The sequence below is a fragment of the Amblyomma americanum genome, chromosome 1, assembly GCF_052857255.1.
Source record: "Amblyomma americanum isolate KBUSLIRL-KWMA chromosome 1, ASM5285725v1, whole genome shotgun sequence".
Taxonomy (NCBI): domain Eukaryota; kingdom Metazoa; phylum Arthropoda; class Arachnida; order Ixodida; family Ixodidae; genus Amblyomma; species Amblyomma americanum.
This window is the reverse complement of record NC_135497.1, coordinates 479,818,848-479,890,936: the sequence shown is the minus strand read 5'-3', so window position 1 is coordinate 479,890,936 and position 72,089 is coordinate 479,818,848. Positions and strand designations below refer to the sequence as shown.

General features: G+C 45.2%; 1 protein-coding gene across 9 annotated transcripts; it reads right to left on the bottom strand.

The window, feature by feature from the left end:
* Positions 1–34,988: 34,988 nt before the first annotated feature.
* On the bottom strand, positions 34,989–51,377 carry LOC144116067 (uncharacterized). 9 transcript variants are annotated; one of them, XR_013311713.1, is made up of 8 exons: positions 51,016–51,377; positions 49,886–50,009; positions 46,657–46,724; positions 43,745–43,904; positions 40,917–41,073; positions 40,665–40,771; positions 39,470–39,633; positions 35,112–35,165 (listed from the first exon to the last, which is right to left on the bottom strand). XR_013311713.1 is itself a non-coding variant. In XM_077650723.1 (6 exons), exons 4-6 carry the CDS (start codon positions 43,869–43,871, stop codon positions 40,711–40,713), a joined length of 345 nt encoding a protein of 114 aa, XP_077506849.1. In that variant the 5' UTR covers positions 43,872–43,904; positions 46,657–46,724; positions 49,886–50,009; positions 51,016–51,377; the 3' UTR covers positions 39,646–40,710. The 9 variants fall into 9 exon arrangements, 1 of the variants encoding a protein (XP_077506849.1); XR_013311714.1 differs by having other exon boundaries at positions 35,112–35,160; XR_013311718.1 differs by lacking the exon at positions 40,665–40,771.
* Positions 51,378–72,089: the final 20,712 nt, after the last annotated feature.

The window sequence follows — 72,089 nt, the reverse complement described above, 5'->3', positions numbered from 1 at the left end:
AACAGGTCTTTCATATGCGCAAATTTATATTCCAGAGAGCTGTGGCGCACAAAGTTTCTGAACGGCAAACACTGAAATATACACCTTATTAGTGTTGCACCCAGCTTCAGTGTATGTTGACTCGAGATAGATTGATCGAAATGTAGGTGCATGAAACTATATCTGAAGGGAATTTAGTGAGGAAATCACTTCCAGTTCTCAACATTTGAAAGGGTCATACACATAGTGTAATGCTGAACAAACTTGCAAATGCTTAGTCCTGTTTTGAGCTGTGCTAATTTTAATTTTCCTTGCAATTCTACATGTATGAAATTATATGCATTTAAAAAAAGAGGCCAGACATGGTGTCAGTGAGGTCATTAATAGTTTCATTCTTGCTGAGATGGCCGCTTCTGCTGCTAGCTAAGCTTTCTCCAACTGTTACGAATTGCAAACATGCTTATGACAGAAGAAGAAAGTTGGCACATTTTGTAGGTACCAGTCAGGGTTCTTTCATGCATTGCGGAAGTAGTGTACTTTATTACATAGATAAGCTTCATGCAGTTACTATAATTTGAACTGCATGAAAAGGTTGATGTATTGTGAACATGGTTAAACAAGAATAAAGGGAGGCCGCAGTAAATGTCACACTGTCACTCAATTTCGAAAATGACACCTAATTTTAGTTACATCTTGTCTTCTCTGTAGTGAAGCATAAGATATTAGAATACATGGATCACCACATGGTATTTAGCTAGGCCTGATATGCGATTTCAAATTCAATTTATTTTCTCATGCTGTTTCGGTTTAGACAGCCGGACAATGGCTAAGACATCGAAGGTCAGTATAGGTCACTGCTTCTTCATTTGTAGTCATTCTCAGTCTTGAGACAGGCTGGTTTTAGCATTGAAGTTAATGAAAACAAAGAAGGAGCAGTTATATTGCAGTTTATTTTATGCCGCATGTGGCGTACACCGACCTTTGATATCACAACCATCTCCTAGCTGCTGGAATCAAAACAGCATCAAGAGGAAATTGGATTGTAAATTATTTAGCCACTGATGTGTATGGGGTGATCCATATATACTAATGTCTAACGCATCGGTTCAAACAAGAAAACACGCAAGCAAAGATTTGGTGTGGGTATATTCCTGTAAAAAAAGTGAAAAAGCAAGAAAGGAAGGAGGAGGAATGAGAACTGCACACACACACAGAATTTGAAGAGCAATGAAGAGTGGTAGCGAGTGTGTTCCTTGCTTTACCTGCATTATGTTTCTCACGTCAAGAAAGCTGCAGGCAGGTAACGAGGAAGCCTATGTTTTTGTGCCATTTATGCGAGGAGCTCCAAATTTTTGTGGACTTTGGCAATACATTTTGCTGCATGAATGTTCAGTCTTGTCAAGGGTAGAGTGGCGTTTCTATGTCGTTTTAGAGGCATAACTGCTTCATGGTGCTTTTCAAAATACACATACTGACTATAAATATGAGAAAAATGTGAAGATGGTGCAAAGAAAACGGCGACATTCTTGAAAGAACAAAAATGAACAAGGATACTGCACCATTTTCACTGTGAGCTCAGACCCACCTATTGATTTGTTGAATTCCAACAGCATTTTGTGAATGAAGATTCATCTAGGACCCCTGTTTATTTCCAGAAATGAGACCAATGCCACTCGGATGAGTGAATTGCAAAAGCTACAAAGGAATAATTTCAAAGCATATTAGGAAAAACAAATCTGCCACAACAAGAAACACACTGACAACAATGGCAAATATGTTGAGAGATGTTTGAATCAATAGACTCTTTTGGTACAACCTTTGTCTTTCGTTTCATCAACTAACGGCCACAAATGTTAGACCTCCTCTCGTAAGCTTGCCAAGGTTTACCCAAGGTTGAGAAAAGATTAAGAGCTGAAAGAGTTAACAAAAAAAGACATAAGCACACACAATGCGCCTCAGGGCCATCAACACGGTCCTTTATCCAACTTGCGGCTCATTCAAAAACATCCCATTCGGTAATACTCTCTGGGGGGCTAAGTTGGTGCATGGTTTTGAAAACGGACGAGCAAAACAGACAACGCTGGGGGAAGACAGACGAAACAAGTGCAACTGTTTATTCACCTATTGAAGCAAGTGAATATATAGACAAAAATTCAAGAGCAGGGAGGGACCTACACATGCGCACAAGCAGAAACAATAAGGTAACAAATGGCTATAGAAAAAAAATGTGTCTCAGCACGTATCTAAAAAGACACTTTCTTTTCTGTCAATTGTAAGCGAGGGTGTGCTTACATAATCTCTTCTGCCTTTGTTGATGTAGAATGCCTTTATAAGTTCACGAGCTGTAGTATCTTTGCCCCTGCTTAGGATTTTTGTTTCCTTCAGCTTCGCCTGGCACTTTTTCTTCTTTTTTCCTGCAGGCTTTACAGTAATGTGGTAAGAAAGAACCCGTGCCGTTCTTTAATGCGTGATTATGGTCAGCAAGGCTATCATAATACATCAGCCCGTTTGGTCAATGTAAGATTTCCCACACGTCAGCGGGATCTGATAAAACTACGCCCACTGCACATTTCACAAACAGCGTAACATGCTTTTTCTGGCATTCTGCTTTTTTCGGTTTGTTTGAATCCATTTTGCCACACAAGGAGAACAGCTTCTTGGGGTGGAAAAACTACACGAACTTTAAACTTTCCCTCAACATGTATCAGATTGTGTGCCATCTTATGAATATAAGGAATTATCACAGGTTTAGTTTTCTGTTTGGCAACATCGTTTTTTGCTCTGTTAGTACACTCTTCTTTTTTAACCTTTTTCAGTAACACTTTGGCAACTGAGCAGAGTAAGATAGCCAGCTTGTTGAAGCCTGGTCTTGCCTTTTTGCTGATCTATTCACTCGCTTTCCAAGTGAATACACAGTTGCAGAGTTGCAGTCGTTTCGTCTGTCTTTCTCCTGTGTTGTTGGTATTGCGCAGTCTTTTTTCAAAATTCCATTCGGTGACACCTGACTGCCCCAAATAGCGGAAGTAGATGCATATCTGCTTCTGGCATTTTGGCCAGTTAGGTGTCGCTGAAAGGGACGTTTTCAACACGGACACAAATTGGAATACAAGCCGAGATTCGCCTACCGTGTGGGAGTATGTCCATTTGGCAATGCACTGTAGTAAATGCAAGAAACATATGGCTGCTGCCCTGCCCTTGAAAACACAGTGTTCTTTGCAAAGGCAAGAGGTAAAGCTGAAAGGAAGGTAACTGAGGCTTTCATATCACTAAGAATGCCGACAAAAGTATATGAGCACGCCATCTATCTTCATCATTATCATCATCAGCATGACTGCGTCCACAGCAGGGCAAAGGCCTCTCCCATGTCCCTCCCATTAACCCTGTCCTTTGTCAGCTGCAGCCACTGTATCCCCGTAACTTCCTAATCTCATCCGCCCACTTACCTTCCTGCCGTCCCCTGCTACTGTTGCCTTCTCTTGGAATCTACTCCGTTACCCCTAAGGACCAATGGTTGTTTTGCCTTCGCATTACATGCCCTGCCCAAGCCCATTTCTTCCTTTTGATTTCGACTAAGATGCCATTAACCCGTGTTTGTTCCCTCACCCACTCTGCCCGCTTCCGGTCTCATAACGTTACACCTAACATTTTTCTTTCCATGGCTCGCTGTGTTCTCGTTAACTTAAACTGAACCCTTTTCGTTAGCCTCTACGTTTCTGCCCCATAGGCGAGTACCGGCATGATACAGCTGTTGTACACTTTTCTGTTGAGGGATATTGGTAAACTGCTATTCATGATCTGAGAGAACCTGCCATATACGCTCCTCCCTTCTTATCCTTCTAGTTATATCCCTCTCATGATCCGGATCAGGTCTCTGCCTGCCCGAAGTAGACATATTCCTTTATCACTTCCAGCATCTTGCTTCCAATTGTGAACTGCTGTTCCCTTGCTAGGTTATTGAACATTACTTTGGCTTTCTGCATGTTAATATTTAGACCCACCGTTCTGCTCTGCCTGTCTAAATCATTGATTATGCTTTGCAATTCATCTCGTGAATTACTCAGTAAGACAATGTCATCAGCAAATCACAGATTATTTATGTATTCTTTATTAACTCTTATCCCCAGCTGTTCCCAATTCAGGCCACATGATGTTATAGCCATTTTTTACTGTAGTATGCAGTCTCCCTTCATACTTTGTGCATATACAACGTGTCCGATTTAATTCAATACAAATGGTTTAATAAACATTGCATTTGATGTACACCACAACTTTGGAAGTTGAATAATCGGTGAGGCTGATGCCTCAGTCATGTGCAGTGTAAATAATAAATGCATATACAACTAACACTTTCAGATTGGCTTTTTAAATCCTGCGTTTAGGTCGTATCTATAGGGAATAACATGGCACACACTGTATATTATGAGTATTCAACCCAAACATTAGGAATAAATGAAAACACTGCAATGGCTCCGTTGCGCAATCTTCTCACAATATGTCCAATGATAATGGCAATTGCTAGAGTTTAGCAAGGCCGGAAATAAAAGCAGCGTTTTACCGGACGGGCCATAACAGGTGTTGGCACCACATCGCTGGAACTCCTTTATAAAAATTTATTTCTCGGCACCAAAAATATTTTTCTAGTTTTTTTAATATGCTAAACTAAATGGGTTGACCATTTAGCAAATTTTTTTTGTCTAGCACCGTTGCCCACATAGCATTTTCTGTTCCTCAATGTGGCCGTTTTCACAGAAATCTATGTACTTTTTATTAAATTACAGACAACGCAAGGTTCAAGTTTAATTCAAACAGTGCTAGGTCAAGGTTTCAGAAAAACTCCAAAAAAGTTTGCTTAAATTTAGACTCCAAGTTTAGTTTAAAAAATGTGGAAATCTTCAAATTTTTCTCCTGTTAAGCACTTCCATTTTAAATCAAAATGGCATCATCCACAGTTTATTTTTTGAGGCATGACAGGGCACCTCGATACCTGACTACATGCAGAGATAAACTTTGCCAACAAGGACCAGTTCCTTAACAATAATTCTTGCAAAATGCCCAGATGAAGGTGATGTCTTACACTTTGGAGCATGATATATGGAGCAAAAATTTTTTTTTCGAAAGAAGGTCTCTACACTTCTGTTGGGACTGGTCTTCCATGAATTTTCTCAGCAAAATCTAAAATACCAAGAATTCGGTGCATCTTTTTTCGTGTGGAATGACTCTGCTGTCCCCAAATTTAATTCTTTAAATCGACTGGGAAGTACTATAAAAAATTGTTTCATGAACCTCGGCGGGTGTGAATAGTGACGAAACATTCAAGAAACGGGCAATTTTCTCGTAAGGTTTTCTGCCTAGATACATGCCTTATGGAGCATACTTGTCCCCAACAGTTTTATGTTTTCTGGACCACTTGTTTTGTTGCACTCCTAGGACCGCAGCGCAGGTCTAGAAAACTGTTTGTTTTCAGATTTATGAATTTTAAATTTCTTTTATGAAATTGTCTTTCCACTTTAATATGTCAAGGAACACTGAATCTCAAAAATTCAAAACAAAAATTTGAGCTTTGCAAAACAAAAAGAATTACAAGAATAACTTCACCCTGTATGAACAATGAATGTTGAACTAGCCTTCTGCCATATTTTCTTAGCTTTGCAGGTTTCGAGAAAAATATATATCAGAAAATAATGTTCTGCACATAAAACAGTGACATTTGATGAGAGCAGTCATAAAATTATTTTTAAATTTCTCAAAATATGTCATGTAAATACAGCTAGAAATATACTAAATTTTATTGAAAGTTGCATCCCTTCTGAAATGGAGGTGTGGGACAGACTGCCGGACATATCATGCTGCCTTGGAATTCTATTGTTTACATCAAGTGCCGTATTGCTTGCTGCAATGCCTTTCTTACTGGTTCTCGCATTTACTTGTCAAGTGCGAGTGAACTTTGAAAATGGGCAAGGTGCCACCTCTTTTTGACACAGAGTAATACATGACCAGAAATGTTTTTTGAAGTAATGGCCATTTGGTAATCACTAAGTGAAAGCAGACTGGTTGGAAATATGCAGAAATCACTCTTGCTTGACACTTCAGCAGCCGACCATGATGCAGGAATACTTTACTGTGAGACTGTTTATTGCCATGGGTGCACTCCAGAAACTCCACGTTGTAGCACTCTGTATGTAGCCACTGTCTGCAAGTTACCACATCTGTTCTTCCATGGCCGAGATAAAGGTGACCCCCTGGCATCATTTGTATCCAAAGCGTCTCCCTATGCATCACTCCCACTATAGTGGCAGTGTTTATCATGCTGTTCGTCCTTTGATACAGTCACATTAGAAGATGCATGCAAACTTAGTGGGCTTCCTCATAACAGGAACATTGAAAGGACTCTCAAAATGAGCACTGAAGCTTGTTTGGCTGGCTGCTGTTTACTTCAGAAAGTTTTGCATAATACCTTTTCTGTGTGCTCAACTTACTGCCCTACCATTTCTGTATTTTTTTTGTCATGGCAGGGATGAGGGACGTTCTTTAGGAAGGCCATGCATATCATGCGAAACCAGGTGGTGTTTTTCGAATACTGCATGGTTATAGAGGCATGCCTCGTTAATATGGTACTTTCGTCCCCCGTCAAAACTGTCCATAACAAATTGGGAAGCAAAATAAAAAGAAGACATTTATTCAGATATATACAATTGGATTGCAGTACGCTTTTCTGCATAACAACAAGCAGTGAATAGACAATTATAATCTTAGAAACTTGAACATTTTCCCGGTCGGAAAAGTTGTACTGCGGTGCGAAGTGCCTCACAGGCCGTGAGAGACATGATGGCAAGATTCGCACTAGGTGTCCGATTCTGTGTTTGCTGTTGTATCCACAGTGGAACTGTAGACGACTTGCTTGTTCACCAGCTGTTCATCACTTCCTGGTCTACTGCATCAGCTGCAGGCATTCCTGAAGACTCATGAGGAGGATGTCATTGATGCACACATTCATTTGCCTGTGACCTCCCTGTGAGGAATGCGGTTTCTTTGCTGTTCTGTAGCAACGATGGTAAGCCAATGTATTTGTGGGCTTTGTTGGCTATGCAGAATCCTTCCAGGTTTGTGTGTGCGTTTGCACCTTTTGTACTGGAGTTATAGGTTCCCTGGTTCACCTATCTGTTTGCATATGTTCCTGTGTTCATGTTAGCACCATTTTCATGTTCCCTGACGAAATTCCAATTCTTGTGCAGGATGTCTGCACAATGGCAGACGCTGCACTGCTGAGTTGAGCCGTTCCCGAATCTGGCAGTATCGATGCTAGAGTCTGTGCGTCAAAGCTGAGGTAAAGTGTTGAACCTGTCTCACTCCGAAAGTTTAATTTCAGTTTCATTCCTCACTGGTTGGACTAAATTAAATTGTTCTTGCTGCTTATACTTGTAAATTTAGAGCTTTGAACTGCTGTTAAGCTCAGTTCCTCTGCACTTAACCGTAGTCATATCTCAAGACCAAATACCGCTTCATTTTCACCGCAACTATTTTTCTTGTGTACTTTTTTTCCCGAGTGGTCATCACAATACAAGTGAACAGCTTTGTTTTCATTATTTTTTGAGTGGCTTTGTTCTCTTTGCAGGCGCAGGTTGGCGCAACAAAGGTCGACGAAGCTTCCATTCTTTTCTTTACAATGTTGAAATGCTTATGGAGGTGGTCATTTGAAAATTTATTTATTTTCACATCCTGCAGCTTCAAATGAAACTGTGGCGTGAGGAGCGGGAAACATATGTACCCCAGTTTTCCCTTCTGAACACCTGGCCGATGACAGTAGGGTCTAACACAGTGGAATTTTTTTCCTTACATATTTCTTTGTACACTTTTTTCCCAGAAGTGGTTGCCTTCATCCTACAAAGTAATGCAACAAGTGCTGTGCAGAAAAAAACACTGACATTAGTTTGCTGCCTGATTTTCAAGCTATGCAACAGCTGAAATGCCCTGGAGACTATACCATGAAGCCTTCAGCAACACCCGCCGCGGTGGCTCATTGGTTATGGCGCTCGGCTGCTTGCCCGAAAGACGCGGGTTCAATCCCGGCCATGGCGGCTGAATTTCGATGGAGGCGAAATTCTAGAGGCAAGTGTACTGTGCGATGTCAGTGCACGTTAAAGAACCCTAGGTGGTTGAAATTTCCGGAGCCCTTCACTACGGCGTCCCTCATAGCCTGAGTCGCTTTGGGACGTTAAGCCCCCATAACCCTTCAGCAACATTTGCCAAAACATAGTTGACATACTGTGCTTCTGCTAAGTGTGCATTCTTTGAGGACCTGATGCCAACATGGTGTGAACATGACATTGAAGAGATGTTTTCACGATAGCTGTCTTGACAAGTTTACGGTGGAATGAATTGTATGGAAGGATTCCTTTAACAAAGGCACTGTCTCCTCATTGCTCTTCAGAGCAACCAAACTGCCATATATATAGCCAAGAGAAAATCGGACAGCGATTCAATGATTCAATGTCAAAGTGGTTGTTTACTGTGCCAAACGAGCTGCAATTGTTCTGCCAGATGACTAGGCCAACCATTTCTTGCACGAATAGAATGCGAAAAAAACAAACATAACTTCGGATTTTTTCAGTGCACAGGATTGATTGTACATTGGATCCCGATGTCTTAGGTACGGTTTCTTTATCGGCAGACTGGGGTACATTTGAATGATTGTTTTCACGAGCATTGCAAAAATGTAAGTCAGAGAATGGTGGTTTCCTCAGCTTTCATTGCAGAGTATGCAGATGCCAACATATCGTTGACATATTTTAACGTGAAGAAGCATATCTGATAACCTGATAAATTGTCTGAACAGAAATAATTCATAGTCTGAAAAAAGAAAACTGCACATCTACTCCGGCCGACATTTTACTGCAGAAACCTGCCGTCATGATGGTGATTCTTATTCATTCACAGTGCCAGCACTCTTTACTGCATAAATCTGTGCAAGTGTGCGAACAGTAAATGGCAAGCAGCAGCAGCAGTGCATCATCCTTTCCCCTGTATTCATTGTCTGTGTACTTAACCAAAAATAAAAATTACGATTACTGACGCTGCAAGACCAGGCCCCTTCTCATCAAACAAGCCATTTCCTACAGTGTACTTCGCACCAAGGCACTGCGAGTTTTCTGTTCTAAACATAAGTTAAGGAACTGCACAACAGAGTCCACACAACTTTCTGCACAGTGCGGATGTCAGACGAGTGATGTATTCCTTCCAGTCCACATAAATTGGCAGTCAAACTACACCTTCGGTCACATGCAGCGTCACACTGATGTGGATGTCAGTTTTCTGTACAGTATGGTACACTGTTAAAGGGAACATGCGGTCGCGTGAAGTTGACTTTCCGCGAGACGCTGCTGAGGAAAGCCGGAAAGAATGCCGAGCTGATTATGGTCCGGAGTTTTTTTCGGCATTCTGTCCCCATGCATAGATCTCATTTTTCACACCCGCAACACGTCGATTACCTCTTCTTGCTGCTGAATTGTCTTTTTCCATTCTGTGGTCGCGTTTCGTGCGAAATAAGCAACATTTTCTGCGGACTAGATTATCTATCTGTGAGTGACTTGGTTCATATGCCACTTAACGCGTACAGCACACGTTGATAAACAGTAATAAACATGGTGTTCTTATTGACAGATTCATGCACTAACACCGCGCCTTGGTTTAATCGGCACCTACATTGCTGAAACAATAACAAAAAACGCCTTTACAGACAGGCTAAATGCTGGAAACGCTACAAAGGCTGGAAATGCTACAAAAGCATGCGATAAGGATTAGCAGTTGATGTCTAAAAAATGATGTCATTGCATGGCATCAATTTTTTGGGAAGGAAGCATTCATGTATTTTGTATTTATTTACTCATACTGCTGTCTCTTCTCTTAGAGGCATAACAGGGGTGGGCTACACAGCATTTCATTACAACAATGTCAAAACTTTCCTGTATCCAGTAATTACCGCCTCTGTCTTGGCCACTCTACGTAGTGGGTATGTGCCAGCAATGTCTGAGGCCTTCCTTCCTTCCTTCCTTCCTTCCTTCCTTCCTTCTGTTGACATTGCAGGTCTGCAAGCTTGAGCCATTTATGCAAGCCACCCAAGACAAACACATTAGGTAAAAAATTGTGAAGCGTAGTAGTGATGTGATTGTTAACGAGTGCAGGAAGACGGGACACATGAAAGGAAGACAAGCAACACAACCACTGAAGCAAATGGATCATTACAAACTCGCCCAAACAGAAGCTTTAATTTAGTGGTGATATGTTCACTTTTTCAAGAACTGGTGAGCGGTTTCAGCAGCTTTACATCGTACTAGTCTTTTAAGTTTTCATTTACCCACTGCAGTATGTTTTTTCACATTCACACTGTTCTGATATTGTAACGAATAGTACACCCAAAACACTCGGGGACCAAGGAGCTACACAGCCGGTAGAGTGAGCACGAGCAGGAAGAAGATTTTCTTTGTCCTCTGCTTCTATCGCCTGAGTTCCCTTCGTCCTCCTCTTCTATCACCTGTGTCATTGCTCCCTCCCCTGCAGCATCGCCCCGATTCGGCCATCGTGCGATAGAGTGACGAGCAGAAAGCGAGCGTGCTAGGGTGAGGCACGAGGATCACAACATAGAACAGGGCACAGCGGTCAGCCTCAAGTTCAATCGGGTGGTCGGTCGTGGTACGGCTTCATACGAACGACGTGCACAACGTCGGTAAGCTTGCGTCTGTGGGATGAGCTGGCTTGGGTGGCGGGTTGAACTTCGTAGGTGACGTCGCTAATGCGGCGGAGGACACGGTATGGGCCGAAGTATCGACGGAGTAATTTTTCAGACAGCCCGCGGTGACGAACGGGCGTCCAAATCCACACATAGTCGCCTGGCTCGTAGGCAACGAAGCGCCGTCCCTGGTTGTAGCGGCCAGCGTCTAGTTGCTGTTGACGGTGTATGCGCTGCCTTGCCAGTTGCCGCACTTCTTCCGCACGCTGCACAAAAGTGGCGATGTCGAGGTCAGGGTCACTATCGCAGTGGGGGTCAACAGGCAGCATAGCATCCAGCGTAGTAGTAACTCGACGGCCGAAGACAAGCTGGAAGGGAGTGAGCCGCGTTGTCTCCTGCAGTGCCGTATTTTAAGCGAATGTAGCGTATGGCAGAATTTGGTCCCAGGTTTTATGCTCTATATCCACGTACATGGAAAGCATGTCGGCCAGAGTTCTGTTGAGCCGTTCCACCAAGCCATTGGTCTGCGGGTGGTACGCCGTCGCACGTCTATGGCTGGTGTGCGTCAGTTTCAGCACAGCCTGGGTTAGGCGGGCTGTGAAAGCTGCCCCACGGTCAGTAATAATGACCGCAGGGGCGCCATGACGCAGGACGATGCTGTGGACAAAAAACTCGGCTACTTCGGCAGCAGTTCCGCTCGCAAGCGACGTGGTCTCAGCATAACGTGTCAAGTAGTCCGTCGCAACAGCGATCCACCGTTTTCCAGTGGATGACTTCGGGAAGGGGCCAAGGAGATCCATTCCAACTTGTTGAAAAGTGATCTTCGGTGGCGCTATTGGCTGAAGAAATCCGGCTGGTTTCATGGGTGGAGACTTCCGGCGTTGGCAGTCGCGGCAGGTTCGCACCTAGGTCTGCACTGATGGAAGTAATTTGGGCCAATAGTACTTCTCCCGAATCCTTGACAGCGTGCGACTGACTCCCAAGTGGCCGGCGGACGGCTCGTCGTGACAAGCGCTCAAGATGTCAGGTCGTAACTGGGTGGGCAGCACGAGTAAAAATGTTTCGGTGGACTTTCCAATGTTGCGCTTGTAGAGAACGCCATTTCGCATGGTGAAGGATTGCAGGCCACGACGAAAAACACGCGGAACCCGACCACTGTGACCTTCCAGGTGCTCGATGAGCGGCGCTAGCTCCGGGTCCGTTCGTTGAAGCTGAGCCACATGGGATGGGCTAAGAGCACAAATGAAAGGAAGATCTTCGGTGATTTCTTGCGGAGCGTGGTCCACGGGCGCGCGTGATAAGCAATCCGCATCTTGGTGCTGCCGGCCCGACTTGTAAACGACCGTCACGTCGTACTCTTGCAAACGGAGGCTCCACCTAGCCAACCGGCCGGACGGATCTTTAAGGCTTGCCAGCCAGCATAACGAGTGATGGTCGCTGACAACACGGAAGGGTCGTCCGTACAGGTATGAACGAAACTTGCTGATGGCCCAGATCACCGCAAGGCATTCTTTCTCTGTCGTCGGATAGTTCGCCTCCGATCGCGAAAGTGTTCGGCTCGCGTAAGCGATAACGCGTTCCACGCCGTCCTGCCACTGGATAAGTACCGCCCCAAGGCCAACATTGCTGGCATCGGTGTGTATGTCGGTGGCGGCGTCTTCATCGAAATGGGCGAGTATCGGGGGGCTGTGTAGGCGGTTGCGGAGCTCCTGAAAAGCTTCTTCTTGGTCGCTTCCCCACAGAAAGGGTATTTCGTCTCTAGTCAGTGCTGTCAACGGGTCAGCTATTCTGGAGAAATCGGGCACAAAGCGTCGGTAGTAAGAACAGAGGCCCAGAAAACGTCGAAGTGCCTTCTTGTCGGTTGGGCGCGGAAAACTGGAGACGGCAGCAGTCTTGTCGGGGTCCGGGAGAACGCCTTGTGCGCTGACAACATGGCCAAGGAAGCGAAGTTCCGTGAAACCAAAATGACATTTCTCGGGCTTGATCGTTAGTTGCGCGCATTTCAGGGCTCGAAGCACGATGCGCAGCCGGTCCAAGTGTTGATCGAAGGTAGGTGAGAAAATGACGACGTCGTCCAAGTACACCAAGCAAGACTGACACTTCAGACCGGATAAAACGGTGTCCATCATACGCTGGAACGTGGCCGGCGCCGAGCAAAGACCAAACGGGAGCACCTTGAACTCGTATAAACCGTCTGGAGTCACGAAAGCCGTCTTCTCTCGGTCTCTCTGGTCCACCTCTATCTGCCAGTATCCGCTTTTGAGATCTAATGAGGAGAAGAACCTGGCGTCACGTAATCGGTCGAGGGCATCGTCCATCCTGGGAAGCGGATAAACGTCCTTTTTGGTCACGTTGTTTAGTTTCCGGTAATCAACACAGAATCTCAAGGTGCCGTCTTTCTTTTTGACGAGGACCACGGGCGACGCCCATGGGCTTGTTGACGGCTGAATAACATCGTCTGCAAGCATTTCATCGACTTGCGTTTTAATGGCTTCGCATTCCTTAGGAGAAACACGGTATGGGCGCTGGCATGCAGGCGGCGTGGCCTCGTCTGTGATGATGCGATGCTTGGCGACAGGTGTACGACCGACCCTGGAGCTGGTGGCGAAGCAATCTGCAAAATCTGCTAGAAGAGCAGACAGAAGATTCTTCTGCTCAGGTGCCAAGTCCGGGTTGATTTTCATGGTCTGCAGGGCGTGGCATGGTGCGGCCTCGTCTTGAGGGCTGGCCCCGACGGCGCATAAATCAGGCAACACAGTAACTTCGTGAAGTAAGGCAACAGCCGTGTCCCTGGTGAGGTGCTGAACCTCGTTGGCGAAGTTCGTGAGTAGGACACTAGTACAACCGTTATGCAACTGGACGAGGCCTCGAGCGACGGCTATTCCCTTCGCGAGCAGCAGCGGGAGGTGGCTATCCGCGATACCCTCGTAATCGTGGAACAAGTGATGTCTCACGATAACCAGGACGCTAGACCGTGGTGGCACCATCACGTCATCGTCGACTATACGCAGAGCGTTGATTCCCGGATCTCTGTCGGTATGCGCCACGGCCTGTTTCGTCGAGAACGTGATCCGGGCTTCGTTCAGATCAATGACAGCGCCGTTCGTCTGCAGAAAGTCGAGGCCCAGGATCAAGTCCCTCGAACACTCGGACAGTACCACGAATTCACAGACGTACAGAAAACCACGGATACCGACCCTTGCAGTACACTTGACAGCAGGGGTAATCAGGTGACTCCCAGCAGTACGAATGCTCGGCCCAGACCATGGCGTCAAAACTTTCTTTAATTCTTGGGCGAGGGCACGGCTCATTACGGAGTAATCGGCACCGGTGTCGAGTAAGGCGGAGACGTCGACTCCATCAATTGTTACGTACAAATCGGAGGTAGCGTGTCGGATGCTGTCGCTACCTGCCCCCGGCGTAATCGCGTATCGGCGTGATGGTGGCGGAGGATCTTCGCATTTCCCTACAGCAGCGGCCTTGCCTCCGGAGGCCGCCGGCATTAGTTTTCCCGGCGTGGGCTGGGCGAACGGCGTCCGGAATAGCTTTGCGCTCCGCGGGGACTTGGAGAACGGTAGCGCATTGGGGACGGTGATCGAGACCCGCGGCGACCGGATGTGACGAGATTCTGCCGCTCCAATAGGTGAGAGGCTATCTCAAGTGGCCTTTCGCCATTGCGAGGGCAGGGGTCGTCCGGTGCGAAACCCCGCAGGCCCACGCGGCGGTACGGGCACGCCCTATAGATGTGACCCGCCTCGCCACAATGATAACAGAGGGGCCGACGGTCTGGGGCCCGCCACACTTGACTCTTACGCGTCCGCTCGTAGGCTGGCAGAGCGGGGTCACGAGGGGGACCCGGTGGCCGCACTGATGGAGCCGCGGCACTGATGGTGTAGCCCGACGTCGGAGCTTGACGGAGTACAGACGCGTACGTGGGTCTTGCGTCAAGCTGGAGGGGTACCTCAGATGCTTGTTGTTGGGCTGCGAGGCGCACCTCGTCGCGGACGACGTCAGTCAGCGACGCGAAGTATGGCATGTTAGAAGGCGTCCGAAGAGCTTGGAGTTCCTCCCGGACGACGGAACGGATGAGTTGGCGTAAGTCGTCCGGGGCGCTTTCGAGATGCATAGAACAGGTGTCTGGCCGAAGGCGTTGACGTCCCGATTGTATTGGCGGGCTCGTTGCTGTAGAATCTTCTCCATGGTGGCCGCCTCGCTGAGAAACTCGGCCACAGTGCGCGGTGGGCTGCGCACGAGTCCCGCGAATAGCTCCTGCTTGACACCACGCATTAAATGGCGAAGCTTCTTGTCTTCCGACATAGAGGGGTCCGCGCGCTTGAAAAGGCGGGTCATGTCCTCAAAGAACATGCGGACACTCTCGTTCGGGCGCCGGTTGCGCGAGTGTAGGGCAGCTTCAGCTCGCTCCCGGCGGTCGGCGTTTGGAAAAGTGGCGAGCAGGTTGCGGCAGAAGGCCTCCCAGGATGGAAACGAAGCCTCATGGTTTTCGAACCATGTCCGCGCCGACTCTTCGAGAGCGAAATACACGTTGTGGAGCTTCCGCTCATCGCTCCACCCGTTGTAACGGGCGACACGCTCGAATGTCTCGAGCCAGTCCTCGGCGTCCTCGAACACGTCGCCATGAAAAGACGGGGGTGTTCGTGGCTGCTGGCACAGGATGTAAGCTGGGAGCCTACTCTCAGTTGACATGGCAGCTGGCTCCTCCGACGTCCGAGGCTGTGTCGTCCTGGTGGCTGCCGGAAGGGGTCCGAACTCTTGGGACTCTCCTCGCAGGCGGCGGCCGCGGCAATGGTGGACCGGGGTGAGATCCGTGATCACAGGTGGGCTGCGCGGGTCTGGCAGCGTACCCAGCACCTCCACCAGATTTGTAACGAATAGTACACCAAAAACACTCGGGGACCAAGGAGCTACACAGCCGGTAGAGCGAGCACGAGCAGGAAGAAGATTTTCTTCGTCCTCTGCTTCTATTGCCTGAGTTCCCTTTGTCCTCCTCTTCTATCACCTGTGTCAATATAATAACTACTAGCCCTTCTGACATGTATGATCCTGACAAAACTCAACGAAATTTGGGTGCGCAGAAAAACCCATAAACATGCGCCATAACCCATAGCAACATTTCCAAGGCAATCATGAGGGAACATGCACGCTCCATTCACTGGCATAATGCCAGGCAACTGGTACACAAGGGACCAGCACACCAATGAAGTTTTTCCTACACAGCCACATTCTGCTAACCTTTGAGGCTGACAATACAGAAGATAGCAGTGCAGCACAAGGTCATGACTATTACTAAAGATTTCTGGATGATAGGATTTAACAAAATTGGCCGTGGAAAACTGTCAAACATGCACATAGCTAACATACAACAGTGGAGAACTGTACATTGGTTAGTTGTTGGTATACCATGGCAACAGCAGCACCACAAGACAATGGCACAGGGTCAGCACAGCCTCCTAGTTCTTCTGTCAATATCTTTTGGTGCTTCTTCTACCACAGATTGAATATTCTATATTCAGTACTTCTCATGAAAACTTGGTATCTTGCAAATACTTTAAAAATCTATATTTAGAATGAACTTTAACACTTCTACCCATTCTTGAATTACTCTTAACATGCTTCAAGTTTTTTTTTTCTGGGAAGAGGAGGGGGGAGGCGAGATGCTGGCAGAAAACTTCAAACATGTTTGCTAAGTCCTTTTGCATGCATTCCTCCCAGATATTTTGGGGGACACTGTGTTATCTGTTCTTATAAGTAAAGAGGTTTTTTGTAATGATTCTTTTATTATTGTCAATTTGCTGTTAACTATTGTTACAACCCTCCTAGGGACACATTGTTTGACCCCTCGTTGACATTACGAAAAAGAAAAAAGATGTATCGGGGAAACTACCCGTGGAATCTCCCACGCACGCTCCCCTTGTGTCGGACCGTGAGACGCAACCGACGATGGGCAAGATGACGAAAGGAAGCGGGCAGAAGCGCATTCCCGAGGACGAAGTAGCAGGGGACCTCCGTATCCTCCTCGCCCATTCCCACAGGGCTCAGCGTGCTATGTGCGGCGACTCTTCCGATCTGTGAATCGTGTGGTGAAAGCGGCGGAGCCTCAGTGTATTTAACGAGTGTCCCGAGTACGAACGATCGCTCTGGGCCCTGACGACAAGGCTCATCCAGTTGCTCGACGCTATGAACTTTTAATTCTTGACTGTTTGCTCTTTCTCTTTCCTTTTAAATTATGTAATCAAGTTTCATGAAAAGTGCCAGTAAACCCGTTTGTTTTTCGTTTTCCCAAGCTTGAAGTTCCATATTTCTTCAACCCGAAGGCGCGGACACGTTACCCAACGGAGCCCGGCTTCGAGCGAACCCCTGCGCCACGACACTATGAATGATTTACTGTTCACTGTTCAGACATTTTTTACAGTTGAACATAGTCTCAGCAGACACTTCCTTGTTACACAGTACTCAGTACCATAAGTAACTGTTTTCATGAAAAGTATTGTCAACAAATCTGTCTTGCGCTCTTGTGCCCAAACTTTGGCCTACAGCAGACAGATCTGAGAAAACTGAAAGACATAACGGCCACTCAATGTTATTTCACAATATCAGCATACGGTCATGTCAAGTTCAGCAATACATAGTACCACAACTTGTTTGGCAGACTTCGCTACAAATGTATTAGGCTGTCTTGCCATGCTGTTGCCAAATACAAGGCATGTTAACCTTTTGTAGCATTTGTCATTATGATCAGGCAGTGGTAGTGAAAAACACAGTAAAAAAAGAGAGGGAAGAGGCTACCAATTATAGATGCTTTGATGAAGCATGTTGATGACCTCTGTTAACACTGGTTATGTCAATCTGAACTGGTAGCCGCGTTCACACTCATTTGAGGTGCTGAATCGAGCTGGACTGGTCAGAAACGTGCTTATGGAGTGTCTTTATACGGTTATGGAGGCATCAACTGTACAGCAATTTTAAACATTGTCACTGTCTTTTTGACTCAGGAGGGCTAATATTTTAGTGGGAAAGTACTACTTCACGCGGTCTAACTGGCTCACAGAGTTAGTGTGAAGCTTCACCTTGACGATGACCTTGGCAAACAATAAATATTGCCGCAACTGGGATTCGAACCCACGGTGGCGCGAGCAGATCAATTTCGCTGGCCTGTGCACGAGAGCACTATGCTGCTGCCGCCGTCGACCTCGGCTCGCGTTAAACTGAAACACACGCTCGCGCTGTGCATTAATTGCGTCGTCTTCCATCAACTAAAACTACTCTAGAACTAATCACGTCGCCAGAAGTGCCGACGACCTAGCAAAGCAAAACTATGAGACAACCAGGATAAACACGTGCTTTCACATATACACTCGGTTTAACTACGTTAAAACCCTACCATTCCCCCCCCCCCTCGTGCGGTACCCGTTTACTATACAGGGTACAGTGGCTGAGCTCGCGCACTGCGCTCAGCATTTCTAAGAAAATTAACTGTGTGAACTCGCTTAATTGAACAGGTCAGGCCTGAAGTTATCAATATCGAATCACGTCACACGGAGGTACTACCGGCAGGCAACATTTACGAGGTGGGAGTGTACGGGGGAGAAGATTGGTTTTTGGGGAAAATAAATGGCGCAGTATATGTCTCGCATCTTGGCGGACAACTGAACCGTGCCGTAAGGGAAGGGGTAAAGGAGGGACTGAGAGAAGAAAGAAAGAAAGATGTGCCGTAATGTATGGCTCCGGAATAATTTCGACCATCTAGGGATGTATAACGTGCACTCACATCGCACAGCACACGGGCGTCTTTGCGTTTGGCCTCCATCGATAACGCGGCCGGCGCAGTCGGATTCAAACCCGGGAACTCCGGCACAGTAGCCAAGCGACACCTAAGCCAATCGCTCGAAGTGTCTGAACGAGGTAACTTGCGTTCGCCACACGCTGGTAGCATTTTTAAAGCACTAGGTCGCGAGGAAGCACCACAATCACTTTTCTTCCCCGAGAACACGCACCCCAATAACTTTTGCTGCTGGTGGTACATACATTTACGCGGTATGAACTCGACTCTGTCCGATAGGATTACGCAGCAGTAAAAGCCTCCGAAAAGACAAAAGACCATAAGGTACCTCAACTACTGTTTTCCCAAAAATTAGTGCAGTACTAACGAAGGTCGTGTAGGTAGCCGCGCAGCACGGAAAGCTCACCTGAACTGGCTCCAACGTGTCATACTTGAAGACTGCACCATAACTGTTTTGCTTGTGCTTAAAGATGCACTCAGTGTTACAACAAACGCAAGAACAGCACCAATCCAGCCACAGATACAAACGACCCGTGGCACGCAGGACGATGCTGATGTCGATAGGCAGGTCGTCCCAGGCAGACGGCGCTACAACGCTACCTACGAAATGAACTTTTTCTGCAACTCATACGAAATGCGCTGGGAACATGGCTCACACTTTTTAAGAAATGACACCACAATAGCACCATAAAAACAATGAAAGCTGACAGCAAAAATAAAGAAAGTACATATTTTAGACAAAACTGCCAACCGTAAAATCAAAACCGAAACTCTGCAAGGAATGCACTCGGAAGGCAACTTCACCATTTTTTTTTGTCATCGAAGCGCGTTGACCTACAGCTGCACCAACTAGAGTCTCAATTTTGAAGCGTGAAAATGTTATTCCTAAAACCGGCACCATTTTTTTCCTGTCAGAGTCGCGACAGCGCCTGCGTCACGGCGGCGGCAGATCTGCCAGGCATGAGAAGTATTTCAAGCAGAAATTTACAAGCTACATATGTACACCGTGGGTCTAGATACTCTTTCGCGAATCAATTGCTCTCTCGTAACCGAAATAACATTGGTTTCGGTTTAATAGCGTGCACTGCCATCAGACAGTACACGGGCCTCTAGCATTAACGCCTCCATCGAAATGCGATAGCCGCCGCGGAATCGAACCCGCGTCTTTCGGGTCAGGAGCCGAGCACAATAACCACAGCAGCGTTTGAACGGAGGTGCTGGCATTCATGGAGGTACATGGAAGATATGGCGAAGCTATTATAACTATGCAGTCTCAACCCCTTTTCTCGAGGCGTCATATCTCGTTTCACATTTGGACGGGTAAACATTGCAGGCTGAGATAAGCCGCCTTTACAAGAATACAGCAGTGCCGCACCCCATATTTCGCGGACGCGACACGCCACTGTTCACATATGTACTATCGGACACAAAAGTTTGCGGGACGAGAGTTCTTGGGAAAACGTTTATTGCATCTCCACCTCGCTAGTCAGTCGCAGATAATGTATGAAGTATACTAAAGAGTGCTTGGCTAAGGTGGCCTAGCTTGACCATTGTCTGGGGCCTTGGTAAGTTTCGACTTTATCATAATGGCCGTGCTTTTGACGTGGTCACCAACCACCACGCCCTATGCAGGCTTTCTTCGCTAAAAGATTCCTCCGGTCGCCTGCCATGGCTCGATGGACTCTCCATCGTGGAAAATTTGTGAATTGTAGGGTTTAACATCCAAAAACAACCCGCCGGCTAAAAGTATCGCCTTAGTGGAGGGCTCCGGATTAATTTCAAGCATGTAAAGAAGACTGAAGAGACATACACTTAATGCAATGTGACCATGCTGCCTCGAGAACATTTGCATAGGCTGTCAGAAGCAAAAGGCCAAGGGCTACCCCGAACTATTTCCTGCGTAGTGTCTCATGGTGTCAGAAGCTTCAAACCATTTAGGTAAAGAGAGCTAATTGATCAACAGCTCAGAGCGAGACTAACACCGCTCTTGCTTCAGGTTGTTGATCAATTTGACCTCACCATGACATCTGCTAGGCATCCTGGTTAGCTTAAATGTAGAGTGACTGCCCAGGCAAGCAGTGGTCTCTGGTTTTATCCCCAGACTAAGACGAATTTTCCTTCAGCTGCAAAGCTTCTGAGAAAGCTGTCTAGCTTTGCTCTGAAACCGTATAACTGCGATCAAGTAGAAACTCATGAGTAATTACAGCCTAATTGAAATACATTTCACCTCTAGTGTTTCCCTTAAACACTTTGGACTACATTCTGAATGTGCATTATAAGAGCATCTTCTATTCCCCAATTTTATCCTTGCCCTAAAAGAGTTAGCAATCTGAAACTCAAAACAAAACAAGAGGCTCCATGCTGACACAGTCAACAGGAATTTTCTATTCAGTATTTAAGAATATATACATCCTATTGTAACGATATTTTTGATACAGCATTGTGTACACAAACTTGGGACAAAAATCAATCGCACTCTCACTTTACAGTTCCATTCAGTGCCTCTCACAATGAATCTTCATGTCTACTCTTTGGTTATAAGAGGGTTTTTGCTTCAGTGCTGCCTGCATTACCTACCCCTTTCCAATTTCCTATTCTTCTTTTGCCAAGGCTGTGGAGTCTGCAGCTGTTTCAGTTAATTGGTATATTTAGCAGGCTAGTAACTGCATTCCACAGAATGTTTGAAGTTACTTTCCTTGCAATGGAACAAAATGTAGCAGGAAGCTTTTAGACAACTGTATTCTTATGCTGCAAACCTGTTGGACCTAAGATGTGCTTTCTGGCAGTTTCTCAGGGTCATCTTTCTGCATTTTTGGAGTACACTGAAACCTACGATTAGAGATAATGTTAGATAATGCTTTGTGCAACATGCATGGAAGCAACTTCACATTTTTTTTGCCGTGGCTGCAATCCTAGCAGGATGACCTAGAGCATGAACTAACACATGCTGACGTCTGAGTTTAGGTTCCCTGTTATGCTTTTTTAGAAACTACATGCTTGCTGCATGAAGTCGAGGGTTGGACGGAAACCTGTCTGGTCGGGGCTGTACGTGGAAAAGGCAGAACACCGAGCAAAATAAAATGAACTCCTAAATGATGTTTCAGCTCCCACACGGGAGCCTTGTTCACAAACAGGTGCAGACGTGTAAGGCTGGCTATTTAAGCTTGAAGATGTGCCCTAGGCAGCGGGCGTATGCACTAGGAAGTGCCCCGTCAGTGCGATTAAGAGTGTGTTTGGTTGTCTGAATCATTAAGGATTCTAGATATAGACAACTCTGGAGATTCTTTTCTGTTTTCAAAATGCACGTGTTGCTCAATCTATATGATGCTGCTTGCTTTCAGAATTTTCGACGAGCGCATTTGTCGAAGCTTTCTTGTTTGCAACATCATACTGGTGTTGTTTCAACCTTTCAACGAAGTTTCCACTTTCACCCACATGCATATGGTTTTACCGTCTCTGCGCGGTATACTGTATACTACGCTCGGCAATTTTTTTTTTGGTGCGGACAACAGCTCTATACCTGGTTTGAAAAGTGATGATATTCTAGAGTTTCGTTTTTATTAATTGTTCTCAGCAATCACTGTCTGCAACTCTCTACTAACAATCATCACATCATCTAGTACAGAAGCATCATTCTATAAATGGTTGAAAAAGTGTATACTTTTTAATTACCTTCATTTGCCATGCCAATGAACCCTGTATTTATTGTGTATGGCTTTTATTGCTTGAGTACTTTTGTATAGTATTGTGTTCTCTTTTTGCCATGTTCCTTAATGAGTTTGTAAAATTGAGCATGCTTAATCTAATTTTTTGTTGCGATTGTTAATTCCTGCTGCACCTGTTTTCCGATATGTAGTTGCTATCTGCCATATGTTTAATATGTGTCATATATACAATTTATAACAGGAGGTCCCCCTGACAGTTTCTACTCAGGGCCTCCTCCTCTACTAATTTATTTACCTCATGCCTGCACTAGTTTTTGAATAAACAATAATGTATGTCAAAAAAAACTTTGCAGTGGTTATTCGTCATCTGCATGCCGCCTTGCTCACATACTGTTAGATTCACACCGCCTGATAAGCTAGATCGCATGCTGAAGGTCAGATTTTGAGTTAACGGGATTGGTATATTATTCCAAGATGTTAATTAGGCAAAGGTATTTGGTCCTGATGATATTCCTCCAGTGTAATTCACAAATTGTTTATGATTCACCTTCTTTGCTAAAAGCTTTGCAAACTGTTCAAATCACCTTTACAAGAAAGTGTTGTAACCACTTCGATAGGTACAGAATTAATGTTATTACTTTAAGAACAAGCAAGAAATTTATGTTTAGGAGTGCTTTTTATCTCAGACCTTGGATTAAGCATGTGATTTACATTTGGAACGAGGAAGCCATCAGCTCCGGGTTTATTACAGTAGAGATTCGGTCATTTGCAAAGGAATTTGAGAATACAGCTGATAGTCAAGTCTGACCTATACTTGAGTATGGATGTGTTTGTTGGGACTTGCATACGTGGCCACTTATAAGTAAATTGAAAAAATTCACAACAGTGCTGCTTGATTTCCACCGGGAAATTAAAGACAGCAACTTAGAATGACAGAGCAAATGCAAACTGAAATAGAAACAGCAGCACAACGACCGCGGGAAAAATCTTGATTAAAATCTTTCTACAATATTTACATGCTAAAACTGCTGTAAACTGTGAGAAATATACTCAACCAACAACTTCATTACATATTCAAGAATTTCAAGGTAAAAGAGCTTTCCTTAAAGGGTGATGTTTTCCATTCTTCTGTTTTTTACCTATCCTAGAGTAGAAGTACTGTTCATATATTATCCAATGGTACATATTTGAACAGCGCAATAAAACAACGGGACACAACGAAGAAAGGACACCACAAGCGCTGACTCGCAACTAGATTTTTAATTCACGTCCAAGCATCTTAAATACTAAGAACGCCAAACACAAACAAGAGGGAAAAATCAAAAGAAAAACGACACAAAGCTGCTAATCATGCCCACAAAGGTGACAATCAGCACGAGCGCGAGACTACACATCTTGGCCGGATAAAAACATCATCTCTTTATCAGTTAGAGTGACAGAAGGATCACTAATACAGCTATCAGGTTCCAAGCGGATGTGAAAAGCCTCCAAAATTTCCCGCGTTAGGCTGTCATTATGTTTTCCTAGGATGACGGTGTTAGACAACAGAGGGGTGCAAGTACCTTCTCTCCAGTGGCGGGCAAGGTTACAAGAAGACCCATTATCTCGGGACCTGTGGTGCTCACTAAGACGAGCGTTGATGCAACGTCCTGTCTGGCCAATATAACTCAACCCGCAAGTGCACGGAATCCTGTAGACAACCCCCACATTACAGGGCACAAAAGGGCTCTTATGGTTGGTCTGACAACCCCCAGTCTTTTTCTTCGCGGTTGTTGCCTTAGCCTTCTCTTCCACCTGCCTGCAAACACCTCTAAGTTTTTTAGGCGCTGAATCCAATGGTACTTTCTTCCATGATTTCAATGAGTAGACTGTTCTCTTTTTCAACATTTTTAACTCCTTGCATGCTATGGGGTGGTGCAAGTAACTATTAAAAAATATATTGATGTTCAGAGAAGTAGCCACGTTTTTTTATTCTGAGGACACTAGATAAGCTCCAAGCCATCAAAGGGGGGCTCACTACACAACATCAAAAGAGTCATTATGCATTGGATAAAAGGAGCAAGCACATAAACCACGCATGAAAAGCAGGTCTCTAAGTGAGAGAAGCTTGCACTTTCAGAAGCAATATCACTTATGTTTAGGATCTACCAGATCATAGATTGCAGAAGATATGTGGATGCCACATCGAGCTCAGATTAGACACAGAGCAGGGGATGCAATATTAATAATGACTACTGTTTGCACAGTTTATTTAGGGGAGGTTGTGCTTAGTGGGATTTTCCCCTTCCTGTGCCCAATGTTAAGATAAGACAAGTATATGCCATCATGAAGCTATTTCCAACAATGTCTAAATTAAGGAAATGATCTTACAGCCCAATACACTGTTCTAGGTTACCTGACACAATTGACACAAGCACCTTTATTTCAGTTTCGCCTAATCAATCATACGACAACGTCACCCGTAACCTCGCGCAGCTTTCATGAGAGGTGTGAGATAGATATGAACGTTTGCCGATTCAGCAATTTGAAAAAAAATGTGCCACAACACAAGACGAAGAACGGGCAAAATGAGTATGGACTGTAGTGACAATGTTTGCAGTAAACCACGAAAATATACGCTGAAAACCTACATCGTACAAAAACCACTCCGGCAGGGACATTACAGCAGCCCCGCTAAGAGAAAAGACTCAACAAAGCGACGGTTACGCAGAAAAATCACCGACAATGAAACAAAAGTGCCAGAAGGAATGTTGGTTTTCTTATTGTAAAAGGCCAGGAATTTTACACACTGCCTGTGACACTCACCTATTCGCACAAATGCAGGGCAGGCTACCGTTACTACAATATAACTTGGGCCTGGCAGACGCTTGCATTTGTCGGGAACGGACGTGGGCAACACTGCACTTGGCTGCAGCGTCTGTTTTGGCAACATTGCACTTGTCGGGAACGGGCATGAGCAACATTGGGCTTGTCTGCAACGGCTAGCAAGCGGAAATACGCTGCCCGGTGTCTTCTCTTATTTTCGCGCCCTTTTCCTTCGGGTTGCGACACAACATAAATAGCGACGAGGTAAAAGTGTGTACGGCGCACGCCTGCCAGCATCATCCCGAAGCTTGGTCGACCTCAAAGATGCGAGCTCGAACTGCGTCGTCCACTCCAGCATTATTGGCCGCTCGCAACGTTGCGCCTGCAAGTTAGGCCTCGCAGCGCCGCCAGTGTCGCCCTGTTTTGTTGACGCCTGCGCTTCGCTCTACGCCGGTAAGCCATGGCTGCCTTGTTTAATTGCAAATCGCCGCCGCCTCTGTTTCTTGCTACTCTTAACTACTCTTAGTACATGGCGTCATTCGACATTCAACCGCCCGAGGCCTTCTGCTTCACGACTCCTGCTGACTGGCCGAAATAGAGGAAGCGGTTCCAACGTTTCAACATGGCTTTCGTCTCTGAAACAAATCAGGGCCACACAAAGTCAACACGCACCTTTACTTGATGGGCGACCAGGCCGAGGACATCTTCGGAGCCTTCAAACTCTCCGGTGAGAACGCTCAGAACTTGGAAGTCGTCCTAAAGCAGTTAGACAGCTACTTCATACCGCGGCGCACCGTCATTTGAGTAGGGCACCCTCCGAGAGAAACTGGTTTGAGGCAGACTGGTCATTGGCATTCAAGAGCAGAAATTGTCACCAAAACGGCAACTCGATGCTGATATTACACTTCAGAAGGCGGTTGAGAGTATCAGGCAGGTCGAAAGCGTTCGTCAGCAGCAAGCGGAGTTTCACCCCGAAACGCTGATCGTAAACAAAGTTGCATCAGGCAAACACAAGTCAGGCACCCTACGAACGCTACTCACGTCAGCAACGGTCGAGAGAACTTTGAATCAAGGCCACATCCGCTCCAGCTGACAGCGTTCCGACATTGTGTTGGTGTGGAAAAGAACGACATCGCGTTCACTGTGCCCAGCGCGGACATGGGTATGCAAGGGCTGCCACAAGAAGGGCCTTTACACGTCTTCAGCATGTCACGCCGAGTTGACATCGTTGAAGCATCTGGACCCCTAAGCAGAAGTGGATTTATTGGAACCATCTCGTCTTTCGAGTCTCCTTCAAGACCATGGGAGACAGTTGCAATGGACCTGTTCTTCAACAGCCACTGGTGGTTAATCGTGACTGATTATTACTGCAGATATCCGGAACTGCCTCGTCTAGAGAAGCTGTCATCTAGTACGGTGATCAATCACTGCAAATTAGTTTTCGCCCGGCACTGCATTCCAGAAGTGGTAGTCCCCGATAATGGTCCGCTGTTATCGTCCTCTGACTTCGCTAAGTTTGCTCAAGAATACGGGTTCAAACACGTCACATCAAGACCTCAATACCCTCAGAGAAACGGACTCACTGAGGCTGTGGTAAAAATCAAAACTTCAGTGAAGAAGACCCAAGACCCTTACCTGACCCTCTTGTCCTACAGGTCAACTGCATTGAAAAGTGGCTACTGCCCCTCTGAACTATTGATGGGAACGTGGTTGCGGACAAAGATTCCTCTGACTCCCAGAAAGCTTGTTCCCCGTTTGCCAGATGCCCCTAAACTTCGGAATTTTGAAACCCAATACCCCGAACAGCAGCGAAGAGATTACGATAGACGACATGGCGTATGGCAACTTGCGACCCTTCTGGAAGGAGATGAAGTCTGCGCTACAAACTTAAAGCGAAAAGGGAACGTGGTGTCTCCCACAAGCGAGCCTAGGTCATATATAGTTGACACTGGGAACGGCACTATACGGCGAAATCGAACCAATCTTATCCCCTTTCTCAAACCAGCGAAAGAGGAGAGAGACCCCCAAGACGTCGTATACAACGAATCTCTCCCTGGCACTTCCATTTCTCAAGAAGATTACCAAAAACCCTGCACTGATGCCTCCTACGACGAATCTCCCACTGGGACTTCAGTTTCTCGACGATTCACAAACAACCTGTGCTGACGCCTCCCACCGTCACACCAGGTGTGGACGTTGCATCATTACTCTCAAGAGTTTGCTTTTCTGTCGGGGGAGATGTTATAGGCAGTAGCGACATGCAGTGGCTGGGCATAGCCTCTTCTATAGAGAAGGCTATTACCCGTGAAAGGGGTAATGCTTTATGAATTCTCTGACGGTATGTGATAACCGTTCATGGTGCGTTATGGTGACTTCTGGAAGCTGGTGAACCATATCCCGATGGTGGTACCTGTAACCTGCAGTTTACACCGAAAACTTGTACAAACAGCTTCTAGTTACGGCATGTCACCTGGCTTTTTGTATACGGAAGTCGTCTCCTTATTCATGCTCGCATGGCATACAGGTACAGTGAACTAGAATATATAATACATGTATACGATCCTTTTTCCGTGTCTCAATAACCGCTATACAGGAATGAAAAATGCATGCTACTCTTTGATTGAACTAAATGGTCTGCTTTTTAAAATTCGTGACTACTTCCCATATTGAACAATGCTTTTTTGCATTCTCGTTTTGCAGGCATTGGAGGAGTACCAGTAGCCAGGGCAAGAACATTCCAGAGGAACTGCAGCCAGCTGTTCCGCCCCATTGCTTGATGCTCCTATCCAGTAAAACAATGCATTGAGGAATGTGTGTACCACACACCAAGAAATCTCCCCTAGATAGATAACTATTGGCAACCTCTTTATATTAGGCCGGTGGCGAGTGCCGCCTTGCCTAGTAAGGTAAATTGGTGAATTGTTTTATTTGTTTTGTACTGCCCCTGCCTTTTCAGACTGAATCCTGCTGTTTTTTTGCTATTCATGGCTATTTTTCATGTTATAAGCTGTGTTCTTTCTCGATTTCTGTGACATTCTAATGAATTTCTACATTCTGCTTTCACATCACTTCCTAAGTTTGCTTTCACTATCTCTTAATCCCAAGGCTACTGGAAGGGTACGGTATCTGGTTGAGTGGCTTTACTGTCTGCCAGAACATGTTTAATGTTTTCTGCACTGTTTGGTGCACAATTGTCTCCATGTTTGTACTTGCTTCAACATATTGCCTGACAACCTGATCTAGCCTTAAGTTAGTGGGTGCTGACTCTTGAATTACTATATAGCGCTTCCTTCCAGATTTTTTCTTACCAGCTCTGTATTAACGCCTTGAATCTTTTGTTCACATTTTTTTCATGCACTTTTACTCCGTTTCATACATAACAGGCAACGCTGTGGAGCCTGTGGAATTAGTGTCTTCCCCATACCATACTCTGCCACATATCATTTATTCCTCTCAAAACTTTATTGAGTATTTGGATGAAAATGAAGAATGGTATAGAACAAAGCGTTAGCATTGAAAATCAAGGTCAAAACTTAAAGGCGCTCAGCGTTCAGGTCTTCTGGCTACTATTTTCACTGAGTGAACGACTTTTCCGGCACATATTGAGTTGGAGCGATTCGGCCTGGAAGCCTCCTGTCATATTGCCTCATGCAGTTTTTGCTGGATAAGTCATAGGGCGAAATTGTGGCGAAAAGTAACACAAATTGCAGGAGGTGCCAGCCACGGCACTTATGGTTTGTCACAACGAGATATGCTTGTGTTCACTTTGGTGGTGTGGCAAACAACTTATTGGGCACGGATTTACCCTGCATGAACAGGCGCACTAGCTTTGGCAGCATTGCCGGCTATAAATGAAATGGAGTATAGGAGTCTCGTTTTCACAAACTTTTTTTTTATTTTCCACGGCCATGTTGTTCGAGTCAAAGAGCGAAGTTCTGTCGGATTAAACCCTCTAAAGCTTTTCTTTTCCTACAGGCAAAGAATGTACTTCCTGAAGGAACTAATTGCTCCCAAGAACCTTTGCACGTCATACTTGGGTGACGGGGGTGGAAAGTTAAGAACACACTGTATGAGATTTTCATCCGTCTTAATTCCTTTCCTCGTGGTTGCATCTAGAAGAAATTTGTCTTCTTGAGCACTAAAGATGCACATCTGTTTGTTCAGGGTGAAACCAGGTTCATGAATCACCTTAAGTGCTGCCCTCAAATTACTGTCATACTTGGCCTTTGTTGTGTACCAGATCAATACATCGTCTTTATACACAGTCACGCCAGGCAGGCTATCTAGTGCTTGACTGATTTCTCTTTGAAATATTTCTGATGCAGGACATAAGCCAAAGCATGTACAGTGTACTGAAGGTGCAGATTTTGGACGATTGTTCGTCTAATAGCATCTGATAAAACCCATGATTGGCATCAAGTTTTCTGAAATAAGTGGCACCAGCCGATTTTGCCTCAATATCCACTCTTCTGTAAGGCATACGTATCTCTTGCACGTGATGTTTTCGTTGGTATCCCATTTTGTGACACCATACTTCGAGTTGCAAGATGCTGACACTGTGATTGGCGGGGAAGAACCACCTCATTGCAGTGCACTTCTTGTACCCCATGGATCTGGCCAGTGCGGCCGAATGACGCAGCCTAATCTGCCAAATATCGATACAGTGATATGTCTTCGGAAGTCAAATTTTTTTTTTTTGGGGGGGGCAGCACAGGGCCGCAAAGTAGGCTGCCATTCCGGCAGTGGCACGGTAAACATCTGTAACGTTAGGGGTGCCCCATCATCCCCTGATGTCCCTACAGCTGCGTATGTGGCCAGGAAGCATTACCACCTTCATATCAGTCATGATAAGTAAGGCTGTGGGATAGTATTTAATATTTCTGGTAAGACATCAGCGATAATGTAGCAATGTTCAAATTTTATTTCACAGCTTCCCATCTCCTCCATGGTTGGTAATATCATCATAGTTTTCAGAAACGCATAAATATCTGACTGCAAGGATCCAAAATAAGAGTCATGAATGCATATTGCTACTCTGATGCTCTTAGAATTAGGTTCATACCCTGATGTTTTAATTAGAGGTTTTAACTTGCATAAGCCACATTTTTAAGTTTAACACTCATTAGTGCTGTCTGTGGCTTCCTTTATGCCAAAATTATACAGCTTGTATATGTGTCGCAAATAGTACACTGATTGCAGTTCATCGTGGTAATACAAACTCTCTGCAATATCAAGTTAGGTAGTCTTGTAGGCTTTAAGATCAAGATCTTTTGAAGATCTAGCTTCCTAATGGTTTCTCCAAGGCTTTCATAAATCTCCTTGCTTTTATGATACAATCACTTCTGGCTCTAGACAACTCTTAAGCTTGTACGTGTCATACCTAAAGCAGTATCCATGGAGAGTTGCTCTGCTGACGGCTTGATTATCTGCCTTATCAATGCTACAGGACGGATTAGGGTGGGCTTCTGCTCTACCATTGTTTAAAGCTGTTCTGGCATGCCATGTCCTCATGCGACGAGTCGTGGAGGCAAAAAGAGAGAGGGCACTGTGTCCCCAATGCCTGTAACAGTCGCTCCGTCTGTTGGCGCTAGGGTCGCTGCAATGAAGGTGTCCTTCCTTGTCAATTAAGGCAATTATAGGGAGGACGAAATCGCAAGAAAGTAAACCCTAGAGAACAGAGTGGCCAGTGCCCAGAGTGTAGAGAAAGTGCTCTCAAGTTTAGTTTTCACAATAGAACTTCCTTGCACCCCTGACTGCATATTATCAACTGTCACTTTGGATTTAATCATCTCTGAGATCACATCCACAAGGTTAGCTTTGCTTTGAGATGCATAATGCGACGTGTGCTGATAAAATGGGCAGCTGCCGCAACATGTGTGATCTGCATTTTAAGGTGCACTCTGCTGGCTCTTTGCACTTGCTTGATGCAGTGGACCTGTGCTTTACCTTAGCCAGGAGTCTGCATCTAAAGTTGCATCAGCGTTACCTAGATGCATCATACCATCAGTCTCCTATGTATGGGTGTCGTCTCTCATGCAATGGTTTCTTTGCAAGATGAAATGTATTCATGCATTTTAATGGCTGCTTCTGAGGCATTAGGGCCATGATGCCCCTCGATCACACTAAATATTCTCTCTTTGTAGCAGCGTTGATGAAGGTCTCGCTTGTGCAACGCAACGCTTTCGGCAACCGGCCTGGCCAGGAACGTAGACAGCCCGCTCCGCCAGCTCACCGGCTGCGGCTACAGGGTCATCCAATAAATGTGGATCGCGTTCCACATGTGGCGACGCCGGACGACAGCTTCGACGCATGCAACGCCGCCCCCACTGGCTCTGCGCTCCTGCCCCTCTTGTCCCTCCAATTGGCCTTGCCACTGCTCGCCCACTGTTCACACCCGGTTTTCGGCAGCTTCTCGCCACCATGTTCGCGCCTACCATCACATCTGGTGAGCTCCTTCAGCCGTATCAGTGCTCTTTCCTTCCTCGGCTGCCAGGCCTGCCCGCGTTTTATGCCAAGGACCTCGTTTTGTGGCTGGCGCTGCTGGACTTGCACTTTCATGTCCACCATGTTTCCAGCGAACCAGCTGCGCTATCAGCACGCAAGCCGCGAACTCCCACCCAGTCTCCTGGCAATGCTGCGGTTGCCGCCTCCTGCCCCAGACATGTACTCTGACTTCAAGAAGGGCCTGATAGCATATTTCGGCTTGGAGTTCCTGCCGACTCTCTGCGCTCCTGTTCCCAACTTAGAAGCTGCGGTGCAACTCGACCCACCACCCCTGGCCGCATTCCCTACCCGAGGTGTTTCGCCTTCCCCAACGCCTGTTCCTACGTCGGCGCTCTCCCCTCACTGGTTTCTCCACTATCGCAGGCACCGTATGTGCCCTAACCCGGGGTTCGGCAAGTTCCCCATGAGCACGCATCAGTCTATTGCGCACCTTCACACCACGCTAGCTCGTACTACACCCCGGTCTCTCCCAAGTTCGCTGCAACGGCCCCTACCTCCTACCCAGCCCTGCTTCCCAGCTGTGGCACCTGCTCTTGGGCTATCACCGGAAGCACCCTCTCTCGAACCCGGCCCGGACTCTCTTCTAGTCCCAAGTTCGCCTGCTACTTCAAGCCCAACCACACTGAGCACAACTGTAATTCCTGCCACGAGGCATGCATGCACGCCACCCCAGAGCCTTGTCCCACCTAACGGGCCACCCAACATGCTTGCCACGCATCCCTGCCCACCTGGCGCCTTCACCAGTGCCTGTGCCTTCGCGACAGACGAGACAGCCCAATCGTAACCTTCCCATTTCTACAATTACGGCCCGGACTTGCTTCTTGTGCCCCCAGCCACCCGTTGCACTGCCTTATTGAGCTCGTTTTTGCATAAAGCCGCTGCTCCTCGCCGACCACTTCTCTGCACGGCAGCCCGAGTCTCACGCAGCTGGTCTCCAGCTCAGTGCAGTGCGCCGTCGTTTCACCGTCGCCAGCGGCTGAGGCATCCTCTCCTTTTGCGGCAGTTTCCTCACGCCATATGCTCGCCTACACCCACTGGGCCAGTGCACAGCACATATCGCCCGTAAATAATGGCATGGGTACATTCTCGGCACTGGCATTTCCTGGCCAGCTTCAACCCCACTGCCGGTCCCACCAGTTCACATTAAGACCTCAGCACGCCTAGCTCGCTTCCCATTACTCGATGACTTTTCCCGCCTGTTCCTCCCGTCATCATTTTTTGGCCCCCCTACCCTCTGCTAAGCAGCCAGGCTCGACCGCCTGAGGTCGTTTCTTCCACCAGACAGCCTTCCTGACTTCTGACCCGACCTCCCCTGACATGAAACTTGCACATACGGTTTTTATTTTTTTATTTTATTATGCATCGCGCTAGGGGGGGGGGAGCATTTGTAGCAGTGATGAAGAATCAGCTCTCGCTCGTGCAACACAGAACACTTTCGGCAACCGGCCTGGCCAGCAACGTCGACAGCCCGCTCCGCCGGTTCACCGGCCGCGGCTACCAGGACATCCGGTAAATGTGGATTGGCTTCCACACCTTTACAAGTGGCTACTGTATTGAACTCTGCTTTTGTGTAATTGAGGCTTTCGCTTGTGCATGTTATACTTTTCTGTGTGTCATTTTGCAGGCAAATCAAGCGTATTCACAGGAGTGCTGGATGCTGGAGGAGCAACCTCTATTGACAACTGCCGACAAACTATGCAGATGATATCCTCTGGCTCATATTTTTTCAAACTCTGTATCTGTTGCTCTCAATTTCTGATAACTATGTGCCAAGTTAGGCACATCGGAATCCTTCCAGGTAATTTGTGACAAATACGGTGGGCCTTGACTTGGCAGCATTTATATAGGGGGTGAAGGCCTATTTGGAGCTTAGGTTTACGACCTTTTGTGGCATTTCAGTTGTGTTCATTGCTTTTGCATTTGCCTGTGTTGTGCTGTATGGATTGACAGTTTTTTTGTTGCCAATGTCATCTGCTACTTTTGCAATAAACAGGGGTTGCAAAAGTGTAGGGCTGAGACAAGCAAATTGTCACATTCCACTAAGTACCTAATCAGTTGCGTGTCCTAGGTGAATTTTGGCCTGGTGATCTTCTTGGGTGCTGGCAAAACAGACACTATGATTACTTTATTCTTATGTGTATGCATTTTTGTGACATCCTAATACCACATCCAATAAAGAAAGCAATTTACTGTGGTTTTCGATAAAACCAGGTGCATTCTTAATATGACAGGCAGGAAAAGCCTACTGAAGTATGTGTGATACCATTCTGGGTCCACTCTTGGAACTTGGTACAGGCAGTAAAACAAAATTTCAAGCATGGAAATCTTCCCTGTCACCTACAACCCTTTTCATACTATGATGAAATGTTCCGGCTACAGTAACAAAATTCCTGTCTGGTTCCCAGTGCACTTCTTTCTTAAAAGCACTGCTCCCATGCAGTTAACTGTTATTACGTGCGGTGGTTGAAGTTAGGTAATCTGCCTTTGCAATTAACACTTGGATGCCAATCTACCGCGTTTAAAGCACCGCAAGGATAGGGCACAGTAAGGAGGCACCGTGAGCGCTGACTATTTACTAGTTTTATTCCAAAAACCTTAGGAACATACATAGGCTTGGCACATATATGGGAACCACTCTTGATTGAGAAGGAAAAACATCATTTATTAGCTGACCGTCTGTCGCCCTGTTTCCCTAGGAAATCACATTTCTAGATCATGAAATTTATGATGCACGCCCTGCCTCTAAACTTAAGCTGCCTTATACATTGTTATAAATGTTTATTTGTTACTCTTTTTGCTCGTTTTGTGGTACCCTCTCACATCATCATCATGTTTCTCATGCACTCCTTGTCATTAGCTTTTAGCTGTCCTATACGCTTGTCATGAAGTTCTGTTGTTTCTTGTTTACTCCAGTAGCGCAAATGGGGCTCTGAACTGCGGGCCCTTGTGGGCCCGGCGCGGGCTGCCCATAGGGGCCCGACGTTGGATATGTGCGGGATTTGCAACTCGGCATCAGGGGGGACCCTCAGGGGTTGCCCAGATGGCTTACTGCATAGCCCCACAATGCTCCGCGCTGGATCCCCTTGGGCAGGCCTGTGCCGGGCCTCTGTGGGCTAGCCCGTGCCGGGCCACCGTGGGCTGGCCCGTGCCGGGACTTTGTGGGCTGGCCCGTGTCGGGCCTTTGTGGGCTGGCCCGTGTTGGGCCTTTGTGGGCTGGCCCGTGTCGGGCCTCCGTGGGCTGGCCCGTGTCGGGCCTACGTGGGCTAGCCCGTACTGGGCACCCGTGGGCAAGCCCGTACTGGGCCCCTGTGGTTTAGCCGTTCTGGTCCCAGTGGGCTTCTTAGGTGATAACTTGCGGGAAGTCAACAAAGGTAACCCATATAAAACCAATAGCTGTATGCCTTTGGGCCCACCGACCCAATTAGACTTATGGCCCACCTTGCCAACCCAGAGAGGCTTTCTTCACTTCATCAGTATTTTTTGTGTACATGTTACTACTGAAATTACAATGCAAGTAAGAATGCTTCTTATTTATTTATTTGTTTTTGCAAGACATTTTGGGCATTCTTGCATACAAAGCCCCAATTACTGGGGTGAAGGGTCCGCCCCCTTCATCCGAACTTTCCGACCACCATCCCACGAACGCAGCCACTCTGTTGTTGCCTTCCATGGTGGCTGTTGGGATTCTGCGCTGCATAGCAGGTGTAAAAGTGAACAAATAAACACACACATCAAACTGATATTCTGTATGGTGGATAAAAATCACTTTACAAACTATTATAGTCACATCTTTCAGGAAATGCTTCACAGCCGTATGCAAATCTACAATGTGCAATGCTTGAAATATCAGCAAATTTCGTTTGCTGTTAATACCCGTAACCATAATAAACATAAATATCCATAATAAGAATAACGGAAAGGTGCATGAGCCATTAAAGGAATATAAACACCTAAATTTATTGCGTGCTTTCTTCTGTCAAATGATGCGTTAGATAATAAAATACATGGATTACCAGGTAGTACTTGCCTACTACCCCGCTAAATAATTTATAATCAAATTTCATCTCTCATGCTGTTTTGGTTTCATCGACCGAACGCCGACTGTCGTCAAGTTGATGTTTTGGTCACATGATGCAACTAGAAAAACTAATACAATCACTGATATGTAGCTTTAATTGACTAAGACATTTAATCCAGCCTCTTCCAAGGCCTGGAATGACAAAAAATGACCTGTCGGCAATAATATAACCAATTTTTTATGCCTCATGTGAATTAAACACCAACTACATGTCACAGTCATCGTTTGACTGATGAAACCGAAACAGCGTCAAGAAGAAATTAAATTGCAGAAAAACTGCACATTGCTCTAGTTGGTGTTGATCCATACTGGTGGTTCAAAAGCGCAAACCCACACGGACCATGTAAGAGGCGAGACACACAAACCAGCGCTGAACTTACAACAGATTTTTTATTAGGAAGAAGCACGTCATATATACACACACGAAAAAACAGCGCACATGCGCAGTGTCAGCAAGACTCCTAGTGCTAGTACAAGGAAAAAACTCCTTTAAAAGGACGTGAATATCTGTAGAACCACTACCCACTTAGTAGCATATTGATTTCTCGAAGCGATAATGTAACAGATGGCATACTTACGCACCCATTACTTTTTCTGATAATATCAAACGCCTCAGCTACTTCTCTAGTGCGCTGGTCAGAATGAGCGAACAAGACATCAGTATCGTCAAAAAATGGCGTACATTTGCACGTGAAACAATGCTTAGCTAGGTTAGTTTCTTTCCTAAAGAATTAGCGTGCTCCATGAGCCGCACGTTAACGCAGCGGCCAATTCGACCTATGTAGGTAAGGCCGCAGGACTGAGGGATTTGATACGCTACGCCAGTCTTCTCTTCTACGCCATCTGTTTACATGATTTATGTTGCAAGCATTTCTTCTGCGCCCTTCATGCTTTCTTTGAACTGCCGCCCCAACTCTCTAGCTTGTTAGGTGCAGGGAACAGAACCTTTGCCCCATGCTTGCTTCCCACTTTTTTTAATCCGGTGCGATAGGGTGTGGACATATGGCATAACCCACTACCTTTCTTCTCCCTTCTTCCGAGCCCTTTTCCAGCCCCGAGGTACTTGCAGCCGATTTCAGCTCATGGAGGACTGTCTGCACTTGAAACGAGAACTGAGTCCCAGAAACCAGCTTACCTACATCTGTCTATTTGGGCTAAGAGACAGCATCATTTTGTGATAAGATTTCTTTACTGCCATGCCTAAGCATCCCGTAACGATGCCACTTTTTGCAAGCTTTCAATGAAAGGACCTGTAATTCAAAAGGGACTTTTCACTTCTAGGGGAATACTGCCAACAGACATGGTTGGGTTCGAAAGAGAATTTTAATTAACGAACTGCAAGACTCTTTCTTGAGGGACTTCATGTGTGAACCTCAGCTCCGACCAATTACGTGCAAAACTATGAACATTTGACACAAATTCTGGATTCACGGACCTAGCCAGCACCAGGTCATCATCCACATAACAGAAAATGCATATGCAATAACCGGCTAGATCAGTCTCAACTTTCATATCAACCCTGCTTAGATAAATGTTACTGAGAATAGGAGCTACCTTGGCACCTATGCACACACCCGATTTTTGCATATAAAGACGACCATCCCACTCAACAAACGTGTTACTCAGGTAGTAAGATAATAGTTAAAGAAAGAATCCAGTTGTGATTCCACAAACATTTTGGAGCACGCATTCTTCGCTCTCATCCGTAATAGAATGCTGAACATACGGGATTAGTTCAAAGTGTGGAAGAGAATAAAACAAATCAACCACATCTACGCTAAAACCATCACATAGTGCCCGCCTCTCATTTCGGAGGAAATCCGCTACTGCCTCAGAATTACAGTGGACGCCCAATAAACGAAACTCGGTTAAATGAAACTTACGGATAAACAAAATTAAGCAGGGTTACTTGGTTGGTTTCGTATATCTGCCGCAGTAAAATTCTTCGGATAATTGGAACACCACTAACGTGTTACCCTCGGCTAAACGGCACAAATTTAAAAATTTGGAATCCTCCCGAGCGTATTTGTGCTCGCATATGTCATCGGCAGTCTCGCAACCATGAACAAATTCTTCGCAGCCAACGCTATAGCCGGGACAAGCCAATCCAGTAAGTCGCTTGATAATTTTGGTTTTGTTGTCGTTCTGCGTTAGGCCTACGTGCGATCGGTGTTGTCGGTGCGTCGACGTAATGGAAAGCGTTAAGAAGCGGCCGCACAAAGCGCTCTCGCTTGAATAGAAGTTACAAATTCTGCAGGAGCTTGAGCAAAGTTCCCTTTCAAAAACAGAAGTCGCGAAGAAGTTCGACATCCCGAAGTCGACGCTTTCGCGGATCATGAAAAACAAAGACGTCATTCAAGGAGCTGTCAAGTCTGTGACCTTCGCTTCCAACCGGATGCGTATGAGGACGACACCGTATGAAGAACTTGAAAAGGTTCTTTTTCTGTGGTTTAAGCGTGCGCGAAGTGCCAGTTTTCCCAAAAGTGGACCAATTTTGGAGCAAAAGGCGCGGGAGATAGCCCTGCAAATAGGGGTTGAGAATTCCTGCGTCAGCGACGGATGGCTTAGCAGATTTAAAAAGCGCCATGGTCTAGTTTTCAAAACCATCTCAGGAGACAGTAATGCAGTGAATAGAGAAGTCTGCGCTGACTGGCAACGCGGACGGCTGCAGGAGATTTTAAACAGCTATGAGCCACGAGACGTATTCAACGTCGACGAGATGGGCCTCTTCTACAAGGAGCTTCCATCGAAGACTCTCGCCTACAGAGGCGAAGCCTGTACAGGTGGGAAGCGCAGCAAAGAGCGCATTACCGTGCTGGTGGGTGCTAATATGGCAGGCAATGAAAAGTTAAAGCTGCTGGTGGTAGGAAAATCGAGACACCCACGTTGCTTCAAGGGCATTTGAAATCTACCTGTGGCCTACACTGCAAATGGGAGAGCGTGGATGACAACAGCAATTTTCGAAAATTGGCTGCGGGAGGAGGACGCAAGGTTTACGAGACAGGGATTAAAAAAAGTGGGGAGCAAGCATAGGGTAAAGGTTCTGTACCCTGCACCTAACAAGCTAGAACGAGTGGGGGCGGCAGTTAAAAGAAAGCATGAAGGGCGCAGAACAAATGCTTGCAATATAAATCATGAAAATAGATATGTTCCGTGTAAGACTGGCGTAGTGTATCAAATCCCTGTTCTGTGTCCTTACCTACATAGGCCAGATTGGCCACTGCGTTAACGTGTGGCTCATGGAGCACGCTAATTTTTTAAGAAACTAACCTAGCTAAGCATTGTTTCACGTGCAAATGTACGCCATTTTTTTTACGATACTGATGTCTTGTTCGCTCATTCTGACCAGCGTACTAGAGAAGTAGCTGAGGCGTTTCGTATTATCAGAAAAAGTAATGGGTGCGTGAGTACGCCATCTGTTACATTATCGCTTCGAGAAGTCAATATGCTACATAGTGGGTAGCGGTTCGGCAGATACACACATGCTTTTAAAGCGGTTTTTACCTTTTACTAGCACTAGGAGTCTTGTTGACATCGCACATGTGCGCTGTTTTTCCGTGTGTATATTAATGACGTGCTTCTTCCTAATAAAAAAATCAGTTGTAAGATCAGTGCTGATTTGTGTGTCTCGTCTCTTGGTCCGTGTGTGTTGGCACTTTTGAACCACCACTATGCAATTAAATAATAAATTATTTAATGGTCGTACATGTATGGAATGTCTAACGCATGATTTGAAAGAAAAAAACGCACAAGCAAAAATTTGGTACCTATAGTCCTTTATATTTGGATGGCTACTCAGTAATTGATAACGGAAGTGCTGAAAACCACACCAGGCAGATTGAAAGTAGCTTTTTCCTGCAATTAGATGGTGTGTTCACAAAGTGTCTATAGCCTTCAGAAGATTCACATGTACTCACCAAAAATTGCGCTGTGCAGCCGTAGGTTCTTAAATGCATCTTTTTTGCCCGCCCTTTCATTGTGTACATAAGGGCCACAGGAGTCTTCGCTAGTCTTCATAATAAGTTTTGTAGCCTCATCAGCTGGCTCACTCCCAACTCCCAATGAGTGCTAGCTTTTTGATCTGAAATAGATTATACAGATTATACAAAGTGAACTATGCCATGAAAACCATACACTGAGCCATTCATAAAACTCCCTCTTCGAGGAACCATGTGCAAGTCAACAAAAATTCAGAAGGATGTAGAACAGGATAATACAGAGGACTCAGAGACCTATGATCACAGTGGTGTGACTCAGCTTAATGATAACAGAATTCTCTGTTGTCTTCTAAATGCCCATCTTTGCATCATCATATTAACTTCCTTTTATGCACGACTCAATGGCATACACTTCCCAAACAATAAGATAAGGGGGAAAAAGTGAAGCCATTACTTTAAGGCCACCTTGAACAATGGCAAAATTGTAGTCTGGAGCTAAATGAGTGATGTAAGAACATAACCGTCAGCTGCCACTATGAACAGCAAGGCTAATGCTTGTGCTAATTTCTTGTAGTAGGCTAGATATTATATACAGAAAATCCTCTTTCAAATACACTTGTACAAAATGAAGCTTTCAGGTCTACAAATCCAAATGCAACATGAGGCAATTTCGAAGTCCCAACTTAATCTGAAGTGAACTCACCATGTGTAGAGGGCTCAAATTAACCTACAGCTGAACAAAACACTATGCATCAAAATTATATTGAAAGGAATCAATACATTGCCAGTAGTTCATAGGCACTATTGAAAGAAATGCCATATACCCAGTCGAAAAAAAACACGAGCCCGTTTCTGGTGTTTACACCAAACTGGCTTTTTTAGACATGGGTTCTGGTGTGACCGTGTCTGGTGTTCCGACCAGACCAGGATTTTCAGACACGGGTCCTGATGTGGCGTAGTGTGGTGTGCTTTAGTGCGTTCTGGTCTGGTTTTCTGTGCTGTTACCCGGTTGTCTAATACCGGCTCTGGTGTGGTTTCGTTTGGTCTTTCCTGGTGTGGTCGATGTACCATTCGATTTGGTGTGGTTGGTATACCGTAGAATGTCTTGATTGAAATGCTGTGAGTTTGGACATACTATCGTGAGAAAAATTAAGAGATCCCAGCGAATGCATGCCAAATGGTGTAAAACAGCAAGCACTCCTGATGCCGAGTCAGGTACACTAACATCCATCAATCTCGCTGCGCCGGCCTTGATGGCACGAGCATTTCATCAGATGGCACCTGCACACAGTTAGGCATAGTATGGCACACACTCGCAGCTTCATAATTTTCCACATGATTGTACACTGGAGCATGCACATAACCACATCATTTCTGTTCTTGCCGAAGAGCAAGCACGTATCGTAAAGAAAGAAAAAATGCTCACATTTGCACAAAAGCGTCCTTAGCTTCATTGGTAGACAAAATTGGCAGTATAGTCAAGATGGAGGCCCCTAGCATCATAGCGTGCATCTTTTCTGGCAAAGTCGAATAGGTTGAATTTCCCTGATAGCAGCTTGACTCCAGCTGTGTAGCCACAATGCCTGAAGAACAACAGAACAAAATCACGAATTTGTGTGAAATACACTACAATAATCACGGTGCAAAGACAACCAGCAAATACTGCTATTAAATTTAGCTCAGTAATGCAAACATACAGTACACATTCAATACGACTCGAAATGCCTCTACAGTAAATCAACTGACTTCTGCTTTATAGTAAATCAATGCTACTCACATAAAGAAGCCCACTTGCATTAATTTGCTTGAAATCAGTATCTGCATGAGCAAGTATTTCACACTTTCATTCACACAGTACAACGATGAACATGGACAAGGGGGAAGACACCGAAAAACACTTTGAGGTCCCTCCTCCCTTGCCCCTGTTCATATACATGCTGTGTGAATGAAAATGTGAATTATTGCGTTGTGTTTTTCTTTTGTATTCATAGCTAACTGCATATATTTACAATACAGTTGGGTACGCCTGCATCATAATCTGAATACCTGTCATATTTTGGCATTGCAGCTGATATTGAGCATGACAGTCCTTCCAACACAGTCAGGCTTTCTGAGACAATCAACAGCACTCTAGCATCTCCGGTAATTTGATTCATTACCAGGCTCAGCGATACTAATACTTGGTAGCCTAAAGAAATTAATTGATATGGAAATTCTACTGCTGCAGAAAACAAAAATAAGAGAAATTAAGGAATTACAGCAATGATTACAAGATGCCCATAAAGATGGGCACAAAAAGGAGACAAGATGTAGTTCGACTAAAAAAAAATATCTGATGCGAGTATAATTCAAGGTGACGAAATCCATGTATTTAGACTTTATGCGCACAGGGTGCAGAACTGTAAAGCACTGCATGGCTGGCTGCATCTATTTAGAAGACCATTCCTCTTCATTTCTTCCAAAAAAGTGGCAGCAAATCATAAAAAGCCGACTGCTGAAATTTATTTTCAGCTGAATGCCGCATACAAAATGACAAGGGTGGAATGTTAATGATTCGAAAGGAAATCTTAAACAAGATGCGATGAACTCTGGCACTGGTAAAACCCCAACAGAAGCGCAAAAAAAAGCTGCCAGATTATTTTTCCTGCTGAATGTATTAAAACCAAAGCTGCCTGAGCGCACATGAGTTTTGTTTAGGTATAGCTTGCTATATACATCCTGAGCCTCTGGTGCAGTTGACTGCAGAGTACCTGCAGACACTTGCACACATACAAAACCCACACTAGATTCTGCGTACTGTGCATTGCCCACTATAGTGCCTAGCACGCCCTGTCTTCCAGTGAGATGCAATTCTTTTCGTGCATCCAAGCGTTAGGGTTCCAGTTATAAAAAATATCCGAGTTGATTATGAGTTAAGTGAATAAGCTTAACAAGTTGACTGGTTCTAAGCAGGCAGATCACTTGCAAGATCCGCTTCTCACAGCAAGGCAGAAAACAATAATGGCTTCAGGACACTGTAGTGCAGGGCTCAAAATTAGTTTAAACCAAGTGGGGTTCGTTAAGCTTCGCTGACATTGTATGGCAGACCGGCGCCTTTTCCAAAGTAGCAATGTTTACTCCACACATATACGTAACTCACTAGTCGCATGATTCCTCCCAACATGTATGCAACAAAATATTGCAACCGCTTCGAGCCATCTCTACAGGCCCCGCTGGGCCGTCCCTGCTAAGTGTGAAAAAAAGTGGCTAAGATATGCTTTGTCATATTCAATGCTACAAACTATTTTTACAAAGCATGCAGCAAAGCTAGCGAAAGAGTGCTCAAGCACACGTATGCTTCAGTAAAAAGTAGCCAAAATCTTTTTACATGTAAGCTGAAGTAGCTGAAGTTAGAACGTGACTTGTAAAACTGTATTCATAACAGCTAGACAAGAGAGCAGAGAAGGTAAGGGCAAACAGGGGTTCATTATGGGCTACATGATGGACTCTAACAGTCACTTCCATCATGCATCTGAAAGTTAAACAATAGGCCAGCTAGCATTCAATTCAAGCTTATTTTCATGCAAAATGCTTTCAGTGATGGCTACAAGTTATAACATACAAATTTTCGTTAAGTAGAGGCAACCAGAGGATTCATGGACGATGGCAAATGTGGCGGCACCCACGAATGCCTATACTGAATCAGCATCACTTAGGCCTCAGTAGCTAAAATCCTCAGGGCAAATGACTGCTAAGTACCGTCCATCTTCTGTTTCCATGGCACGAGAAGTACATATTCACTAAAAGTTGTTCATTATGAGCAATTTCACTGGTTATGCACTGCCGCAGTGAACATAGAGCCTAGGCTGTTAAGTTGCTTTTATCCTCACACGAGCTAACTGAACCCATAAATTAACCTCCTGTAAATAAACTTTCACATGAAGACATCTACAATTATTTGATCACGTCTTGTATGTCTGGCATTATCCTTTGTTTGGCGCTTTCATATTATAAACCACTAACAAACCTTAGTCGTAATTCTCACATACACTGATGGAGTGAGTATATGCCCCTGATATAAATCCAGCTACAGCTAGCAATTACCTCTCAGTGCATCCATTTTTCACATTCCAGAGCACAAAAATACACGAACGAAGAGGATACACACCACGGACACCGGACATATTTTTTGTGTGCTGGAATGTCTCATAATTCTTCCCAGAACCGACTATCCCAGCCCTCTACGCTTAGCCTTGTGGAGAACCTTTTCCTTGCCTTCCGTTGTCACCTCCTGAGCACTTGCCACTGGAACTGCATAGTACAACTGCTTCTGTTGACCAGATGGGAATGGCAGTTCTCTTGTGAAATACTGCATCCATTGGGATTCCCTACACGGTGTCATACATTGCCTTCTCTACCTTGAATTCAGATACACCTAAAGGAAAAAGAACACGTATATAAAAATTCTTAGCCATATTTGCAGCCAGGAATATGATAATAATTGTATTTGTATGCTTCACAGCAACAACAGCAGTATGCTTTAACGCCTGTTGAAACAAGAAAGTAGAAACCATTTCGTTTATTACCAACACAAGACTTGCACCTTGATGTTGATGGTGTCATGCAATAGTGGTGAGTTCTGATAGGAGTGTGAAGTACAAAAGGCAACTGCTTGCTTCGAATTTTAGAACATGCAACTTTAACTGCACAATTATTGAAAACAAATTGACTTCATCCTTGAAAATCGCAGATTAGTATGTGTGGTAGCAAATACTGAAAATAAATATAGTAGGAGCACTGCCAGAGTTTAAATCAACACGCAGTGACTGGTTTGGTTTATATGGGTTTAACGCCCCAAAGCGACTCAGGCTGAGAGACACCGTAATGAAGGGCTCCAGAAGTATCGACCACCTGGGGTTCTTTAGAGTGCTCTGACACCTCACAGTACACGGGCCTCAAGAATCTCGCCTTCATCGAAATTTGACCGCCGCGGCCGGGATTGAATTCGCGTCTTTCGGGCCAGCAGCCGAGTGCCATAACCACTCAGCCACCGCGGCGGCTTCGCAGTGACTGCTAAGAGCAATTTTCTAATTGCAGTTCTTGCCCATGCCCTTGTCAAGCAAGGCACTAATGCCGGTTGACCTGCAGTAAATCTAATGTATCCTCAACATGCTGCCTAGTTAGCAAAGCTCTTGTAGTCAAAATTGAACGAAACATTACTTATTTTTTCAGCTAGAAGCGCATAAACTATTGAGTCCAAGGCAAACAACTTAGTGCCTTAGAATAGTGTTCAACGAGGGGCCCACACGCAGACACTTGACTTGCCACTGTTTCCTTATACAAAATAATAAAGGAGTGCATGGCCTGTGGTGTTTATGCTAAGAAATACAAAATATAAATAGAAACAAAACTGAAGTGCAAAGAAAAATTAGAGACAAGTTCTGTCATTACACCTTCTGTGACACTAGAGAGTACATATTCATAAAGGAGTAGTAAAATGGTCATTTTGAAATTTCGCACTATCATCAAATTGTCATGAGCAGTCAGTATGCCTTTTCTTCACACAAAAGGTTTCCAGCGGCTCCAGTGCACTTCAATTTCTTTTTAGTACAGTGCCTTTAAAAGACAGAAATTGGTCAAGGGCCACAAAATGGTAATAACTGTTTATCACCATTTTCATATCTATGCTTCATTACTTTTTAACACAACCTCCAATATGACCCACATGATTTGCTGCAGGAGCAGGATTCCAGTGTGCACCACTCACATTCAATGAAGGACCTGGCTGCCTGTTCCAAGTGTTATACTAATTTTCACAATGAAAGTGCCGTTGAGCGAGTTTGACAGCAAGCAAAAACATGATTTGAACCCAATAGCATAAGGAAATTTTAAAGTGGTCCGTAACATTATGCTTGTAACAAGACAACTTCAGGTGTCAATACTCATCAAAGTTGCCATCAGATCTCAGCTTTGGTGTGCTCATAAAGGGAAGGTGGGGTGCTTAGTAATAATGACCAATTGTCACGGCTGGTACATTGTGCTACCTACTCAATGATGAAGGATGTGACAAACTATCCTCCAAAATCTGACATCTGGCATAAAGGCTGAAAAGCAAAAGAAAATGAAGGATACTAAGACCTGAAATTATTTCCTACTTGAACAGTTATGCACATCATAAAGAAAGCTGACAAACGGCACGAAGTTATACTGGTATTTTGGACTCAGATGCTCGCTCATTTGAGCCTCAGTATCCTAACTAAAGCAATAAAAAAGACATGACTGTTGAAGGCATCATAAGCTCCTGTAAAGCTCATCAGCAGTGAGAAAAACAAATTCTAACCTTCATAATAATATAAAAGCCAACCAATGAGGCCACTGTGTCAGTCACCAACTAAGAGACAATGTACAAGCTATACACTGTAAATGCACAAACTCTACATGAGAGCAAAGCATGCCCTGCACTTGTGAAACAAATTTGTGTCAATGTAAGATCCTTGTCAACAGTAGGCATCACCATTATTGGCATGTGCTAACAAGGAAGAGGGCACCTTAATGATGTTGTACAATTTAGAATTCAGCCTTTCAGTAAACTATATTTTGTCTAGTACCATGAGCACCGTCAGAGGAGAAGGCAAAAATGAAAGGAAAGCTGCCAGCTGTCATGAGGCCTGCTACAAAAAAAAACACTGAACAGAAGTGGTGCACAAACAAAAAAGAAGGGATGCACTATGCGATTACAGAACACCAAATAACACAGCAAAACAGGGCCCAAGCAATGAATGAAAAGAGAACAACAAAAAGAAGGTAAGCAGTACTGAACACTGCTACCTCTGCAAATTGAGAACAGTGAAATAGACAACACCTAAAAAATAAGTTTCAAGGACTATAAAAACGTAACTTTGGTCACATGTTTTTTTACACGCTGCATAAGACATTAGAATACATGAATCCTCAAATTGTATTTGCCTATCATTAAATAATTTATAATTCCATTTCCTTCTCTGATGTTGTTTAGACTTGATCAGCCAAATGATGGCTGTCATGCCGAGTTGGCCTTTAGGTCTGCTGAGGCATGGAAAAGGCTACAATATAAATGTTGATATGCAGTTTTATTTCACTACAACACCTAAAACAGCCTGTTTCAAAAGCTGGAATGACAATAAATTCCATGGTAGCAGTTATATTACCAGTTTTCTTGCTTTTGCCATGACCTGAAAACCAACTACACGTCGCAACCATCGTTCGGTTGATAATACTGAAACAACAAGGAGAAAGACAATTATAAATTATTTACCAGTCATAGAGCAAATATCACGGGGTGGTCCATGTACAGGTGCGGACAGAAGTAAACAGAGCGTGCCGCACAACAACTGCGTGTCAGCGCCGCCTAGCCAAACCAGACGAGAGCTGGAAATCGCCACGCGCATGTGCAGGCCCGCTTCCGGCGCGACCCTCTCGATGCTCTGCTTGCCTCGCATTCGTCCGGCGTCTGTGTCGTGCTGATGATGATCATGATTGGATGGTCGTGCTCTGTGTAGCTAGCGAACATTTCGGAAAACAAAGACCGCTGTCTTGATAAGGCAAATTGCGCGGGGAAGGCTCTACCATTAAGCCGCTTCGTTTGAGACAGCTGGAGGCGTGTTTACGCCGCAAACAACGCGCATGTTTCGAACTTCTGCTGCCGCTGGGACTCTGCTCCGTCTCACTCGCAAGCAAACGCGCTCAAAACACTCGGCATACTGCCGCAGTTTTGTGTTAATTTTCTACAGTTATCACTGATGATTCGCCTTGTTCCTACCAGGCGCTGACGCAGCACTAGTGCATGCACCCTGCCTGTCTCCCCTGAGACAAACTGCCCCTATACTGGATCCAGCTGTTATCACCACTGAGACAGTGCGCTGCGTATCGCGCTGTCATGTGCAGAGCAGAGCTCATGGTAATCACTTTGCATGCACCTTTGGATCTTAGGATGACTACAAGCACCCGCTGTCTCACCCACATGAATGCCGCGGCAGCAGTGCGTCACTGTTGCGTGCCCCGCGGGCGAAATTCGGCATATAAGTATCCGTAATCGCCCACTAATCAAAGTATGAGCAACGACCGAACCCAGCAAGTGATCCAAAATCTTCTGTGTGAGCTGTATTACTTCACAGCTACCGGTTACATTAGACATTGGTCTGTTTGAGAATATAGGTGTGGAAACCCAACAGCTGCATCCAGCACATTTGGAAGCAGTCACTATCCTTGAGACGCTGGATCGCGCTGCAAAAAGCGCCAAGAGCGGCGGTTTCATCTCCTTTTAAGCTGACCTCCTAGGCGAGGTTCCAATGCAGGAGCACTGTGGTGTAGTACAGACACACAGGGCACATGTTTTGCCGCTCCGTCGGTTCCTCGTAGGAGCAAGCCGAAAATGAACGGTAACTGTATAAATGATCCCGAAACTGCGGTGGTGGATCGAGTGCTTTTGAGTTTATTTGGTCTATAGCGAGATGGAAATGAATCCCAGAAGCAACTAAAGTTCGAAGGACGCGCGCTATTTGCAATGGAAACGCGCCACAGCTGTCACAGATGAAACGACATAATGATAGCGTCGCCCCCGCGGGATTTTTGGCATCAAGGCAGCGGTCTGTGCGCTCCGAAATGGCCGCTCGCTATTAAGAGCGCAACCATCCGATCATAACCATCATCAGCGTGACCCTGACTACGGCCGAATGCGAGGCGAGCGGAGCAATGAGAGGGTTGCGCTGGTAGGGGGCCTGCATATGCGTGTCGCGATTTTGAGCTTACGCGTGGTTTTGCTAGGCGGCGCTGAAAAGCAGTTCTTTCTTGTGCGGCGCGCTTCGTTTACTTCTGTCCGCACCTGCACATTAATGTCTAAGGCATCTGAAAAAAGACGCAAGCAAACATCTGGTGTCCATAGTATATGCAGTTTCTTTCAAGCTTTGTTGAACTATGATATCAGGTAGCATGCCGAAAGGCTGAGTCAAACAGGTCACTACAAGCTCCTAATTTCCTGTAAGTGTAACAGAGCAAGTATATTCACTGAACTTGCACTGTGTCATCACCAAGCAAGTGAAATGGCAAAAAAAATCAGAACTGACCAAGATAATCACAGAGGTAACAATTTATGGTGAACATTCACCTTTTTCCATTTAGCACTTTTAGCTTTTTTGTGCACAGGCTATAATTCAACAGACCTTGAAGTAGTTTGCAGTAGACGGTGCTTATTTTCCACTCAGGTCTAGAGGCAGTAAAAATATTGCAACTACAGTGAAAAGTTCATTTAACAGTACCTCTTGCTGGACTAGTTGGTGTAACATTGTGTAACAAAATTAAAAACAGCGCTAATTTTTACATAAACAACACAGAAAGAACAGACAGGACGGGCGCTGTCCTGTCTGTTCTTTCTGTGTGGTCTGTGTAAAAATTAGCGCTGTTTTTACTTTCGTTATACAGTGAGAGGCCACAGAAGGGAAGCTGTCAAGCTTAAAGTCCAATTAATGTTTCTCATCTTTGAGGTGCATTCATAGCTGCACTATATAACACCATTCATATTCTTTTCATCAAGTGAAATAAGACGTATTTGCTGGACCAGTCTCTGAGGAGTGCCATGTGACACCGGCATTACTGCAGAAGCTTGACATGGTTATCCTTCTACTATGATTTTCTATAAGGAGTGCCATGGGAGATGGATACTAGAGGAAAAAAGAATAAAAGCATTGTTCTCATGCTGTAATATCACCTTAGAATGCTGCCCTGTAGCCCATTACTTCATATTGGCATTTTTTAAAGCCTGGCTGCATTGAAGGGGGTCTCTAGTGACTCGAGAACGGGTGGGGAGGGAACTAGAGAGGGAGAGAGAAAGCGGCTGAGCTGAGGCTATGCCATTGTGCTCGTTGTTGCTGTGTAGCCTTGGAGCTGAGCGGCCAGCTCTGAACTCAATCGTGGTATGAGGGTGCGGGTTTCCCTTTTACTTCCACCCTGTATGTTGTGCTGTCAACGTTGCATTTTTTGCGTCTTGGCTATAAGAAAACGTGTTAATGATTCTTGCAAGAAATCACCACGAAATTTTAGAAATGACCACTAACAATCACCACTAACAAGAAAAAGAAAATTGGTTGCTTGCTTCGGATTCATACGCTCCTTACATTCTAGTACAGGGAGTCTCAGATTCCTCGCTAGTTTTGTAAGGGTTCCGAGGCCAGCCGAGACCCCCCTGTATATAAGCACTGCTTCTTTCTGAGCATTAAACTGGCACTATCTGATGATGACCTATTGAGAAGTGACACACACGTTATTTTGAATAGGGGAATGCCAATACATGCCATCAACGTTCTGGTCCAAAGTAGACATTGCAACACACTGATCTCAATGCAGAGGTGAAAAAAAACAGATCTGAGAAAACTCGACACATACTTGTGCTCTGCAATGTATGCTGAACAGGCACAGACAAGAACAGCCCCAAATCTGGACAGTGGAGACATCTTCTCCGATGAAGCTCTTTTCAGACCTCTTCACTACTGAAGAGAAGGCACTTCACCTGCATTACATAATTTCCAGCTGTGTATTTTGCACCCACAATGCCTGGCACTTCCTGATAATTATTTGTATTGCTGGCATTTCACACAACCACAAGAAAATGTTTAAACAGCCAAACTTCAAATACATAACGCCACTTGCTCACACTAGTTTATATGATCAGCTCTGTACTACTTAGGTTATTCGAAACAACTTAATTTGAAAGGGTTACAAAGCGCTCTTTTTATATGGCTACTTCTTCGTAATCATTTAGCAATGACTTTTATTCACGGCCGCCAGCAACTAAAAGAACTTTACAGCTGCAGGCAACGGTACCAATGTTACAAAAGTGATCGAGCAGGCGGTATCGCAGTGACGCGTCGCTTCAGTTCACTCAGTCGCTTGCATGCCTTGACGCGTCACACCCCTCCCACTCTGAGGTTGACAGCTGGTGTAATCGGCTCGTAGAGGTGTGTTCTAACCTTAAGACGCCACATCAGATTACTATAAAGAGGCACATACGCGTAGCGAATAACAGAACGCTAAACAGACCGAGCGGCGCACGCTATCGGCAGTTCGCAACGGGCCGATACTGGCGTCAAAAACACGCGTGCAGGCAGTGCACGATCACGCCCCACGTCGAATAATGAACAGGAAGTCGGGCAACCACCTTAACGAAAGCCCAAAACAGTGACGCGCCTCGCTGGGCGGTATACAATTGCCACATTTACATTTAGGACTCCTACGCGCGCCTGCCATTCAGCAAACGCATCTATGCATACACCTCGGCGCTCGCGTCGCAACGCATACACTGTGAACACTGACGGACCAGCAGTTTGATGATTCGATGTGGAATGCACTTTGCTGCCGCGGAAACAACCAGTGACTCACGCGCAATGCCGAAGGGAAACGAGCAGGACAGAGCTGACAGAGCCTCGTCCCTTCCGCTCCTTCTCGCCTTTGCGCTCGCTCGTTTATTTTCGCGGTCGAAAATTGCACGCACTCTTGCGCTACACTATGGGTCTCACCTGGAAACGAAGACTCTACGCATTCCAGTAACCGCTTTCTTCTCTTGCTTTGCGGCTGCTATGGTTGAAGTCGAACGTGTTGTGGAAACGAAGACTCGACGCATTCCAGTAACCGCTTTCTTCTCTTGCTTCGCGGTTGCTACGGTTGAAGCCGAACGTGTTGTCAATATGAAACGGCTCCATGCTTCTCGGCGTGGTCACTTTTCACAAAGTACGCGAACGGCTGCATTGCTGACACGCGGCGCAAGCTACTATAAGCAAAAAATCCAAACGGAAGTTTGAAGGAACAATTTTGAAGTCAGACACAAACAGCACACGAACAGCAGCAGCACGGAGCACGGCACGGCGCGGCGTAAGGCCTAAGGCCTAGCCGGATATCACTCCGGAATGCACCGAGGGAGAGGATGGGAGGAGGGTGTGCTGCGTCCTGCCACGTGACCTGGCAGCAGCGCGCTGGATTTGAACGGCGTTGGGAAGCACGCTAGGCGCTGGCGCGTGGCTATTTGCGTGGCTATTAGCGTCATGGTAAATATATACTGCAAACTGTTACAAAATTGCAGCTAGACTAAGGCGCTCCGCGCCTCCATGCATCATTGCCGTGCAGTTTTCATGTCAAAAGCAGGCGACAATGTTTCAGCTCCTTGCAGAACAACTTTACAAATTGTTTTCTTAGCTTTTCTCTTTTCTTTCTGGTCTTTTGCCGACCGGATTAACGAGCTTTCACTGCATATTTTTTAGCACAACACTAAGTTTCTCGTAAACCACATTTCGCCTTATGCTACAAAGATATGATCTGCAGAACAAGTCTGCTTTACTCAACTTCAAAAAAAAAAGGTCAATCTCAAAGGTGCTATTGTAGATTTCAACAAAATGTGTATTACTGCAAAATCTCATTAAATCGACCACCAAGGGACCATAAAAAGTTCAAATTATCAAATGACCTCCAACAAAACTGACAAGAACCATTTGTACCAGAGTATAGGTCGGAAGAGGGCACCGCCTAACTTATTGCTGGCAGCCGGAATTCCTCTACCTATATGCTTTGCCATTTTGAAGCGCATATAACTTAAATTACATGCTTAATTGCATATTCTATTCAGAATATATTTAGCTTGAACGCGGGAATGCAAGCTATTTGCCCACATTTGTCTGGCTTCATCAACGTGCTGAGTTGCAGCCCATATACTGAGCATATATATATATGCCTGCACTTCACCCATGCGCCCATGCTCCATCGCTGCGGTACCCATGCAGCCCTTTTACATGTAATGTAGGATATGCAGCCAGGCTAATGTAAGTGGAACTACATGTCCATAGGTGTCGCCGCGCAACGATCGGTAACTTTACGCGTGATGTTTCTGCACCGCAAACACCAGAATAATCGATGCAGGTCTTACGAAGGCTACAGGCTGAAATATACTCCTGCTTCCACACACAGTGTCGTCAGAGTGATGCACGGCAAGCCCCCATCGCGGTTGCCCGCAATTCACCGTCGTATATATAGCCCAGGTTCACGCACACACATTTTTCCACTGCCTAGTCCACACATAGCCCTTTTCTACCAGATATGTAGGGAATGTGTGGGAATGGCTGATATAGGCCCATGCGCCGTCCACGTATTTTCTACGCAGTGCCTTTTTAGGCTGTAGGCGGGAATATTGTATGTTTGCCCACACGCAGCTAGCCTCCTTGGATCCTTGAGGGTGCTGCAGGGGCCGCCTCTATTGGGTTTGCCAGCACTTCACCATCATGTAACCCCATAATTTATGCACACGAACTGCATGCAGCCCATGCTTAGCCCTTTCATACCCTGGTTAGGATAAAGGCGGGGAAGATGCGGAAATGACAAACGTGCCCACGCCTAGCCCATGCGGGACCAACGTAGGCGTTGCTAAGACAGCCCAAACTGCATGCCTACAACGCTTCGCCGCTGTGCAGCCCAACGTTTAGCCCCTGTATTTTCCACACAGGACCCATGTAGGGCGAAGGCGGGAATACTATCTCTCTGCCCACACAAAACCACCGTGGCTCCCTCAAGGCGCTGCACGGGCAGCCCCAAGAGGGGCTGCCCACACTGAACCATGATAGAGCCCGCACTGTTGCCCGCATGTATCTGTGGTGGCATGCATACAGCCCATACTTAGCCCTTTCATACCCTGTTTAGGATAGAGGGGCGGGGAAGATGCGGAAATGACAAATGTGCCCACGCCTAGCCCATGCGGGACCAACGTAGGCGTTGCTCAGACAGCCCAAACTGCATGCCTACAACGCTTCGCCGCTGTGCAGCCCAAAGTTTAGCCCCTGTATTTTCCACACAGGACCCATGTAGGGCGCAGGCGGGAATACTATCTCTCTGCCCACACAAAACCACCGTGGTCCCCTCAAGGCGCTGCACGGGCAGCCCCAAGAGGGGCTGCCCACACTTCGCCATGATAGAGCCCGCACTGTTGCCCGCATGTTTCTGTAGTAGGACCCAGGTGGGCTGGCCACTCTTTTTAAGCCCATGCGTTGCTGACGAGGGGCCCACTCAGGCATAAAATGGGCAGCCCAAAACTTTTTTGCCAGCACTGAGCCCACGAGGGACCCATGTAGGTTTATTCCGGGCAGCCACCAGCCCTCATTGCCCATGTCGGGCCCGCATGGGCCCGCCACCTTGTGCTACTGGGGTACACTTCCTTTATTGCTGTTTGAGTCTTCCCCTTTGAGATCTTGTCAGTAGCCGAGCTGGGCACGTGCCGTTCCCTCATTCATGATGCAATTTTTGGAATTATTTTTTGTTGTTCTTAGCTTGCCAAACCTATATAACGTGTGTTGCTGAGCTTCTTGACATAAAACCAGTTGCTACTCAGCACTCGTGTATCTCCTCGTTGTGCCCTGTCCTCGCTCTGTTTTGAATATAGTCGGTAACCAACAAACCCAATTCTCAGCACTTGCAGCAATCTTTGATTATTGGATATATAGAGCGCGTAGGCACCTCCACTATTAGCATTTGGGTTTCTGCATACTTATTCTGTCTTGCTCTGCTCGATATTAAAGACAAATGGAGTCCTGGTACTACAAGCTGCCAAGCATTAACCTCTCAAAATGCTTCCCACCCTTACTTCACAGGGGCCTTACTATTGAAAACATGCAAATCCACATCCCCAGTAGTAGTATCTGGCTTTGTACTTGCATTAAGCCATAAACGCAACCAGATAATTTTCAAACACATGAGTGCCTACTGCATTTTACGTGCTGTATTCACAAAGCATATGAACAATTTGCTTGTGGCTTTAGAGACTTCTGCTTAGGCTACTATGCTCTGTTTGACTTTACAATCATGAGAACCACTATTACAAGAACAAAGTGTACATCCTGCCTGAGGAAGAACCTTCGAAAGCAATCTATTCGTGACAACATGTGTAGACGCATACCGTCATATATGCACGGGCAAAGTTACATTCACAGAAATCCATCTGTTTTTGCCTAGAGAACTATCCAGACCAGCTGTGCCAGATACAACGCTATTGACATTGTGTCTTAGCTTGTAGAAAACATGTTTCAAGTATTTGTTCGTACAATATACAATATACAATGACAGTTGCACTTCTTTTTTTGACCATATCCTTTCACATTTTGTGCCTAGGAAAAAAAACGATACAATCTGTTGTCAGGTGTCGTTTTTTGGAATGCTTGCTGCTGCTCTGTGCATTGCCATTTACAAAAAAGCACACAAGTGGTGGTGCTTGTGGCATTTCTGTTCATTTTAAAGTGACAATCTTTTCCTCTCCGTTATTTTCCAGGCCATTATTGATAAGCCAAGATTTACAACATTCCAGAGCAAGAAACTACACCTGCCAGCCTTCCTTGACTCTATTGCTTGGTGCTCATAGCCTAAAAAATTGCATGTACAGTGACCTCAGTGCATTGTGTTTATGTACAAAGTTGATGAAAAATGTTTCTATGCAATTGTTTTAATTACAGAGATCTGGAGGAGGAATATGGGCTCGCCCTCGAAAGAACAATTTTGTTTAGTGGACTCGTTGTGTAATCAGTGTAACTTTTTCCACAGAAATGAAGGCTGCCTTGAAGAAAAAGTGGGCAGAAGGGAATAATGGATTTATGCATTATGGCCTCTTCAAATGTTACTGATGCCGGTTCCTTTTTTTAGCTCTAGAGTCGTGCAGCAGAAAAAATTGGAGTACATTGGTAGAACAGCTTAAATGAGGCTCTGAATGAGATTCCCATTTCAGTCGTGGCACATACAGAACACGTGAGCACGTACAGCAATCAAATGCAACCTCCGACCTATGTATTCTAGCGGTATGCACTTAGCAGTACTGGTATTCGAATCGGTATATTTGGTCACTCAGAATCTAGCACCAGGAAGTTAGTGATACCTGACGAACAAGTGCCAGCTGGTCTTCCAGCTTTCTTAGTCAAGCCAGGCACTCCATTTTTGGCACAAAATATGGCAAACCAGAACCCATCTTGTTAGGCAGAGATCAAAAGATCTTCGGAACGGAGGTGATGGTCATTGTGAAAAATTTATTGTGACATCACATGAAGTAGAGCAAAATGCAAATATGGTGGATATTGTGTGATGGTTATGTTAATCATGCACATTACTTTTTTCATTGATGCTGTATGATAGTTATGTTAATCATGTACATTGATTTTTCATTGATGCTGTTTTTTTGTTTTCCAAACCTGAAACGTCAAAGGGGAAAATTGCATGCCCTGGAATAATTATCCTTTCGATGCATCTATGTTTGACACTTCAATCTTTATCTTGATTCTTGTGCTGTATGGCCTTGACTCCACTACTTCACACTGTTGCTTTGTTTTCTGGTTGGGGCTTTGTGAAGACTATAGCTGTGCAAAACCTGTGCTATCAGTATCGTTTGGTTTACTCTACATGTTATTGTATGTGCAGCTGTTCACTGCTTTATGGGCATTGTTTTTATTTTGCTGAAGAGTGCAATACGATTCCTTGTGGTTGGTCTCAAGTGGATGACCTCATTTTGTGATGTGCATAGCATTACCTAATATTTCAAAACTGTTTCTTGCTGTGTTCACTTAGCCTACATTGTGACATCTTCCATTCCATTTTAAGACTTTTTAAGAGCAGGTAAAATTTAGCTGTATGGGGTGTTCTGTGGGAAAGTCTTTTCAGCTTTCTTGTAATACTGTTTGTTATGCGCATCTGTTTTGTCAAGGTAGCACCCTTTTTACCAGATTTGATGACCCGCAGTGTTCTTTTTTAGTTGCCCGACTAGGGCCCTATATGAGTCAAGCCTTCAAGAATCGCAAAATTTCTGTAAAACCAGTGTAGTGCTGCAATTACGCTCAGAATAACACAGTAGCTGATTACAAGCTGACAAGTCGCACTATTATTGAAAACCTGTGACCATGTTCACTGCATCTACAGTTTTGGTCTAACCATTGGAGCATGCACCTCACGCGTAGGATGTGCAGTGTTGGATTCCCAGTGCCACTGAATACCCACCAGTGCTTCAATACACAAGCTTTGTCCCTGGCTTCTGCTGTGTGGAATGCTTGCAAATGGGTGTTTCACCTCACCTTGTTTAGACAAAAGTGCCTGATGCCATTCTGCTATTTGGCTACAGTTGCCCTTGCGCCATGAAAATTCACCATTGTCCTCATCGGCTCCCACTCTCGTTGCGATGACCTCACATCCTCAGTGTGTTCGCAGAGATGGGCTTTTTTTGTGCCCTCTATGGTGTTAGAAAAGCTCGTAACCTTAAACATTTTTCAAAACAGCCCATTGATGAACTGATCAGCATTTAGAAGTGCATTCTGAAACTCCGTCATAACAGTTCACTTAATTTTATCCTTGTCCCGAAATTGGAGGCGCAGGCAATAAATGAGTAAATATGGAATGCTCTAACTGTACTTAAGAAACAGTAGTGTGCAGTTAAGATGTGGTTTACTGACTTGACTAATTACACTCTTGGAGATGATGGAGGTGGAGCATCGTGTTAGGCATATTGGCAACATTAATGGGCAGCTGTAACCTGGAGATTTTTACCGGTAGCCATGCTCTGAAAGTTTTTTCCTTTTGCGCATTTTAGTGGCTTTAAATCGTTTAATAATGAAATGATGGCTGTATCGGTGTTTTGTGTAATTAAACATAACTGACACTCCTTAGTTCTTAAGCCTTTCTAGAGACTCCTTTCCATGAAGGCAGAAAATGCGCAACTTCATTTTTCAATATAACGGCTGTTGACTTGGTTCTGATAGGTCTCTAATTTGTAGGCAATTGTCAGTTTTTGTGAGCTTAAGAACAGTAGTCATCTGCATGCAGTTAAAAGTCAAGAATGTTTGCTTTGGAACTCTTCTTTTCAGGCTCTCCCTACTGAATTTACACAACCTTGAAAGTCTGTTTTACGAGATTATATTCCATATTCACAGTGTCATGCACATACCCCAACATGAGCAGTTTCGCTCGCAATCTTTTGTCTCAATGGATGTAATCTGCTTTTCACATGCAGGTCTGAGCTCCAGAGACCATAAACATGGCGTACCTTCTGGACAGAACTCGGCAGGTTAGAAATGGCCCTTTTCTCCATATATGCTTGCCTGAAGAGTGTCTTTGAATGAATAGATTGAAGGATACAGAAGCTTCACTTTACTGAACTGTGCTGACTGACAGTTACATGTGCCTTTGATGTTCTGGGAAGTTGCTTTCTCTGATATGTGTACTACTCACCGAACTGTTACCTCTGTGAGTTCTGTTTATTGATGCAAGAAATTCAACAAGGGCACGAAGGCCTTGCCAGGCTTTTAGACTTCCTTGGCCTCCTTAGATACTGTCTGAGGAGCAAATAAAACAAAAAATGGCATTGGGCTAAGTACAGCTGACTGCACTTGTTTATATATTAAGCCCACTTTCGTAAAGTTCAGACAGTGTCTTACCTAATGCCAGTAATGTAAGTGCAAAGATCTAATGCACCATCTTAGAATAAATTCAAAGGCTGCCTTTTTTGGCAGTGGTAAAAATTATTGCATGCATGCACAATTGAGTCTAGACATTTTTTCAGGCCTAGGTGAGTTCTCCTTAGGCGTGATCTGTAGAATTAAACTTCTGATAAACATCCATGGCTTTTGATGAGTGTGCTCTCCGCATCCAAGTTTTTTTCCTAACTCCAAGTGAACTGTGGACTGTTGGTTCTTGCATTTTATTTAAAGTACTCTGCCTGTACAACACAGGTTCAGTTGTCACACACAGCACCCATGGTACACCTTCCGAGAATGATTCAACCAGTGAAAGGCACCTTGTGAGCCTCTGCATGGAGTCTACTTCTGGCATGGGTAACCACAAGGGTAAACCCACAGGAAAGAAGCTGCATGAATGCACCAACTGCAGCAAGACATTCAAAAGAAGATCCGAGCTAGTTGCGCATCTCCGAGTCCATACCGGCGACCGCCCATTCCAATGTAATGACTGTGGAAGCAGCTTTTCACGCATAACCCATCTGAAGAGACATAAGCGCGCACACACAGGCGAGCGTCCTTACTTTTGTGACGACTGTGGAATCAGTTTTGCACGAAAGGAATGTCTGAAGGCACACCAGCGCACTCACACTGGTGAACGTCCTTACCGTTGTGACCATTGTGGCAGCACCTTTGCACTGAAGCAGAACCTGGTGCCACACATTCGTTACCACACTGGTGAAAGAACGTTTCGATGCCAGCTGTGCCCCATGGCCTTTAGAGATAGTTCAGACCTTGTGAGGCATGAGAGATCCCATAAGGGCAAAAAGGCCTACCAATGCGACTTGTGCCAAAAGGCATTCACTCGGAGGCAAGCATTGAAACACCACAAGGAGGCTATTCATAAAAAATAGCAGTAGTCTGTGATGCCCCTGCTATATTTGTTTTGCTAACTACTAATTTGTATACTTTCTAACAAGGTTCTAGCTGAATACCCCATGAAAAGTGCTGGTAACTAACCTTCATCAGTAATTACATTAGCAAGTTTTTCTTGTTCTGACAAACTTGTCAGAAAATGACGTTTTTTGTTTCCTTGCACAACACCAACGCTGTCGCCTATCCTGAAAATGGAGAGTGAGCCTGCTGTGCTCGTAAACTTGCATAGTGAAAATAAAATCGCAGTCATTTGTGGATGGCATCCCTTGTTTGCGTGTGAATTTCAAAGCATTGGTACCGAATAATATTTTCTGGAGCTAGTTGTCACCCTTCTTCAGTGAAGAGATTTTGGGGAGTGAGAGGTCGCACAACACTTTCTTTTAGACTTGAAGCCTGACCGGGATAACTTTTGTGAGCTTAACTTTAAGTTCACTCGTTAATATCACTGTACAAATTCCTGTTTTTATGACAACAAAGGATAACCTGTTATGAAAATCTTTGTGTGGTTATTCCAGCAGTGTTAGTGGCAGGAATGAGAGAGGACAATTAGGTGTCGAGCCTCAAAATGACGTGTCTTGTGTTAGTTTGCTGTCTTGAAGAGTTCCGTGTTCTTTGGAACGAGAGCTGACAAAACAATTCACTAACATCTGCGTCACCATTTCTGAGAGCACTCTCTCTGCCCTTTTTAAATGGCATAATATTTGTGGAGCATTGTTTTCTCACTGTCTTTGATCTGTTTCGTCTGTCAGAATACCAGCTGTTTGTGACCATTTCACATTGTTCTAGCTTTGTTATGTTGGTGTTACTTGAGAAAGCCTTCTTTATTTACATAAGATGTTCATGATAACAAGCCACAAGGGTTGTGGATGCTGAAACAAAAAATACTTTGATTAGTGCCCTCGAAAAACGTTGTAATCTTTTAGTGTAATATAAAGCTCATAATTTAGGTCAGTTGTGTGAAACTGCTTAGTGCACATTAGTATTTTATTCCAGTTTCTATTGCAAAATGTTGAATGCAATCTGGCTGTTTGTAAAATTTGCTTAACTGACATGGCTTTCATTAAAATTCAAAAGTTGTGCAGTTCTTTGCTGGCCTGCTTCATAGAAGCTGCTTCTCCCTTTTTTTAGTGTTATATTTCGAGCATCCTTAGACGTCATTGTGCCTTGCATCCAGCAAAGAATTGCTGTCAGGACTCTCTTCAGCACTCAGTGCTGTTCCCCACAACAAGGCTATTTTGTCTGATAGCATTGCATTACCAATAGTACAAGAACTTTTGTTTGTTTTTTTGGTTGCTTTAGAGAAAAGTTCAAACTTCTCATTTTCCAAACCACTGTGCATTTACCTGCCGTTGCATGCATTCGTTCTAATAAAGATCGATGAGCAACCTTTTAGGTGATTTTCAAATGAATAACCCCTTGTTCTTTTTTGCACATTGTGCCGTCTTCCCTATACTTTGCACTCGCATTCTTTGAAGCTCAAGCACAGTTAACCAATATATGCCTCACATGCTACATGCAGGACACTGTGTGGAGTAACTGAAGTTTACTGGCTAGCGTAGGTTCAAGAGGGTGTAACCTTCTCCTGCGCACGGGTTGTGTTGAGTGTGTTTAGTTTTATGCATTTTGATGTTCAGGACGATTGGACAGTCTTCTCTGGACACCAGTTTTGAAATTTGAGTCTGTCGAATGCATTGTAATTCTGCAATAAAAACAAATCATTTTTGCCCATTGTCATAAAAAACAGACGCGTGTGATGAGAAATGCGATTTTAGAGTCTATGTCAAACGTTTGACAGGTTGTGAATATATGATCTGCCTAATATCCTACATTGTAGGACAGCAAGAAAGTTGGTGTTGATAAAAGTTTTTCTGCCAATGAAAGGATGATTTTGATTTTGGAGTGAAATAAACTGTTATATTGAAAAATACTTGAATGCTTTCAGACTGCTGAAGTTTCGGCATATACGAGTTAAGCTGTGTACTCAGACTGATTAGAAAGCACATCGCAATGACTCGGCCGCCGTGGTGGCTCTGTGGTTGCTTAGTGGTTACAGCGCTTGGCTGCAGACACGAAAGACGCGGGCTTAATCTCTGCTGCGGCAGTCCAGCTTCAATGGGGCTGAAATACTTGAGGGCTGTGTACTTGATGATGTTAGTGCATGTTAAAGAACCCCAGGTGGTAAATATTTTTGGAGCACTTTATTACGGCGTCCCGCATAGCCCGAGTTGTTTGAGGACTTTAAACCCCCATAAAAGAAAGTAAACTAGTTACAGTGCCAACCCTGTACACACTATGCCCTCTGTTTGAGTGCATAAAAAGCAAATTGGGTGCTTTTGAGTTCTGCGGGCTCAAAATTTCCCGTTGGGAGAAAGAGCTGGTATGCAGCGTCAATATGGTCATGGTTCTTACAGGGATCCCGTTTGTTGTTTAAAATTTCATGAACAGAAGCGGAATCGTTTCTGACTCTACACTTCAATGCACGAGTGACTTTCTTTTAGCATAAAACTCTCAACTTTGAAATGCTTCATCACCATGGGTGATGTTTGACTGCTCGCATGCATACCATCACATCCCTTACACAGCAGTACCACAGGAGAGGGGTCTTGCTGTTAGCCTTGAACCGCCATGGTGGTTGCATGTGAAATATACTGCGGTGTTATAGTGCACAATGCTGGCAACCTAGTCTTGTCAACGTGTGCAGCACCATGTTCTGTGACAGGTTTGACCATTGGGGCAAAGTAAACAAGCAGATGACACATGAATGCAGTACAGTTTTGGAGTGGATGTGCATTGTTGTATGTCAAAGTGACAGCAGTGTGAGGAGGTGCACGTATGCATCACCGTTTGTTGCTTGGCTGCATCTGCAAAGGCTGGCATTGCTCTGTGTAGTGGACTTCTGTGCAGTTGAGAGCTTTATTGTTGCAGTGAATCATGAAACTGCTGACAGGGTCTGGTAGGCTTTGATCTGGTGGATCATTGCAATGCTGACAGACACTGAAAAGATAGTCGCTTTTTGTTATATTACAGATGTGGGAAAAGCACTACACTTGAGCAGGTGAGAGGGCAAAACACTTCCCCAGTATGCGTTCTGGGCAGGCTGAGCACGCGATATCTACTGAGAACATTTGTTGAAAAATGGTCTGAACATCAGCGTGTGCAGTTAAACTCGTAGGATTTTATTGTCATTTTTTGCCTTCCACATCGCAGCGCCTTTGCAAGATGCCAAACACACAGTTAAGTCGTTTTTGACAAGTGTTTTGCCCTCTGTACAATCAATAAAAAAATCAGTCAAGCAGCAAATGTTAGGAAAACAGTACAAAGGCATTGCCTTCACGTCATTTATCATGTGGGCCAATCACATTTGGACGCTGCGAGGCTTTCACCTCCTGCGCAGTTCTGTTGGTGTACACACATATGTCCTGTGATGAGAATAAGATGGCCGACCACCTCTTTGAAACAATCGAGTGCGAAAGCCCACAGTTCTTGTTTTATCCATAATGTGATACATGCTTCACAGTTCTTCTAGCATGAGCTCCTCTATCTCTTGGTAAACTAAGATATGCAGGAAAGCCCACTTGTTAACTTTTGCATGGGGTTTCTGATGGAAGGGGGGGGGGGTGTTGAGATGAGGTGTCACAGGCAGTGCAAGCGATAATGTAAAAATCCCGCCTATTGCATGGTGCATTGTAGTCCATGCACGTCAGATGTGCCTGTAGCAAAAGTGGGGCCAACGGTAGAAGGCTCCTTTCTGCTAAGCCAAGAAATATCCTAGACACGTAGACTCAGTTTCTGAGCTTAACTGCTAGTCCATGTTAACATCAACATAGCTTGGCATGAGTCATGGCTTTTATATATGTACGTGTATATTACGAACGTAGGTTGCGTTGGCTCCGCAGAATAAAGATTTAAGAGAAGTGGGCACTTCTACAAAGACACTTTTATTTATCAACGTTTCGACCGCGGTGCGGTCTTCTTCAGGACTGTAGTGGTCTCGCGTCAGATGGACGTTTTAAGTTTGTGAGCTAAAGAGGAGGGAGAAAGGAGTGTAACACGCAAATAGCTACAACAGTTAAAAAAATTGAAAAAAAATAAAGATGGGGGTGCGGGGAGCAGACAGGGACAATATTGGGGGAGGAAGCAAAAAAATAGAAATAAAAGAAAAAAGGGGGAAAACTAGTATAGTAAAAAAGGGTGGGGTACAAAAGGAGATGGCGAAACGAGAGAAAGGGAGAGGAAGACGCTGCGGGGGACATGGGCAGCACGGCAACCACAGGCGTACGACAGCAAAACGTGCAAACAAAACACACAAACAAATGCACAAACACAAAGGGCGGCGCTGCACATGCGTGGCCAAAGAGGAGCCGCTGCGCAAATGACACTGGCAGTGACGAACAGGCCAAACCAAGCGCCTTTTGAGGGTCTCACTAATTTCTGGTGAGCCGAGGGCTAGAACGTTAAGGAAGGAGTGGGCTATGTTAACGAGCAAATGTGTAAGAACTTACTCACGGGGTCTGGGTTTCACTGAACGGTGCACCCCTCTCCCTAAGCGGGTCGTTGAACCGACCTCGCCGGGAATACTTGTTTGTAGGGGAGGAGAGCTGGGCTAGCTGTGTGCAAAGATTTCAAATTGTCGAAAAATGTAAGGAAAGAACGTCAAAACCTTATCAATACTGCACGAGGCAGGATAGTGTAAGTAAGGAGGGGTATGATTGCCTGGGATATACACTAGGAGTTATAAAAGGTATATCTGAGTTAGCCAATTACGAAAGTGTAGTATTATTTTGTTTGGAGGTCGTGAATTAAAGAAAGGGTACCAGGCTTTTCGTTAAGACCTTCTTGAATAGTATTAAACTTCTGGATAAAATAGGATTCACGTTGTTCACGTTCTCGCCTGTTTTTGAAGCCCCCTTGAATATTTGTTACTTTTAGTTGGTCAAATGGGTGTCCTTCTGCGTTTACATGCTTGGATAGGGGAAGGTTTGGGAGAGACTTGGCATGTGCGCGGTGATTGTTAAATCGAATGCGGAATGCAGTGTTTGCCTGTCCTATGTATTGCTGGTTACACACAGTGCATTCAAGAAGGTAAGTATTGTTTGATGAGTCGCAGTCAAAGTTACCGTTGATTGAATGCTGGAAAACTGACCTCGTACTAGTTGCGGATCACGTAGTCTGCATGTGCTTGCAAACTTTTCAGCGACCTTTACCACAGGGCTGGCATCCATATTTTGGGGTTTTGTGTTCCTTGCAGTGGACTAGATGGTTCTGAATGTTTTTGGCACGCCTGTAAATAACGCGGGGTGCGCATGTAAATATTTTCGATAGTCGTTGACTTTGCTGGAGAATGTTAAAGTGCTTATTAAGAATTCTGTTTATGTTCGGTGCGTTACTGTTAAATGTGAGGATAAGGTTTGTAGTGTAATCATTTCGGTTATCTCTTTGGTGCCCCTGGAGAATTTGACTACGGTTAAGATTCGAAGCTCTGCTTATGGCGTCATCAATATATATATATATATATATATATATATATATATATATATATATATATATATATACGTAGTCTCACTGTATCGATGCAAACTTGTGTTCCCCTCGTTTACGTCCACTTTGTTCTTCCGGCACACCGAAGCTGCTCGTCACAGGCTGTTTGTTTTATTAATTTTTTCGTGTGGGGGAGTGGCATTTCATTTTTCGACCTTCAGATAATTCAGGCATTTGTTCTGGACTCTTGAAATACGAAATATGATGATTTTACAATCCGTCATGCTATTTATTAGTGGCCACTTATATGTGTCAGTTCTGCATTTCAATTTGTCGCTAGATTTGCATGACCAACCGCAGCAGTGGCCTAATAATTTGAGCATTCGCCTCACATGCGGGATGTTCAGGGTTCGATCCACAGTGCCGCCGGGTGCCCAGTACCCTTTGGTAATAAAATGGGTACAAGCTTTTTCCTTCCTGGTGCTCGGCTTGTTTAGTGTGAAATGCTTTGGAAATGGGTATTTAACCCCATCTTCAGTAGAAGAAACAAGTTTGTGCCATGACGTACGCTCTTTGGCCACAGATACTCTTGCTTCATAAAAATTCAACATCATCATTTTGCGTGACCACATCTCAGGTTGTACTATATTTACACAATTTTAAGTTGACTTTTTTCTAAAATTTGAAAATCCGAAGTAGGGGGTCGACCATTGCACCATAAGTAAAGGCGAGACCGATGGGATATCAGGCATGCAACAGTGTGGTTGCATTTTTGCTGCGCAGCTCCATTGCATTGCTCTTGGTGCTGGCCTTGAGTCGATGATATGTCAACGCACAGAACTGGCACCCTCTCCCCATACATTTCGGCTGTCGATAAGCAGCTAGCAAACTGACATCCCCCTCCCACTTCCCACTCGTGGCGGCTGCTGATACGGCGGCGGCCCGATTACGGCATCCCCTTCTACTATGGGGAAGCTTAAGTGTCCAAGTTTTTTTTTTTTACTTACAACTCTGTGCCCAAGGGAGGGTCCATAATTGTTGGAAGGAACTATAGTTTACTCGAAATGGCAGCGGTGCCGGGGAGTGTTGGCGGCTGACATACGGAAGACCCAACACTGCTCACGCTTAGTTTCTCTTTGGCCCGGGCGCATTTGGCTGCTGCCGGCCGCGTTTCACAAGTTTTTAATGTAGTGCTTCGTCAGTCATCATTTGTGCTCCATGTCCGGTAAGCGACAGGCACTCTTTCAAGGCTACTCCAGATGGCTGTCATTTTTTATGCCGAAGAAACGAACAACTGCATTCCGGGCCGCAAGTTCAACATTCGCAACGGGTGATACAGGTGTGGCAGCTGCAGCGAGGCAAACTTTTCAGCTGTTCCACGCTATATGATGCGGCTGTTTGCGAAGTGCAGGATTTCGCTTCACGATGACGTTAGATCGACATGCTGTGGGATCACAGCAGTAGTGAAGATGATGGCACAAGTATAGTGCCTAGCATATCCTACTAGTGTGTCGAGCGGAACGCTCTTCCAATGGGAGAGGGTGGCAGCGCGCGCAATGTCTTCCAACTTTGGCCGCGACGCGCGCTGCTCGTCGTAAATTGTCAGATGTTCAAGCAAGGTTAGAAATTAAACAACGTGGCGCAGGGAGGCTAGCTTTGGGAGCACATGGCAATACACCAAATCAGGGGGTACAGGGTGATATGGGATGGGCGTCGTTCGAGAGCAGAGAGGCTAGCAGTAAGATAGCATTTGAGGAACGATTGAGAAAGCTGGAGGAAAAGCAGTGGGCTAGGAATGTTTTCAGATACCTGTATATAAAGAACGTTGACACGAAATGGAGGAAGTGAACTAGAAAATTGACAAGAAAATATCTGGACAGCAGTAAGGGGGCAAATCAGCAATTATTGGTTAAGAAAAAGGTTAAAGAAACAGGGAGAGCTCTGTGGAAAACAGGGGTGCTGCCGAAATCGGCACTGGAAACATACCGGACCTTTATGCAGGAAATTGTCAAATAAAATATCTATGATAATTGTAGAGGAAGCTCTTTGTTGTTTGAGGCCAGGACTGGAGTTTTGCAGACTAAGACAAATAGAGCCAGGTGCCATGAGATAGACACGTTGTGCGTTGCATGCAGAGAGGAGGAGGAAACGGCTGAACACTTGATACTTTTCTGTAAAGGGCTTCACCCTGCAGTGGAAAGCAGCGGGGATGATTTATCCAAGGCATTGGGTTTTAAAGACAGTGAAGGTAAGAGATTTTAAGCGGGTAGAAGTAACCAAGCGACGGTTATCTGATTGGTGGCTAAAATCAAGAGGAGTAAAATTTCATAAGTCATGGCTAGGTGGCTTGAGCCACCGCCCGATTTAAAGGGTTCAGCTGTATCCATCCATGTCAAAAGCACTGATCTCCACTAGGGGGCTCGATGCCGCACCAGGCGCCCGAAAGTGAAGCCACCTGAAGTCGGGCGGCATGTCCCGGAAGTCAGCCTTTGGCAGTGCACGAAATCGGGCCTCAGCATGGTTTTTCAGTTTTTGGTTTCGTTTTCAACTTAGCATCTTGTCTTTTCGATGTTCTCGTCTTTTTTCATGACAATGCCTGCCTGTTGCACCGTCAACTGCATGAGGAGAGCAGCAAAGTCCTTGGGAAAAACGTTTCAAAAATAAGGGTTTATTGCATCGCTATGGGGCGACACTAGCAGACAACAAAACGTCGCTACACACAGTATGTATGGAGCCTCGTCTGCTCTGCTCTGTGTCGTCCCGTTGTGCTAGCGTCGCCAACACTGCTGTTTGTTGTGATGCACGTTGTCGCGCTCTAAGCCCAAGATATACCATCAATGGGGGATAAATTTAAGGAAGGGTAGGTGGAAACTTTCATTAGGCAGTCCACTTTGCAGTGAAAATTTTACCGAGTTTTGTTTAGACCGAACCGGAGTGAGGGCGAGGCCACAATCTTGTGGGGTGCCATCGGTGTTCTGCTGGTTCACATTAGTGCGTCCAAAAGGTATATGGTACTACTTTTTGGGCGTAGTGTATCAAGTACTGTTTCGTACTGTAGAAAATTATGCCTCAATGGTCTGTTATTCGTTTGATGCTTGATGCAGTTCACTTATTCAAACAGCGCTTGATACATGCGCTGCTGCATTCGTCTTTCTTGTAAGTCGTTTCTCTCGTGCTGTGTAGGTGAAACGTGGCTGTGTTATTGAGATAGATTAAAAGCACATCTGGAAGGTAAATGACACACTAAAGCGATAAACACCACCTGCTCTTGATGAGAAGAGACATCGTCCGCCACCAACCTGAAACTGAAAGACAGCGGCAGTTTGAGTTTCAGGATTTCCGCGGCATTGCCTTTTCTTTGCAACACGAAAATGTGTTTTTAAGGTGACCTAGACTCATCGTCATTCCACTACTTAACCTAATTACGCTCGGAAGACAAGAGCCAGATCAGAAAATAGTGTTTAATGCACGTACTCTTTGCCGCGGCATGGTGAGACCTGCATGCCTGTTTTCTTCGGTTTCTCTGAAATTATAGGGTTCCTCAAACAATGCACACATTTCTAGCCTTCAGTTTGCTTATTCCTTTAATATTACAGTAGAAGTTATAAGAAAACTGAGAATGGAAGGGCGAAAGATGCGACTTTCTGCATTGAAATACCTAGCAGACATCGAACTTCTGGGACATGCAACCGAACTTCCGGTGGCCTTACTTGCGCCCACTTCGGAAAGCGGGAATGCGACATGCAGCCACCGAGTGGAGATCAGTGGTAAAAATTTGTTGTCATGGCTAGGTGGCTTGAGTCACCGCCCGATTTAAAGGGTTTTCAGCCGGCAGTGACTGCTACAACCAGGTCGTAATAACGCAAGCGTTATTTCAACCCATGACGTCGTATTTGGTTTGAAGAAAAGACGTCACGTCCGGCAATTCTTTTGCTGTTTGAGCAGTGTTTCAGCCGAGCAGAGCATTGCTTTCAGTACCACCTTCAGGCATGAAAAATTGCAATATAATTGGTGCTTCTACATTTGTTGTCATTCCTCCTTTTGAGGAAGGCTGGCTTCAGCAGTGCGGTAAATTAAAACAATAAAGCAGCAAATATATCACAGTTCTTTTATGCCTCTAAAGACATAAAACCTCTTCTTGCCGTCACAGCTCTCATTCGGCTGTTTAAGCTGAAACAGCATGATAGAAAAATTCGATTACAAATTATTTAGCGGTCGTATGCGAACACCACATCGTGGTTCATGCATTGTAGTGTCTTCCGCTTCATTATAAAGAAGAAAATATGCCATAAAAATTAGGTTTCTATGCTCCGGGAACTTTGAACTGGCATCGCACAGTACACGGGCCCCTAGAATTTTGCCTCCCTCAAAATTATAGAGGCCCGTGTACTGTGTTGTCAGTGCATGGTAAAAAACCCCAGGTGGTCGAAATTTCCAGAGCCCTTCACTATGGCGTCCCTCATAGCCTGAGTCACTTTGGGACGTTAAAACCCCATGAAACATAAAGCTTTCAACAAAGACCTGCCATCATTTCATTAAATAACTAGTGCCATACGTTCTCCAGTTCTTCGACCTACACATGGGCACCGCCTTATTGGTGCACCGCAGCTGCGCTTCCACTTCGGCGAGTGCAAGCCAGCCTAGAACTCGTGCTGCACTTCTTGTACTAGTGCAGAAAGTGCAGGCAAATGGAAGGGACCTTATGATTATGCGGCTACTTCCTTTGCATTGGGTGGGCAACAGTTTCTTGTCCTAGCCATTACATAGATAGATGAAACAAAAAGGAAACGTGGAAACATTCACCATTGAGACAACAGCTTTCAACTGCAGACCCCAAATGAACAAAACCTGCCTGTATAGTGAACAAAGTAACTAGGTTGTCACGTATCAGGCCAATTATAAGTTTGAAAGTGTGCCTCCTGCTGTGAAACTGGCAACTTTTGGGCCCTTAGAGGCAAGGAGTGGCGAGAGGCATGAAACCATAGATGAATGTAGGTAGGACAGCTAGCTGAACGAGGAAGTAGTTCCCATAATTGAAGAATACATGGAAAGACAAGGACGAGACCTGTTTATCCTCTTCCTTCTATGTTTGTCGTTTTGTTTTCACAATTTAGGAGTAGGTGTTTGTTGTGGTTTCACTTTTTGAGGAAAATGGGGGGGGGTTGTTCATCTTGAGACATGCAGCCTAAAAGACAGTGCACAGGAGTGACTGTCGCAACATTAGCGTTTGTGCTTTGTTCCTATTGTTCTGTGTGCTTGCACCCCATGTTCCCAAATGGGGCATTGACATGATCTTACGTGGTGCTATGCTGGTAAAGGATGTGTGCTCCATGCATATAGAGGTGTGGCATTCAGATTCAAGCACCAACACACAGCTTCTAGTGCAGTAGGAATTATGGGAGCAAAAAAACCTCAAGAATGTGGATGAATAGTTTAGCTCTACAACAGGATAGCAATGCGGGCAAGTTGGTGATACATATTTAAAGAATTAACAGCGCGGGAAACGGGAACTTCAAGGCTAGTAAACACAGGACAAGGGCGGGCGAGTTGGTGATACATATTTAAACAATTAACAGTGCGGAAAACTCGGACTTCAAGGGTAGAAAACACAGGACAAGCGCTTGTCCTGTGTTTTCTACCCTTGAAGTCCTGTTTTCCGTGCTGTTATGTTTTTAACTCTTCAGTTTGCCTTTTCTGAAAAAAATCTGTGGCAGGAGGTTTTAATACATGTCAGCCCACCCCTCGTGTAATACCCTCTTGTGGGCCTTTGAGGTAAAAATATATAAAAAATATTGCCCTTTCAAACAGTATAATTTTCAACTTTGGTGCAAAATTTTTGGTGGCCCGTTCAGGGAGTTTTTGCCCAGAGCTTGTAGTGATTGCTTAATGGCAGTTGGTCCCAAGAACCAGACAGTTAACCAATAGCCTTTGTGCCTTTTGATGAGAAAATGTGAAAGGTCAAAATGACAATTTACCATAGCTGTGAACAGTAATGAGCTGGATGTATTGCCGAAAAGAATCGAGGTCATCTACTTGACAGTGGTAAGAATTTTAGGTTGGTTAGAGCATAGATGGCTTAACATCATCTTCTGTATCTTAATAGATGTTGCATTGTTGGCATGTGTAATTAAACATTTATTTCGATGTGCAGCTTGGGCATGACAAAGTCGTAAGCTCAGCCACAAGTACCTGTGCTGTTTGAGTTCAGGGCAAGCGCTTTAAGCGAGGCCACTGCACTATGCCCTTGAACATTTGGCTTTCGTGGGGCTCCAGCTTTCTCCTTCCCCCACCTCTGTTAGGAATGTCGCCATGGGCTCGACCAAAAGTGGCGTGGTGTAATTAGAGCAGTGACATGGCCATAAGGTCCATCCGAACAGCACTGTGTAAGGCTTGTTTGCTGGATTCGCCCCGCAGTCAGGACTGAGGTAAGTTATGAGTGGGCCACTGTGGAAAAGGACAGTAGAGCAGTGGAAAAAATGCCATGAATGGTGGAGAGCTATAGCTGGGAGGCGACCTTGGATGCCTGGGTTGCGATTGTAGTCAAAGTTATCTGTGAGACCATGAAGGGCAGCACCTGTTCTGAACGCATCGCATAGAATAGATCAGAACTTCAATATTATAGTTGGCCCATGGGTCTTACTGTAGGAGGTGTATGAATCTGTTCAGATTTCACATTGAGATGCATCAAATTCAGCAACCTTAGGTGGGCTCATGGGCGATACTGCAGGAGGTGTATGAATCTGTTCAGATTTCACATTGAGACGCATCAAATTCAGCAACCTTAGTGCTCACAGGTACAGTTAAACCTCGTTAAGGCGTACCTCGTGGCACTGCGGAAAAACTGTGTGCAAAGCAGCAATATTGTCACCAAGACGACGACGCTGGCAGTGGTGCGGGAACGAAAAGGTCACGTTATAGACGATAGCCATTAAAATCGTCTCACAGTCATCATTCATCGCCGCTTATTATTCGGCTGGTCGCTACGTAACATTTGGTGTGAGATGCGCGGTATCATCCCCATCCTGGTCCTGGAGCTTCAGAGTCCTCCGCCAGCCGCGTGCACCTGGTTCCCCCTCCCGGCTGTGCCCCAGCCCGCCGGACCGGAACCCACCTCGCTGCTCACCCCAGCCCCGTCCCCTGCCATGACCACAAGACATGTTTACATGACTACGCTGCGGCGACCCGAGATGCCGCCCACACGTGAGGACACCACCACCCTGCCCATGCCATTCGGTGCGTTCAAGGGCTTCTGCCGTCGGCTCCTGGCGACCTGTGACCTGGAAGCTTTGTGGACCAGGATTCATTCACAGATATCTTTCATTGTGGCGGCCAGCACTTCCCCCTATGCCATTTCTGTTGTACCATCCTCTGAACCCATCTCCACAGTGCATCACTCCGTCGTTGTCTTCTTCTGTTCACTATCGGGACGATCGCTCAGCAGCCCCGCCTAGTGTCACGATAACGACAAAGCTGACAGTGGCAGGGAACAGAAAGGTCGCGCTATAGACGAGCGGCCATTAAAATCTCACTGCCATCGTTCATCGCCGCTTATTATATGGCTGGGCACCACGTAACAATATGCCCACGCTGAAAGCAGCCTGAGTATATCCGTTGACCTGGTAAAAGATGCTGCCTAAGGCATTTAAAAGAATGCGCAGGTGAACCCTTTTATTCACATAGCTACGAGTGTAGCCTTGAAGGCATGTAAGCCAGGTGCCGTGTCC

Bases quoted from the DNA above. Each gene is read 5' to 3' on its own strand.
- LOC144116067 (XM_077650723.1), bottom strand. From the start codon at position 43,871: ATGACACCGTGTAGGGAATCCCAATGGATGCAGTATTTCACAAGAGAA. The intron at 41,074-43,744 runs GCAAGGAAAAGG...GTTGTTCTTCAG, and splicing joins TCAGGAGGTGACAACGGAAG to GCATTGTGGCTACACAGCTG. The intron at 40,772-40,916 runs GTGAGCATTTTT...AACTGTGTGCAG, and splicing joins AAGGACGCTTTTGTGCAAAT to GTGCCATCTGATGAAATGCT.